This window comes from Rhinoderma darwinii, unplaced genomic scaffold (assembly GCF_050947455.1).
Source record: "Rhinoderma darwinii isolate aRhiDar2 unplaced genomic scaffold, aRhiDar2.hap1 Scaffold_68, whole genome shotgun sequence".
Classification (NCBI taxonomy): domain Eukaryota; kingdom Metazoa; phylum Chordata; class Amphibia; order Anura; family Rhinodermatidae; genus Rhinoderma; species Rhinoderma darwinii.
The window spans coordinates 1229103-1283814 of NW_027464238.1; the positions used below are offsets into that span (position 1 = coordinate 1229103).

Sequence of the window (54712 nt, forward strand, 5' to 3'; positions counted from 1 at the left end):
AATATTTTGTACTGCGGACTAATGGGACCATAGGCCTCTTGTATAGAGGACCAGTCATATCTAGTTGAACAGTTTCGAATTCTCATTTATTTCTAGTCAAATTCCATATAACATAGTGGTAAGTAGAAAGTAAAGCATTAAGCCTCTGGACTTTTGTATCAAGAGTAACAACCCAAAAATTCAGAGTCTGACACACCAGATTATTAAATAGGTATAAATGTATGTGGCAATGAGACAACAAACAAGTTAAAATATAGAGATGATTACCACAGTATAGATGGACACCAAACAGTGACACACAAGATGGGACTATTGACTGGAGAGAGCAAGTGAATGTGGAGTAGGTCACAGCATACAAGCTGCATGTACATATAAGAGGCCAGAAAGAGCCTAAGAAAGTATGTTCAACACTCATATATCAAAATCGTACATGACAGATGTAGTTACAACCAGGGGTGGGATCCGGCCGGTTCGCCCCGAACCAGTTGTTAAAATTACAGCCGGTTCCCAGAACCGGGTGAAGCGGGAAGCCGGAACAGGTCCCCTGCACACAATTGTATTCGCGTCCTTAGGACGCAGATACAATTGACTTCACTAGCGCTGCCCTGGCGAGGCACATGACGTGGAGCTGGAATGGGACAAGTAAGAAATGTTTTTTTTTTTCTTTCCTTCTACTGTGGGCAGCGTTGTATATAGTCCCCATTAGCTACAGGGGACTATATAGGGAACAGTAGCTACAGGGATCTATATAGGGAACAGTTGCTACAGGGGACTATATAGAGAACAGTAGCTACAGGGGACTATATAGGGAACAGTAACTACAGGGGACTATATAGGGAACAGTAGCTACAGGGAACTATATAGGGAACAGTTGCTACATGGGACTATATAGAGAACAGTAGCTACAGGGGACTATATAGGGAACAGTAGCTACAGGGAACTATATAGGGAACAGTTGCTACATGGGACTATATAGAGAACAGTAGCTACAGGGGACTATATAGGGAACTAACTACAGGGGACTATATAGGGAACAGTAGCTATAGGGGACTATATAGGGAACAGTAACTACAGGGGACTGACTATACATAGGTAACAGAACTACAGGGCACTATATAGGGAGCACTAACTACAGGAGACTATATAGGGAGCACTAACTACAGGAGACTATATAGGGAGCACTAACTACAGGGGACTATATAGGGAACACTAACTACAGGGGACTATATAGGGAGCACTAACTACAGGGGACTATATAGGGAACACTAACTACATGGGACTATATAGGGGCCCTTATCTATATGGAACGCCTCAGGGGGCCCTGTCTACAGGGAACACCACAGGGGGCCCTATCTACAGGGGGAACTATACAGGGAACGCTACAGTGAATGCCACAGGGGGCACTATCTACAGGGAATGCTACAGTGAGCCCTGTCTGCAGGGAACGGTACATGGGGCACTATATGCAGGGAACGCTACTACCTACAGAAGGCTCTACGGTGAGCACTATCTACAGAGGGCTCTACTGGGAGCACTATCTACAGAGGGCTCTATGAGGGGCACTATCTACAGGGGGCACTGTGTGTGGTGCATTACTTTACAGTGTTTGAAACAAATTTATTCATGGGCACACTGAATGGTACTATTATATTCAGGGGCACAGTGTGTAGTACTATTATATTCGGGGACACAGTGTATGATACTATTATATTTAGTGGCATAGAGTGTGGCACCATAAGAATTTGCTCTTCGTTTATAGGTGCAGAAATGTTGAAAAGTGAGCTTCCGAAGACATCTGATTGAGCAAATTGACCCATTTCCGCAGAAATGGGTCATGGCCAGGAGGGATCATAGAGTTCTGGACTAGATGGAAAAGTAAAGAGAACGACTAGAATCTGAGAAGTCGTCACTGGTAAGTCACTAAATGTAAATGTTTATTCTCCCTGTGACTGCTCAGTACTGTAGTCACTGTATGATCTGCAGTGAGATGATGTGTGTATCGTTCTTTTTTGTGAAACTGCAACTCCCAGCATATCCTTACCATCTTTCTGGCTATACTGGAAACTGTAGGTTTATTCTGTACAAACTTATATGGCAGGGGTTAAACTAAATTTGCATATTATCTCTGTACTGAGCTGTATTTGTACTGGTGCTGTATATACATACTGAGCTTGGTTCTGGTGCTGTGTATATATGTACTGAGCTTGGTTCTGGAGCTATATTCATCATAACAACCAAGCTCAATACATATATACAGTACCAAAGAGAAGCTCTGAACATATATTCAACTCCAGAACCAAGCTCAATATATATATACAGCACCAAAGAGAAGCTCAGAACATATGTACAGCACCAGAACCAAGCTTAGTGCATATATACAACATCAGAGCAAAGTTCAGTACATATATACAGCATCAGAACAGAGCTCATACACATATACAAGACCAGAACCAAACTCAGTACATATATACTGTAATGTCTGTGGCTGCGGGCTGTAAGCTCCAACCTCCCCCTGACAGCCGCAGCCACGAATCGGCAAGCGCTGGCCCCAGCCTCCTCCTCAGGAGACGCCAGCGCTCGCGTCCACTCACCTCTGCCGGAACCCGTAGGGGCAGCTCGCGCACCGGACCTCATGGATGAACTTAGAACCCTGGACTATAAGAGGGGTCCAGCCCCCTAGTTCTATGCCTGAGCGTTGTTGTGTTCCCTATTTTTGTCTTTGTGATGGCCTCCTAGTGTGTTTCCTGTTCCAGTCCCTGTACCTATACCTGTTTCCAGTTCCTGTTCCTAGCAATCCATACATTCCTGGTCTAGCACTGTGCTGTGCCAAAGTCGTGCCGTGCTGCATCCACGTCTGACCTGCTTCACCTCGCCTGATGTCCGCCTGCTACCTAGTCCCAGCCGAACCTGCCCTGCTGCTGTCTACGCTGCCACAGATACCTATAGACTTTCACCTGCTCCCTGTTGGCCAGCTGCCTTACCGCCAAAGCGGTACGGCTCAGTGGGTCCACAGACCCTTCGTGACATATACAGCAACAGAACCAAACTCATACACATGTACAACACCAGAACCAAACTTAGTACATATATACAACTCCAGAACCAAGCTCAGTACATAAATACAACACCAGAATAAAGCTCAGTACTTAAATACAGCATCAGAACCATGCTCAGTACATATATACCCACCAGAACCAAGCTCAGTACATATATATCAGAACAACCGAGCTCAAAACATATATAGTTCAATTCAAAAAGTGTCTCTCATATATTATATAGATTCATTACACAGGGATCTATTTCCAGCATTTTTTTCTTTTAATGTTGATGTTTATGGGAACAGTTAATGAAAACCCAAAATGTAGTCTTAGAAAATTGGAATATTATATAAGCTCAATTTAAAAAATGATTTTTAATACCGAAATGTCGTCCTATTGAAAAGTATGTGCAGTATATGCCCTCAATACTTGGTCGGGGCTCCGACTCTGCATGAATTACTGCATCAATGGCGTGGCATGGAGGCGATCAGCCTGTGGCACTGCTGAGGTGTTATCAATGCGGCGTGGTATGTAGGCGATCAGCCTGTGGCACTGCTGAGCTGTTGTGGAAGCCCAGGTTGCTTATCACTGACTGGAAACTTCACAAAGTGAAATTTGCATTTCATTTGGAAATCTCTTCCCAGAGTCTGGAGGAACAGTGGAGAGGCGTCAATCCAAGTGTCTTGCAGTACACTGTGAAGTTTCCACAGTCAGTGATGGTTTGGGGGCCCTGTCATCTGCTGGTGTTGGTCCACTGTGTTATATCAAGTCCAGAGTAAGCGCAGCGTCTAGCATGACATTTTCCAGCAGGACTCGACACCTGCCACCCTGCCAAAAGTACCAATACCTGGTGTAATAACCACAGTATCACTGCACTTGATTGGCCAGAAAACTCACCTCACCTAAACCCCACAGAGAATCTATAGGGTATTTTCAAGAGGAAGATGAGACACCAGACCCAACAATGCAGACGAGCTGAAGGCCGCTATCACAGCAACCTGGGCTTCCATAACACCTCAGCAGTGCCACAGGCTGATCGCCTCCATGCCACACCATTGATGCAGTAATTAATGCAAAAGGAGCAGCGACCAAGTATTGAGGGCATATATTGTACATACTTTTTAGTAGGACAACATTTCGGTATTAAAAATCATTTTTGTGAAATTGGGCTTATATAATATTCAAATTTTCTGGGTGACTTAAATTTTGGGTTTTCATGATCTGTTACCATAATCATCAGCATTACAAGAAAAAAATGCTGGAAAAAGATCCCTCTGTGTGTAATGAATCTATATAATATATGAGAGACACTTTTTGAATTGAATTACTGAAATCAATTAACTTTTGATGATATTCTAATTCATTGAGAAGGACTAGTGTATATATACTGAGCTTTGTTCTGGTGTTGTATATATGTACTGAGCTTCATTCTGGTGCTGTATATATGTACTGAGCTTGCTCCTGACACCGTATCTGTGCATTAGCTGGGAGAGTTGTCGCGGCTTACTGCGCACTCCGCACTGTCCTCCACCCTTCTGATGTGCACAGCCTCACTAAATGGGCTGAGCACGCTTAGGATATTGAATGTGCCCATATAGGCCTATATGTAATGGGTGAGTTTAACCCCTTAGTGACCACCACTTTTCACGTTGGTCACTAAGGTGCCTTAGGCTAGGCCGGCGCCTTTTCACGTTGGCCCAGTCTAAGTCCTGCACGGGTGTCCCGTGCATGCTGGAGCCGGGGCTCTGCTGTCTGATGACAGCTGGGCTCCTGCTCCAACACCCGCGATCGAAGTTTACTTAGATCGCGGCCGTTTAACCTGTTAAATGCCGCCGTCAATTTCGACCGCGGCATTTTTCTTGTTTACAGAGGGAGTGCAGGTCTCCGATGGGGTGTCATGGCAGCTGGGGGCTTGATAAAAGCCTCCAGGTCTGCCCTGGACATATGCCTATTAGGACGCGCCGGAGGCACGTCCTAATAGATTGCCTGTCAGATTTACACTGACAGGCAATAATGCTCTGGTAAAAAATAAATAAAAGTACACATATATGGTATTGCCGCGACCGTAATGACTCAATTAATAAAGTTAATATGTAATTTAAACCGCAAGGTGAACACCGTAAAAAAAAACGCAAAAAACAATGGCGAAATTGCAATTTTTTTCCATCGCCCCCAAAAAAGTCATAATAAAAATGAATCAATAAGTCCCATGCATCCCAAAACAGTACCAATCAAAATTACGTCTCGTCCCGCAAAAAACAACCCCAAAAAAATCACTACATTGATGGAAAAATAAAAAAGTTACGGCTCTTGGAAAGCAACGATGCAAAAACAAATAATTTTAGTTCAAAAGTGTTTATTGTGCAAAAGTTGTAAAACATAAAAAACCTCTACATATGTGGTATCGCCGTAATCGTACCGACCCATAGAATAAAGATAACATGTTATTTACACTGCACAGTGAATGGCGTCAATTTAAAAACGCATAGAACAATGGTGGAATTTCAGGTTTTTTTATAATCCCCCCAAAAAAAGTTAATAAAAGTTAATAAAAAAATTATATGTACCCAAAAATGGTGCTATTAAAAAAGTACAACTAATCCCGCAAAAAACAAGTCCTCATACAGCTATGTAGACGAAAAAATAAAAAAGTTATAGCTCTTTGAATGCGACTATAGAAAAACGAATAAAATAGCTTGGTCATTAGGGCCTAAAATGGGCTGGTCACTAAGGGGTTAATATAATGTGTGGGCTGGTCTGTACGCTTATGTAATTATATACATAGCGTGGCAATCCATACTAAAGCATTCTGGACAAGGAATTACTTTATTTAGAGTCCACTTCAATGTAGGGGGTATTTGGAATATCGTAATTGTTTTATTTTATTATTAGAATCATTTTCAATGGCGCGATACTCCGCAAAACACTGTGACTCCCCAACCCCCCCCCCCCCCCAACGGCACGTATGTCTTCGTCCGAAAAATAGGGAACCTGTTGTTAAAATTTGAATCCCAACCCTGGTTACAACAATCTAGCTGTCAGCGGAAGTGTGTATATATAAATGTAACGTCCAATGAAATAGGTCGAAAATACCTATAATCTTAGCTGCAAAGTGCAATGGAACAACTTACCCATCATGTGAAGAGCACTGTCTGGCATCACACCCCGACGCGCGTTTCGGCAGGAAGCCTTCGTCTTTGGCTCTTTGTGGCCTCTTATATGTACATGCAGCTTGTATGTTGTGACCTACTCCACATTCATTAGCTCTCTCCAGTCAATAGTCCCATCCTGTGTGTCACTCTATACTATGGTAATCATTTTAACTTGTTTGTTGTCTCATTGTCATTAACCCCTTAAGGACGTAGCCTAGTTTTGGCCTTAAGGCTCAGAGCCCATTTTTCAAATCTGACATATTTCACTTTTTGTGGTAATAACGTCGGAATGCTTAAACCTATCCAAGCGATTCTGAGAATGTTTTCTCGTGACACATTGGGCTTCATGTTCGTGGTAAAATTTGGTCGATATATTCAGTGTTTATTGGTGAAAAATTTCAAAATTTAGAGAAAATTTGGAAAAAATAGCATTTTTCAGAATTTAAATGCATCTGCTTGTAAAACAGACGGTTATACCACCCAAAATAGTTACTAGTTCACATTTCCCATATGTCTACTTCAGATTGGCATAGTTTTTTTAACATTCTTTTATTTTTTTTTGACGTTGCGAGGCTTAGAACATAAACAGCAATTTCTCATATTTTTAAGAAAATTTCAAAAGCCTTTTTTTTTAAGTACTTCTTCAGTTCTGAAGTGGCTTTGAGGGGCCTATGTATTAGAAACCCTGATAAAACACCCCATTTTAAAAACTAGACCCCTCAAAGTATTCAAAACAGCATTTAGAAAGTTTTTTAACCCTTCAGGCATTTCACAAGAATTAAAGCAAAGTGGAGGTGAAATTTGCAAATTTAATTTTTCTTGCTGAATTTCAATTTTATTAAAAAAAAATTCTGTAACACAGAAGGTTTTACCAGAGAAACACTACTAAATATGTATTGTCCAGATTCTGCAGTTTTTAGAAATGTCCCACATGTGGCTCTAGTGCGCTCATGGGCTAAAACACAAGCCCTAGAAGCAAAGAAGCACCTAGTGCATTTTGAGGCCTCTTTTTTATTAGAATATATTTTAGGCAGCATGCCAGGTTTGAAGAGGTGTTGAGGTGCCAAAACAGTAGGAATCCCCGAATTGTCACCCCATTTTGGAAACTACACCCCTCAAGGAATTCATTTATGGTTGTTGTTACCATTTTGACCGCACAGTTTTTTCACAGCACCTATTTGAATTGGGCTGTGAAATTAAAAAAATGTCATTTTTTCCAACAAGATGTCATTTGTGATCAAAATTTCTTATTTTCACAGGGAACAAAATACCCCATTTTGTTGCCCAATTTCTCCTGAGTGCGGCATACCACATTTGTGGCGATAAACTGCAGTTTGGGCCCATGGGAGGCCTCAGAAGTGAAGTAGCGCTGTGTGTTCTTTGGAGTGCAGATTTTGCTGGTTTGGCTTTCGGGTGCCATGTCGCATTTGCAGAGCCCCAGAGGTATCAAAGCAATGGAAACCTACCAGAAGTGACCCCATTTTGGAAACTACACCCCTCAAGGAATTCATTTATGGGTAATGTGACCATTTACACACCATAGTTCCTTCACAGAACTTATTTGAATTGGGCTGGGAATTAAAAAAAATAAAAAAATTTCCAATAATATGTCGTTTTAGCTCAAAAATTCTTATTTTCAAAAGAAATAAAATACTGCATTCTGTTGCCCAATTTGTCCTGAGTGCGGCAATACCCCATTTGTGATGATAAACTGCCATTTGGGCTCATGGGAGGGCTCAGAAGGAAAAGAGCACTATTTGTTCTTTGGAGTCCAGATTTTGCTGGATTGGTTTTCGGGTGCCATGTCGCATTTGCAGAGCCCCAGAGGTATCAAAGCAATGGAAACCCACCAGAAGTGACCCCATTTTGGAAACTACACCCCTCAAGGAATTCATTTATGGGTGTTGTGACCATTTTGACCCCATAGTTTTTTTACAGAACTTATTTGAATTGGGCTGGGAATTAAAACAAAATTAATTTTTTCCAATAATATGTAGTTTTGGCTGAAAATTTCTTATTTTCACAAGAAATAAAATACCCCATTCTGTTGCGCAATTTGTCCTGAGTGCCGCAATACCCCATTTGTGGTGATAAACTGCCGTTTGGGCCCATGGGAGGGCTCAGAAGGAAAGGACCACCATTTGGCCTACTGGTGATTTTCTGGTGCGAAGTCATGTTTGCAGAAGCCCCTGAGGTACCAGTACAGTTGAAACCCCCAAGAAGTGACCCTGTTTTAAAAACTACACCCTTAAGGCATTCATCTAGAGGTGTAGTGAGCATTTTTACCGGAGACATACACCCCATAAACTGTAATATGGGTTCTCCCGGGTATGGCAATACCCTCAATGTGGCTGTTATCAGCTGCCTGGGCACACAGCAGGGCTCAGAAGGGAAAGATAATGGGGGATAAGCTGTGCGGAGTACATCAGGGTAAGTAGAATTGGGGTAAATTATAAATCAAGGGCTGTATGATAAATTTTAAAACACTCTTTCATACAGAGCTCTGGTTTTTCGTGACACGCGTTACATTGATATATTGTGTCCTCCCTTATACCCCTCTTATAGCAGACTTTGCACCTCTTTTGACTTTTTCCCTTCTTGCCAGTTTGGGGAACTTCTCCTGGAAAGTGCTGCCCTGGTGCGATGCGTGTGGACTTGCTTCCAGAAGTACTGGGTGCCCCCCCCTTCCTGGTCCCTAAAGATTAGGTTCTTGATTACCACCTCTTGAAATTCCAGGAAAGTTCCCCTCTGGCCTGTACATCGACGTAGCACATACACATTGTACAATGCCATCTGTATGATGTGCACGGCCAGCTTCTTATACCACACCGCATGGCGCTATAGGGCTTCAGGACTTGATCTGACAAGTCCACCCCTCCGATGTACCTATTGTAGTCCAGGATGCAGTCTGGTTTAGGGGTCTCTGTACTGGTACCTCGTACAGGTACATGGGTACTGGTGTGACATCTCTCTTGTACTTGACACACAATATGTTGCTGCTAGAATGTGCCCTGCGCTCACCCCTTCTTGTTTGGCCTGAAGAGTCTTAGGGAGGCCTCTCAGATTTCTTCTAGCAGTGCCACATGCCGCAGGACTGGAAGCGAGGCAGTTGAAGAGTGGGACGCCGGTATAAAAATTATCCAGGTAGAGGTGGTAACCCTGGTCCAGCAGCACCAAATCCCACACAATTTTTGCATTAACTCCCAGTAAGGGGGGGCATTCTGGGGGCTGAATACTGGTGTCCTTCCCTTTATATATCCTAAATTTGTAAGTACACCCTGATGCACTCTCACACAGCTTATACATCTTCACACTATACCTTGCCATCTTACTCGGCAGGTACTGGCGGAATTGAACCCTCCCTTTAAAATCCACCAAGGACTCATCAATAGAAATACACTTCTCGGGGGTGTATGCTGGGGAAAACCAGACACTGAAACGGTCTAATAGGGGTCTCCGTTTATACAAACGGTCAAAACTGGGGTAATCTCTGGGTGGGCACGGCTCATTATCAGTATAATGTAAGAAGCAAAGTATTGCCTAATTAATTTATTTTTTTAGGTTCCAGTTCAGTTCTGAAGTTGCTTTGAGGGGCCCATATATTAGAAACCCCTATCAAACACCCCATTTTAGAAACTAGACCCCTCAAAGTATTCACAACAGCATTTAGAAAGTTTATGAACCCTTTAGGTGTTTCACGGGAATTTAGAGCAAAGTAGAGGTGAAATTGACTTTTTTTTTTTGTCAGAAAATCCACTTTATACCATTTTTTTTATAACGCAAAAGGTTTTATCAGAGAAATGCAACTTAATACTTATTACCCAGATTCTGCAGTTTTGAGAAATATCCCACATGTGGCCCTAGTGTGATAATGGACTGAAGCCCCGGCCTCCGAAGCAAAAGCGCACCTAGTGGATTTTGAGGCCTCTTTTTTATTAGGCACCATGTCCGGTTTGAAGAGGTCTTGTGGTGACAAAACAGTGGAAACCCCCCAAAAGTGACCCCATTTTGGAAACTAGACACCTTGAGGAATTCATTGTAGCTTTCTTGGGGTGCATGCAGCTTTTTGATCAGTTTTTATTCTATTTTTAGGAGGCGTGGTGACTAAAAAACTGTAATTTTTTATTCTATTTTTTTTTACAGCGTTCACCGTGCGCTATAAATGACATATTCACTTTATTCTGCGGGGCGATACGATTACGGCGATGCCATATGTTTATAGTTTTTTTATGTCTTATGGCGTTTGCACAATAAAATACGTTTTGTAAAAAATCATTCACTTTTTGTGTTACCATATTCTAAGAGCCAGAACTTTTTTATTTTTCCATCAATAAATCCGTGCGAGGCCTTATTTTTTGCGTGACGGTCGGCAACGGGACGGTCAGCTTCATCCGGGAAAGGATGTTGCTGGCAGTTCAATGAGGAGCATTGTAAATTTTGCTCTGATTGCAGGTACACGCACGAGTGCTCCGGTTGCTGAGGCGCCCATGGTTTGTGCTGATGCTTCAGGAAGCATAAGGGCAAGCAGGGGGATGTTGAACAGAAGGGGGGCGACGCCGGTGAGGGTGGAAAGGATGCTTCTTATTTGGGTACACCCTTAAAAACGGAAGGTGGCGGATTTATTGTTTCTGGGTTTTGCGGAGGGTTTTCGGATTCCTTGTACTTCTGCAGTACGGGATGGGGTGTCCCGCAATTTGTTGTCTGCTTTGGTGCGGCCTGATTTAGTTACGGATAAATTGATGAAAGAGGTGTCTTTGGGCCACATGGTTCCTGGTTTGCGGGTTTCCCCTTTGGGTTTGGTTCCAAAAAAGGTTAACAAATTCCGCCTTATACATCACTTATCATATCTGGAAGGGGAGTCGGTGAACGATGGCATAGATCCTAACCTTTGCACAGTTATACTTCGTTTGATGCTGCGGTCGTTTGGGTTCGCAAATACGGGAAGGGCTCCCTTTTGGCAAAAACCGACATTGAAGCCGCGTTTCGTTTGTTGCTGGTGTAGCCGGAGAGTGTTTGTTTGTTAGGTTGCTGTTGGCAGGGTGGATATTTTGTTGATTGTTGCCTCCCGATGGGCTACTCTATTTCTTGTACTTATTTTGAGATGTTTAGCACGTTTTTGGAATGGGTGGTTCGGAGTGAGACGCAGGTGCTGTCGGCGCTGCGCTATGTCGACGATTTTTTTGTTTATCGGTCCTCCAGCTACATATGTGTGTGCAGTGTTGCTGCATAAAAATGGAAAAGGTGGCGATTGACTTTGGTGTACCGCTGGCGCCCGAGAAAACTGAGGGACCTACGACGGTCATCAAGTTTCTGGGGATAATTATTGACTCGGACAGACTGGAATGTCGTTTGCCTGAAGGTAAATTGCTAGAATTGAGAGAGTTGGTGGCTAGTGCGTTACGCAGGAAGAAGATTCAGTTACGGGACTTGCAATCCTTATTGGGACGTTTTTTGCATGTAGTATTAAAATGCCAATGGGGCAGGTTTTTTGTACGTGGTTGGCTAGTGCAACCGCGGGGGTTCATTCTCCCCATCATTTCGTGAGTTTGCCCTGTGAGTTGAAAGCGGATTTGTTGGTGTTGGGGGAGTTTTTGCAAAGCTACAATGGTCGGTCCGTTCTCATGTATAGGCCAGTGTCTAGTGTGGATTTGGAGCTCTTTACGGATGCGTCAGGTGCTTCTCGTTTTGGGGCATATTTCTAGGGGCAATGGCGCGCGGATGTCTGGCCTAGTGCATGGCGTGAATGTGGTTTTGTCCGTAATTTGGCTTTGCTAGAATTGTTCCGATTGTTGTGGCTGCGGAAATCTGGGGTGATTGTCTGAGAGACAGGAGAGTGCCTTTTGTGTGTGATAATTTGGGAGTGAATCAGGCCATCAATGCGCAGACGGCAAATTGCCCTCCAGTTGTGCGATTATTGCGGCATTTGGTTTTGAGGGGGCTGGTGTTGAATTTGTATTTTGTAGCAGTTCATGTTCCACGGGTGCTTAATTCAGTGGCTGATTCCCTCTCTCGTCAACAGTGGGACAGGTTTCGTATTCTAGCGCCGGGGGGGAAAATCATGGCATTGCATGCCCGGAGCATCTTTGGAAGGTGGTATGACGGTGGCGATGTCGTTAATTAGACGGTCAGTTAGTGGGGTTACATGGAAGAGGTACAGTGCGGTTTGGCGGGTTTGGGAAGCCTTGTTGGGGAGTACTCAGGTGAGTATTGAAGCCGTGCTTGCTGTATTTTATAGGTAATTCTTACAGTGAGGGGGTGTCTGCTTCGGGGGTCTCTCTGCATTTGTCTGCATTAGCTTTTTGGTTAAGACTCAGAGGGGAGGAGGACGTGACTAAGTCTTTTTTGGTTAGGCAGGCGATGAAAGGTTTTAGGAGGGGTTCCGTGTCTAGGGATTATAGGAATGCGATATCTTTTGATCTCTCTGAATCTCTTTGTGAGCATTTGCAGTCTGTTTGTGTGTCGGTGTTTGAAGTACAATTGTTTATGCTGGCTTTTTCTTTCTTTCTTCGGGGCGTTCCGGATATCGGAATTGGTGGCGGCAAGTAAGCGGGTATCTGGGGGTTTATTGTTCACGGATGTTGAATTGATGTTGGTTCATGCAGATGGCCTATAGTTGTCAAAATATCAGTTTGTGCAGGTTTTTCGGAAATGTATCCTGTTGTCTGGGTGGATGGGAATGGGATATAGCTCTCACTCGTTTTGAATAGGTAGGTGGGAGTCGGACAGATATAGGATTTATCTCCGGCCTAATTTGCTTTAGGGCGGTTGGGGTGAGTTATGTTGTAGGTGTGGATTGATTTGCTTACCTTACTATTGTTATGTGTTTTGTTCTAGGTGTGGGCCCCTGCTTGGTGTGGATAATGGGGCACTCATACGTGCACTGGGGAGGTGTCCAGGCTGATGTTCGTCCGGCTGGACGCCAGCTGGGCTTGGACCAGTACGAGGTTCAGGTCAGATGGTTGGGTTTGAGGGGCATGCTTTGGTGCAGGCTGTTGCCGGAGCTTCCGTTTTATGCAGGTTTGGATAGGGCACCTGATATTCACCTTGGCGGAAATTATTTAGGAATGAGGTCGTCCAGGGATGTTAAGTTGGACCTTTTGCGTTTGTGGTCCTCATTTCCGGGTCTTATCATCATATGGTCTGACATTGTGGCTCGCAGGGTGTGGAGAGAAACGTGTTCAGTGCAGAGTTTGAAACCGGTTAGGGCAAAGGTTAATAAAGTTGTGGGATAATTTGTGGCTCGCAATGGTGGTGTGGTGGTGCGCCATAGGGAGTTGGAGGGGGCCGAGGTCGGCTTTCTTCGATCTAATGGGGTCCGTTTAAATGATGTGGGGTTGGACATGTGGACTCTGGGCATTCGAGACGGTTTGGAAAACTCCCTGTGTTTGTGGAGGGACGTTCATGTGTAAGGTGTCACACATGAATGTCATGGCGGTAGGAGAAGGGGTCTTTGAAGGCACGTAATGGAGAACAACATATGACATTGTGGGAAAAGAACTCGGCCATTTAACCCTGGGTAGTATCGTAGGGGCTGAGGAGTGGTTACCTAGCTTGTTTCATACATTCCTGATGGGCAGGGTCCCCAGGAAGAGTAGGTCTTGGAGATGGTTGGTGCCCTCAGGTCAGGTGCAGTACGGCTGTAGGACAATAAGTTCCAGACCTGACAAGGAAAGGATGGAGTTAAAATATAATGCCTGAAGTGCCTCCAAGGATACTTTAACAGGGGAATGTTTGCAGAATAGAGCAGGATGTTAATTTATAGAGTGTTTGTTATATTATTGTTATGCTATTTGATTGCATTTGAGTATTTTTGTGTATAAATGGCTGCTGTGGCCTTTACACCAATTTCAAGTTGTGAGCCCTTATTGGGTTACTGTTGGTGGGAAGTCATAGATAGCAAAGGCATCAAACATACCTTAAGACAAGCGGTCAGGTCACTCATAGGGGATTTAACCTCCCCCCCCCCCCGCAGATGGCACTCCCCAGTAGATGGCACTTCCCTGTAGATAGCACCACTGTAGCACCCTGTGGGAGCGGAATCCCTCTGGCCGGGGATTCCGATTCAAGAGGAGCCGTTGACGTTACTGTGACATCTCCTCTTAGCTGCCATTACAAAGTAGGTAGTAATAAAGTTAAATAAAAAAAGACCAACACAGAAAAAATATTGCATTGAAATAAAAATCCCCCACAAGACCCTTGTGGGCGTTTTTATTTTCAATAAATTGGTTGTCATCTAAGTAGTCTTCGAATCCGACATAGTCCAATAACCAAGCCTGTAAAAAAAATGCACACAAAAAAACAATAGTAACACTAAGGGTATGTGCACACGTAGTGACCAAAAACGTCTGAAAATCCAGAGCTGTTTTCAAGGGAAAACAGACCCTGCTTTTCAGACGTTTTTTGACCAACTCGCATTTTTCGCTGCGTTTTTCGCGCCGTTTTCGCAGCGTTTTTTACGTCCGTTTTTGGAGCTGTTTCCATTGGAGTCTATGAGAAAACAGCTCCAAAAACGTCCAAAGAAGTGTCCTGCACTTCTTTTGACGAGGCTGTATTTTTACGCGTCGTCGTTTGACAGCTGTCAAACGACGACGCGTAAATAACAGGTCGTCTGCACAGTACGTCGGCAAACCCATTCAAATGAATGGGCAGATGTTTGCCGACGTATTGTAGCCCTATTTTCAGACGTAAAACGAGGCATAATACGCCTCGTTTACGTCTGAAAATAGGTCGTGTGAACCCAGCCTAAGTAAAAAAGCAAAACCATTATCATACTTACCTTCCTGGGTCTTTGACAGTAGACTCTAAGCTGTCATTGGTTAGTTTACATCACATTGGCCCGGGTTACCTATGTTCATTGGCCTACTTTTAAACCCCATTCACATGCAGAAGAAATAAGTCTGCTTCATTTTTATTCGGCTCCGCGAAAAAAATCCTCTAGAATAATGAGCATGTTCATTATACTCGTAGAATAGCAGTGGGTTCGTTGGAGTTGGAGATATCAGGAACTATTCTTATAAATGCTAGGGCTGATTTTAGGTCCCAGTCCGTCCATGTCCACATATATGGTATCACCAAACCAGGGAGAACACTTTTAACAATTTTTTGGGTGTGTGTCTCCAGTGGCACAAGCTGGGCGCGACATATTTGCCACTGAAATGTCATATCTGGGGAAAAACTGCAATTTTTACTTTGCACCATCCGCAGCACAATCATTTATGGAAAAGACCTGTGGGGGGGGGGGAATGCTCACTACACCCCTTAATTAATGCCTTGAGGGGTGTAGTTTACAAAATGGCAACACTTCTCAGGAGTTTCTTTTATTATTTCACATCAGAGCCTCTGCAATTGTGAACCAATACTTTGTAAATCGCCAAATTAGGCCTCAATTTCGTATGTTACTCTTTTACTTCTGAGCCCTGTTGATCGTCCAGGCAAAATATTAGGGTCACATGTAGGGTGTTTCTAAAACCGAGAAACACAGCATAATAATTAGAGAGCTGTATTTTCATAGTGGCACAAGCTGGGCACCACATATTGGCATATCTATGGAAAAATTGCTATTTTCACTCTGCAACATCGAGTGTACACTAATTTCTGTAAAACACATGCGAGGTTAACATTCTCAGTACACGCCTAGGTAAATACCTTGTGGGCTGTTGTTTCCAAAATGGGCTCACTTCTGGGGGGTTTCTACTGTTTTGGTGACATAGTGCCAAAAAACCAATCCAGCAAAATCTGCACTCCAATAGCTAAACGGCGCTCCTTCCCTTCTGAGCCCTACTGTGTTCCCAAACAGCAGTTTATGACCACATATGGGGTGTTGCCGTACCATAGAAATTGCTTTACTTATGTTGGGGTGCATTTTCTCCTTTTATTTGTTGAGAAAATGAAACATTTTGAGCTAAAGCTATGTCTTATTGGAAAAAATATATATTTTTATTTTCACTGCCCAATTCTAATAAAATCTATGAAACACCTGTGGAGTCAAAATGCTCACTACACCCCTAAATTAATTACTTCAAGGGGTGTTGTATACGATATGGAATCACTTTTTTGGGAATTTTCACTGTTTTGGTCCCACATTGGGCTTTGCAAAAGCGACATGGTGCCAAGAAACCAATCCAGGAAAATCTGTGCTTCAAAAGCCAAATAGCGCTCCTTCTCTTCTGAGCTCTGCCTTGTGCCCAAACAGAAGTTTATGACCACATATGAGGTATTGCCGTACTCGGGAGAAATTGCTTTACAAATACTGGGGTTCTTTTTTTCCTTTATTTGTTGAGAAAATGAAAAGTTTTGTGCTAAAACTACATCTTTTTGAAAAAATGTAAAATGTTTTATTTTGACTGCCCAATTCTAATTAAAAACTATGAAACACCTGTGGAGTCAATGCTCAGTTCACCCCTAGATTAATTCCTCAATGGGTGTAGTTTCTTAAAATGTGGCATTTTTCTTGAGCTTCCACTGTACTGGTCCTTCAGGGGCTTTGCAAATGCGACATGGTGCCGAGAAACTAATCCAGCAAAATCTGTGCTCCAAAAGCCAAATAGAGCGCCTTCCATTCTAAGCATTGCCGTGTGCCCAAACAGCCGTTTATGACCACATATGGGGTATTTACATACTCTGGCTGGAGAAGTTGTTTTACAAATGTTGGGGGGCTTTTTCCTCTTTATGCCTTGTGGAACTTGATTTTTTTTTCTAGCTAAAACATCTTATTGGAAAAATTTAATTTTTTTTATTTTCACTGCCCAATTCTAATAAAATCTATTAAACCCCTGTGGAGTCAAAATGCTCACTACACCCCTAAATTAATTCCTTTAAGGGGTGTAGTATACTAAATGGAATCACTTTTTTGGGAATTTTCGCTGTTTTGGTCCCACATGGGGCTTTGCAAAAGTGACATGGTGCCAAGATACCAATCCAGGAAAATCTGCGCTCCAAAAGCCAAATAGAGCGCCTTCCATTCTAAGCCCTGCCGTGTGCCCAAACAGCCGTTTATGACCACTTATCGGGTATTTACATACTCTGGCTGGAGAAATTGCTTTACAAATGTTGGGGGGCTTTTGCCTCTTTATTCTTTGTGGAAATAGTTTTTCTTTTTAGCTAAAACGACATCTTACTGGAAAAATTTAAATGTTTTTATTTTCACGTCCAAATTGTAATAAAATCTATGAAACACCTGTGGGGTCAAAATCCTCACAACACCCCTAGATAAATTCCTTGTGGGGTGTAGTTTCCAAAATGGGGTCTTTTTTGGGGGTGTTTCCTTTGTTTTGGCATCACAAGACCTCTTCAAACCTGACATGGTGCCTAAAATATAATCTTATAAAAAGAAGGCCCCAAAATCCACTAGGTGCTCCTTTGCTTCTGAGGCCTGTGTTTCAGTCCATTAGCACACTAGGGCAATGTGTGGGATATTTCTAAAAACTGCAGAATCTGGGCAATGAATGTTGAGTTGCGTTTCTCTCGTAAAACCTTCTGTGTTACAGAAAACAATGAATTAAAAATGAAGTTCTGCAACAAAAAAAATTTAAATTTGTACATTTCACCTCTACTTTAATTCTTGTGAAATGCCTAAAGGGTAAATAAACTTTCTAAATGCTGTTTTGAATACTTTGAGGGGTGCAGTTTTTAAAATGGGGTGATTTATGGGGGATTTCTAATATATAAGGCCCTAAAAGCCACTTCAGAACTGAACTGTGTTGCAGTACAGACCCATCACTCACTTTCCTTTTCCCAGGACACCAGCTCTTCGTGACGATGCCCAGGAACTCTGGAGTATTGGCACGTCCTGTCATCCAGCAGCTGAGGTACACAGCTCTCCTGCACATAAGCGTCCCGTGTCTGGCGGCAGTGCACTCTGAGCTCCCTGGTATCAAGTTGTTAGTCACATCCGTTTAGGGGAAAGCTGGGTGACATGTCCACCATTACAGCTACAGCTGTTCCCCCCAGCAGTCTTCTTATTCTGAACAGCAAGTCTGCCGAGTTATACTGTAAGATGTGAGATATTGTGTAACATGGCACTTTTGCCATTCAGGTTTCTGGGAAAGATGGATGACAATACATGCAACAGTTGTAATGGTGGACATATTTGCTATCATCCAGCTTTTCTACAAACACATGACTTAGGCTAAGTTCACATCTCGTTTTTACTGTACATCTGGCGTGCACGTTTTGGCGTGATATAGCAGTGTCAAAATGTGTGCCACGGCGTGCACATTGATTTTTATGCTCAGGACGGATGCCCTAAAGCCTCATGCCCACGACCGTTGTGCCACTCGGCCCGTTTTTGACTGCATCCGAGTGGTACACAATAGTCTTCACGGACCCGTTCACTTTAGCGGGTGAAAAATGGTCCGAGTCTCCGAACGGAGGAAAGATATAACATGTCCTATCTTTCCTCGGATCACTGACGGGACTCGGATGGCACACACGGTCGTGTGCATGATGCGTAATGGTGTAGTTGTGCATGCGTTTTGTGTGCTTACGTTCTTTCCTTATTTTTTTCCATGTACTGAGAAGCGTAGTCTACTACGCTTTTCAGTACCTTTCCAAAACTTATACCACACGTATAAGTTTTTATTTGTATTGAAGTCAATGGCGACATATAGACGACGTATGCAATATTAAACCCTACGTTTGCATAAGTAAAACGCAGGGGCGTAACTAGGAAAGACTGAGCCCCATAGCAAACTTTTGACTGGGTCACCCCCTCCCCTGGGTGACACACAACCCCCCACATGTAGATCGTGCCTTTTTTACAGCCCCCCCCTGTAGATAACGCCATACAGCCCCTTCTGTAGAGATCGCCATGCAGGGTCCCCCCCTGTAGGTAACTCCATGCAGAGACCCCCCTGTAGGTAACACCATACAGAGTCCCCCCCTGTAGGTAACACCATGCAGAGTCCCCCCCCTGTAGGTAACGCCATACAGAGCCCCCCCCCTGTAGGTAACGCCATACAGAGTCCCCCCCTGTAGGTAACGCCATACAGAGTCCCTCCCTGTTGGTAACGCCATGCAGAGTCCCCCCCCCTGTAGGTAACGCCATGCAGAGCACCCCCCCTGTAGGTAACGCCATACAGAGTCCGTCCGTCCCTTTAGGTAACACCATACAGAGTCCGTCCCTCCCTGTAGGTAACGCCATGCAGAGTCCGTCCCCCCCTGTAGGTAACGCCATGCAGAGTCCGTCCCCCCCCTGTAGGTAACTCCATACAGAGTCCCCCCCCTGTAGGTAACGGCATACAGAGTCCCCCCCCCTTTAGGTAACGCCATACAGAGTCCCCCCCTGTAGGTAACACCATACAGTGTCCCCCCCTGTAGGTAACGCCATAGAGTCCCCCCCCTGTAGGTAACACCATACAGAGTCCCCCCCCTGTAGGTAACGCCATACAGAGCCCCCCCCTGTAGGTAACGCCATGCAGATTCCCCTCCTGTAGGTAACGCCATACAGAGTCCCCCCCCTGTAGGTAACGCCATGCAGATTCCCCCCCTGTAGGTAACGCCATCCAGAATCGTCCCCCCCTGTAGGTAACGCCATGCAGAGTCCCCCCCCTGTAGGTAGCGCCATGCAGAGTCCCCCCTGTAGGTAACGGCATGCAGAGTCCCCCCCCTGTAGGTAACGGCATGCAGAGTTCCCCCCCTGTAGGTAACGCCATGCAGAGTCCCCCCCCCTGTAGGTAACACCATGCAGAGTCCCCCCCACTGTAGGTAACGCCATGCATCCCCTCTCCACAGGATAGGGGATACATGTGTGATCGCTGGCAGCGATAAGGAGAATGGGGAACTGAAAGTCCCCTGAAGTTCTCCATGACTAACCTCTGACTTCCGGCGTCTGCGCAGCTCAATAAAAATGAAAGGAGCGCTGGTCACGCATGCGCACAAGCGCGACCGGCGCTCCATTCATTTCTACGGAGCTGCCGACACAGACCCCGGAAGTCCGAGGTTTGTGATGGAGAACTTCAGTGGACTTTCAGTCCCCCATTCTCCTTATCGCTGCCAGCGATCACACATATATCCCCTGTCCTGTGGATAGGGGATACATGTTTTTTGTTTAATGGCAGAGCGGGAGATACCTCCCTGCTCTGCCGTAGTGTTCAGTGGCGTCGCGCTGTAGCAGCCATAGTGGCTGCTAGCGGAGCCTCCGGCCATGCCGCGGGCCCCGTAGCGGCTGCTACGGCGGTAGTTACGCCACTGGTAAAACGTATAAGTTTTTGTCACCACATATGGAAAATCTTGACTTTACAAAGTTTGATTTGGCTCAAGAACAAAAAAAGTAAACGTTTTTAGAAGTAAGAACAGACACAAACATATAAACGCATATACGACGAATACTACAAAAAAACGTAACCCTATGTTACAAATGCATACGTTGTAACTTTAATAACGTATACGTCGTCGAATATCACAAACGTGTGCACAAAACGAGATGTGAACTTAGCCTAAGTAATATCTGAATTGAATTTTTAACAACCTGACAGGAGAGGACAAATCAAGGACTTAGTCATTACAAGAATTATTATATGTCGCATCATCCACACAGACCCTGGTGTAGAAAAAGTGCCTTCATTTTATCTAGTGTGAAATTAATGGCAGTGATGTATGTCGTGACAGATTTACCATGTGATGTATGTCGTGACAGATTTTCCATGTACATGTGTGATCATAAATTTGTTACAACATATGTCAATAAATTAGCCGAGCGTTCACTTAGATTTTGACTAAAATGAAGCCACCTGTGGGTCAATAACTTAACCTGAGGATGTGTACCCATCTATTGTAATTGTGTACTTACGTACATGGGGGGCAACCATTGGGGCAAACACAGGGAGGTTATTGGGTCATGTGGAAAGGAGATATCTGTCTATTTGTAATATGTGGGCGTGTATTATGTGTGTTACATCTGGGCGTGTTTACTACTTTTACTAGCTGGGCGTTCTGACGAGAAGTATCATCCACTTCTCTTCACAACGCCCAGCTTCTGGCAGTTCACAGACACACAGCGTGTCCTCGAGAGATCACGCTGTGTCGTCACTCACTTCCTGCCCCCGGTCCTGCATCGTATCGGACGAGCGAGGACACATCGGCACCAGAGGCTACAGTTGATTCTGCAGCAGCATCGGCGTTTGCAGGTAAGTCGATGTAGCTACTTACCTGCAAACGCTGATGCTGCTGCAGAATCAACTGTAGCCTCTGGTGCCGATGTGGCCGACACGATGCAGGACCTGAGGCAGGAAGTGAGTGACGTCACAGCGTGATCTCTCGAGAACACGCTGTGTGTCTGCACTGCCAGAAGCTGGGTGGTAACGAACAGAAGTGGATGATGCTGATTCGTCAGCATCATACACTCCCATTCCTAACGCCCAGCTAATAAAAGAAGTAAACACACCCCGATGTACACACATAATACACGCCCAGTTGTACTTTTACTGTAAACACGCCCAGTTGTACTTTTGCAAGCCTCATTTGCATAAATACAAAAATGGTCATAACTTGGCCAAAAATGCTCGTTTTTTAAAAATAAAAACGTTACTGTAATCTACATTGCAGCGCCTATCTGCTGCAATAGCAGATAGGGGTTGCAAAATCTGGTGACAGAGCCTCTTTAAATAGCCAATTATTTTGGCAATATATGGGTAACCCCTGACTCACGAAGAGTCACCCTCCAGCACTCAGGAGAGGAAAACCCCCCTGTGGAGGAAACCTCTAGGGAAACCATGGCTGGAGGATTGCCCTTCCTCTGGGCTTAGGAGGTTAACGCCAACTAATAATTCATCATAAACAGTGGTAGAACTGTGATCTTGGGTGAATTGGCTTCACATCCAGGTCCGCGTCTTGTGGGGTTGTAAAACTCAAGGTCCTCAGGCGCATTAAATATGGCGCTGCACGTGGTGATATGGTCTTTTATAGAATCTTCATTCATGGGTTTTTTATTACATAAACACCGTTTTCATGGTTCCTACAGGTGTTTAATACTGATACATGCATGTCTCATTCATTATGAAGTCACGCAGAGAATTCTGAAGTATTAACCCTTTAAAGACTGCCTATGTGCCTTACTACAGAGACTGTTATAATGCACTTGTCACCATTCAGACCCCACTCATAAGACGTCTTAATAAAATATATATACGGCGCTATCGGGCAGCGGTTCCCGCAAGCGGCAGTACAATTGCACCTCGGTGATAGTGCGGGCTCAGGAGCTGAAACCGCACCATCACCACCGGGTGGCAGCTGTATGTTACAGCTGACACCCTGATGTAACGTCTAAGACCGGAGCTAGCCTCCGATTCGGCCGACTAACCCCTTAGATGCTGTGTTTAATAGAGATCGCAGCATCTGAAGCGTTTTTAGACACCGGCACCCCAGCAACGTGATCACTTGGTTGCAGGTTTCTGCTATGGCAACTGGAGGCCTCTCAGTCTGCCAGCTGCGGAAGCCTTCTATGCCTCGCTCGGAGACAGAGACTAAAAGGATTCCGGTATGGACGGCTAGATGGAGACGGCTGTGCAGTGGTGTCCACTGTACGTTACAGTTGACACACTGCTGTAACGGCAGGAACTGGCGCTAGCTATGATTCCTGCCATTAACCCCTATATGCAGCAAATGAAAGCGATTGCTGCATCTTAGTGGTTTGTAGCAAATCGGCAGCCCTGCCATATCCCTAGTGGGACTAAAAAAAAAGTGTAAAAAAAGTAAAAATAAAAATTTAAAAAAATAAAAGTTTCAAGTATTAAAATTTATTATTGAAAAAAATAAGCAAACCATACATATTTGGTATTGCCTCGTCTGTAACGGCCTAAACTATAAAAAACTTTTTTTTTTTTATCCCGCTTTGTGAACGCCCTAAAAAAAAACTAAACAACATTGCCAGAATTGCTGTTTTTTGGTCACTTTGCCTTCCAAAAATGTAAATAAAAAGTGATCAAAATTTTGCATGTAGTCAAAAATGGTACCTATCAAAACTATAGATCGTCTCGCAAAAAAAACTAGCCCTCATGCAGTTCCATCGACTAAAAATGTAAACGTTATGGCTCTTACAACATGGCGACAGAAAAAAATACATTCTTTTTACAAAATTTTATCGTGCAAAAAGTTGTAAAACGTAAAAAAGTGCATAACTTTAGTATCACCGGAATTGTACTGACCCGCAGAATAAAGTTAACATGTAATTTATAAAGCGTGGTGAACGCTATATAAAAAAACAACTAGAAAAACTATGCCAGAATTGCTGTTTTTTGGTCACCTTGACTCCCAAAAAAAAGGGTAAAAAGTGATCAAAAAGTCACATGTACCCCATAATGGTAACAATAAAAACTACAGCTCGTCCTGCAAAAAAACAGCCCTCATACCACTACGTCTGTGAACAAATTAAAATAAGTTAAGGCTCCAATAAGTCAGGAAATAAAAAATATGCAGTTGTGCAGGCACGAGGGGAACATTTTTTCTGTTTTCAAGCAGTGATTTATCAAGGCCCTAAAATTAGGGAACCAGGAAGGGGAGGACTCAAACATATCTGCTGGAAGCGAGGGTGCCCGTATTATACCAGGACAACACTTTCCAGCAAAATTAGCCAAACTGCAAACGTTCAGAGTGTGGACCAAAAGGGGGATAAGAAAGGACACCATTTATCAGTGCGACACCGGCCTGTGCAGAAAGGATTGCTTCACAGCGTAACACACATCTATGGATTATGTTATTGTTTTTTTCGCCCCATTATTATACCACCTGACTATGCCCCTGATGTACTCTGCCAAACTTACATATGCTCCCACGTTGTAAACTAAAATACCAGTAAAACTCCAAACAAAACTACTACCAAGCAAAATCCACAGTCCAAAAGCCGAATGTTGCTCCCTCCCCTCTGAAACCTACAGCGTGCCCCAACAGCAGTTTACTTCCACATATATGGCATCGCCAAACCAGGTAGAACCCTTTTAACAATTTTTGGGGTGTGTGTCTCCAGTGGCACAGGTTGGGCACGACATATTTGCCGCTGAAATGTCATATCTGGGGAAAAACTGAAATTTTTACATTGCACCATCCGCAGCACAATCATTTATGGAAAAGACCTGTCTAAATAAAAAATGCCTTGAGGGGTGTAGTTTCCAAAATGACATCACTTCTCAGGAGTTTATTTTATTATTTTACATCAGAGCCTCTGCAATTGTGAACCAATACTTTGTAAGTCGCAAAATTAGGCCTCAATTTCGTATGGTACTCTTTTACTCCTGAGCCCTGTCGATCTTCCAGGCAAAAGATTAGGGCCACATGTAGGGTGTTTCTAAAACCGGGAAACACAGCATAATAATTAGAGAGCTATCTTTTCATGGTGGCACAAGCTGGGCACCACATATTGGCATATCTATGGAAAAATTGCCATTTTGACTCACTCACTACACCCCTAGGTGAATACCTTGAGGGGTGTCGTTTCCAAAATGGGGTCACTTCTGGGGGTGTTTCTACTGTTTTGGTCCCACAGGGGCTTTTCAAAGGTGACATAGCGCCCAGAAACCAAACCAGCAAAATATGCACTACAATAGCCAAACGGCGCTCCTTCCCTTCTGAACCCTACTTTGTGCCCAAACAGAAGTTTATGATCACATATGGGGTATTGCCGTACCATAGAAATTGCTTCACAAATGTTTGCGTGCTTTTCTCCTTTTATTTGTTGAGAAAGTGAAACATTTTGAGCTAAAGCCATGTCATATTGGAAAAAATATATATTTTTATTTTCACTGCCCAATTTTAATAAAATCTATGAAACACCTGTGTGGTCAAAATGATCACTACACCCCTAGATAAATTCGTTGTGGGGTGTAGTTTCCAAAATGGGGTATTTTTTGGGGTGTTTCCTTAGTTTAGGTATCACAATACCTCTTCAAAGGTCCTCCTAGGCTTCCTGTCAGTGTGACTGTCACGTGACAATGACAGTTAGAATACATTACACTACATAGGTAGTGTAATTTACTCTAGCAGCTGTCAAAGCTGCAAGTCTAAATGTCCCCTAGTGGAACAAAAAGGGGGCGTGGCTTTGACATGGCGGTGTGAGGACGCATTTTCTTGAAGCTCCGGACTTGACACACAGAAAATCGCCCAAAAGGGCTCATTTACCCGGTGCTTGTGAACGATGATGAAGGGGAGGCATCGCAAGAGCCTCTCGGTCACTCCTGGCACCTCGTCTATCTGCAGGTTCCTTCACTCCAGGCAGGACGGATCATCTCCGCGGTTCTCCTCCATTCCACCCTCAGACTGCAGTCGGACCCTGCCAGCACGTGGGCACTCGCCGACTTCCTGCTCCTCCGGGCCGGCGAGTGTCGACTGCCGTTTCCAGGTCCACACCCCCATCATTGCGACTCCGGAGGTAGGTCAGGGCTCAGATGCCATGCCTGGGTCGGCTCCTCCAGCTCTGGTTGATTACTTTCCCCCCCTCCAGCCCCAGTCAGTGCCAAGACAGGACGCTGACCGCATGGCCTTCCAAGGCAGGGCGGTTCCGGCGCTATTTTCTTTTGCCACCCCGTGGCAATCTCCCTCAGTGGACTGGATGCTGCTCAGTCAGGGGACGCCAGCCATTTTCAGGGGGCCGCTCACTCCATCAGCGGTTTCTTCTCCGGGTCCTTCCCCCACTATGGAATGGACCCCGGCGGAATTGTGTGAAATGGTGCGGGTGTTGCCCACCAAATCTTATCTTTTATTTACACCTCTCCCGGCTGGAAGGGAAGCATGATAAGGCCATTGGTGCTGTCTCACAGGAGGTACGTTCATTGGCCGCACGCGTGGAGACATTGGAGCGCCATAACTCTGTTTACTCCATGCACATCTTGGTACTTTCTCAGACCTTGGACACTCAATCTACCCAAATGCGAGACTTTTCCTTACACTTGGATGGTGTAGAAAACAGGGGGAGACAGAACAATTTGAAACTGAGAGGCATATCGGAATCATTGCCTCCGGAAGGCCTATATGATGCGGTGACACATATCTTTAACAAGCTCCTGGATAGACCACGTGATATGGCCATTGAGATGGACAGGGTGCATAGACTGGCGGGCCCCCGGGCCAGAGATGTTGCACGGAGAGCCTGGGAGAAGGGGGCCAATCTAATAATAGTCTAATAATACCGGCCCGCGGCTGCCCTGTACCCGACCATCACTTCAGATGGTCAGGTACTGAATCGTACTCATAATTTCCCGATACACCTGGTGGCGGTGGGTACAGGGTAATGGACGCTGTCAATCATAGTCAACTACCCTATTGATTTTCCGATCCAAAAAAGCAACAGGAATCTGCATAACCAGAATATAGAGCAGATCACACATGAAGTATATGTGTAGCTCTATAGGTTGATTCCAGGGTGTTAGACCCAAACAGCATCATAATTCAATATGAGACCAAAAGAGAAAATAGATGCTGAGAGACAAGGAAGTAATGAAAATACAAAAATACTTTATTGACATATAATAACACATATAAAAAGAATCCATAAACCCACAGTAAAAACACGGATCCTTGACTGAAGCATTAACCAAACCATATATCTGTATATGAACGGTGAATGAGATACATGTACGTCCCTTGATAAATATGACAAATGTGTGTGAACATCTATGAAAGTAAAGTCTATTTAAGTAAATAGATCAACTATATGCATATGTGAATGCAAAGTACTGCAGACTAGATAGAATCACATCCAATAGTCAACAAGATAATTTTAACAATGCTAAAGTTTGTAGTCATGATACAATGATCGTAACAACACACAAGGCGTTATGAATACAATGGGATCAAACATGCAAGAAAATCCAGTAATAAGGTAAGTAAAATTGCACAAAATAGATAAAGTCTCACATACCCATGGTAAATAAGCAGAGTGAATGCAGCCAAGGTCCACCCCAACGCGCGTTTCGGCGCTAATGCCTTCGTCTGGGGGTGGTGACCACTTTACTTTACTTTACTTTACTTTAGTGAATTGCTATTTGTAAACTTGACTATAACGGATTCACATGCGGTAGGTTTTGTTGCAGAAGTTTAGTGTGAATCCACGGTAAAGATTGGCTTCACGATCAAGGTTTGCAAGGTGAAATATGTTAATTTAAGTAAATTCCATAGCAAATTGTGTACAGCCAAATCTGGGCATTGAAGTGAAAGTGCTACTGTCTTTTTTTGAGCCAGCAGCATTCAGATTTGAGAAGTGTAGATTATTTTTTTTAATTTGATAAATATTCAGTTTAAATTGTTTCGAATTTTTTCATATATTTGAGATTACATCAACTGTATAAGGTGCTTCAAGTACCTTTTTGCTGTTGCGTATAAGAAAGCCCTTCTCTCATTGTATAGATCCATCAGGTGAATGTAACCCTGATCTCCGGCTTCGTGGTCACCAAAAGGAAGGATATGGATTGTCCTGGAATCCTAATCTTAGTGGAAACCTACTTAGTGCATCTGATGACCATGTAAGTCGTTTTCGTTTGTTTTGTTTTCCTTGTTTTAAAATCGTAATGCTTTATACTGAGCCCCCACTAAAATATTGTAAGGTGTTCACAAGCAGGGCAGTCTATCTTTACTTTATTATAGCAGATTTTTTTTCTAGAATTGTTTTTAGATTCTTTCGTTTTATAGGTACATTTATGTCACTGCAGAATTAATTGACCTGATTAATACATGTTTTTTTAACCTTGCAGACAATTTGCTTGTGGGATATCAGTGCAGTGCCCAAAGAGGGCAAGGTGGTTGATGCCAAGACCAGTTTTACAGGACATACTGCCGTGGTGGAAGATGTTTCCTGGCACTTACTACATGAATCCCTATTTGGATCTGTAGCCGATGACCAGAAACTCATGATGTACGTGTTGTACTCGTCTGGTAAAATGTGTGACTTGAATGAGTGTATAAATGTCATTAAGAAAAAAAATCCATATTCTCTCCATCTTGCTCCTACCTGTGTTCTGTATTTTATTTGGATATTTATTTTTTTGGAGACGGTGTGCAGAGGAGATTTAAACCTTTAAAAAGTCTACATTGTGCTGTTCAGTGGGGAATTTGCTATTTTTGCCTAACATGTTACAAAGTTTTCTATACACTCCTCAACGTTGAAATTGCAACACCAAGAAGGGCAAGCTATAAGGTTGTGCAAATCAAGGAAGCAGCAGGTGTCGCTAAGATCTGCAAGTGATCACATTTTCAAGCACCGAGCTCCAATCTGTGGCATGTGGGACGAGCATAAAAGCCAGACTGAAAGCAAAGTTTTTTTTAACCACATGATACCTCAAAAATCAGATCAAGTGGTGTGGGATGATTGTGCGATGCCTCCTCTTCGTCGTTGTAAGAGTTATCGTCACTTGTCGCAAACTGACAGGGACAGAATCTTTGAACTGAGAGGCCTTGGTTTATTACTATCGCTACGAGCCTAGGCAGAGAATCCACTGCTCAACATTGTGTGTCCCGTAGGCTGGGGGAACAACGAACTGGAATGACAGCAAGACTTGCGTGGAGACAAACCCCTGCACGGATGGATAGTCTGATTGGAAGAATGGCGCGTAGTGATCCATTCTGTACTGCAAGTGAAATTGAACGTCACATCCGAAGCCTAGGGCGGCAACCAGTGTCGACACAAATATCAGAAGGCGTTTGCATGACATTGGGCTACGAGCCAGACGTCCAGCTACAGGTGTTCCATTGACCACACGCAACCACTCTCAAAGGCTATCAAGACCAGTTAATGTACCCCAAAATTATGTAATTAAAAACTATTTTGTCATGCAAACAAGCCCTCATACAGTTATGTTGACTGTAAAACACAAGCAGCTTTTTGCAACTCCGTGCCATTCAAGTGCATGGGACTGAGCTGCAGTACCAGCCACAGCCACTATCTGTGCCTGGTGAGCAATGAAGAGGACGAAGCACCACGGCCACTTCAGTCAGCTGATCGTGGGGGATTTTAATCCGCCCCCTACCGATCTGATTACCTATCCTAAGGATAAGTCATCAAAATCCTAGGAAAACCCCCTTTTAAGCAAATTTCTGCCCCGTTTTACATGTGAGTCTAGCCACTGATGTGGATTTCAGGCTAATGCATTTGCTTTTAGTCACAAGATCAGTAGCGATCACTGGTTTATGAGGCTTTGTTTATAATGAGTCAGGAATGAAGTGGCGGTAATTGTCAAACAGTGGAGAATGGTTTGGTGAACAAGGTAAGGTAAAATGTGGCCGCAGGGCTGCCCCGACCGATGTTCTAATGACCCAAACTAACTGCGTCATAGGGATATCTAAGGCTGGTTTCAGACTACTATAATGTAGTTGTATGTTAACATTTGTATTCCGACCTAGAGATGGAGAAGCTAGATATCTGTTTTATGGTTACCGACCAGGTCCCAAGGTTTATGGAATTTGAAATCTTCATTGTGTTTATCCTTTTGCCTCACTGTTCCTGTTCTCTCTGTTGTAGATGGGACACTCGATCAAACAACACATCAAAACCAAGTCATTCTGTGGACGCTCACACAGCTGAGGTCAACTGCTTGTCATTTAACCCCTATAGTGAGTTCATCTTAGCTACTGGGTCTGCAGACAAGGTAATACAATCATTCTCTTAGGCCTTTCTCAAACATTTACATTTTGGTGCAGTTTTTGCTGGAGTGGATGCTAAACAGAAGAAACGTATAAAGGAAAAACTTTCCATTTTTTTTTAGTCAAGTTTTGTTTTTAGCTGAATATAAAGCCCATAAAGACTACAATGTGAGCACCACTTTAGGGCTTGTCCACACGTAACGGAATTGCTACGTATTTTCCATCTGGAAATGCGGGTGGAAAATACGCAGCAAAGTGGTTGTGAATGCTCAAATGTCATCCACACGCTGCATAAAATTTCAGTCTTGAAATTCACCTGCGCTGCATATTCTTCTTTCCGCAGCATGTCCATTGCTGCTGTGGAAAGTGGACTGAATTGCTGCGTTTTTCAGAGGAGATATCAACATTACACAGGCTTGAAAAAAAAAACGTACCAATATAAATGCATGAAAGGGTGTGGTTGTCTGCTGGTTTTCACGGAGATGCTTCAGAACTTTTCTGAAGCAATTTCGTTACGTGTACAAGCCCTTAGGCTCCATTCACACAAGCATATCCGATTGGCATGCATTATTCACGCACTCGCAAATTGAATTGATGTGCAAATCACGCATCGCACACGGATGTGCATGCGTAACGCACCAATATAGGACATGCAGTGAGTTTCACTCAACGGACTCTCGCTGCATGAAAACCCCTGCATGTGTGAACGGCCCCATTGAAACCAATGGATCCGTGTGCTGCACGTGATTTCCATGCGCAGCACACGGACGTTATTCACGTTCGTCTGAATGAGCCCTTAGGCTTTATTCAGACAAACTGGAAATACGTGCGTGCAACGCGCATGATTTGCACGCGCGTTGCACGGACCTATATGTGTCTATGGGGCCGTGCAGACATGTCCGTGATTTTTGCTCAGCGTGAGTCTGCTGAAAAAAAGTCACGACATGTCCGTTCTTTGGGCGTTTTGCACGCATCACGCACCCATTGAAGTCAACGGGTGCGTGAAAACCACGCATGCCGCACGGAAGCACTTCCGTGCGAACTGCGTGATTCGCGCAAGAGCTGTCAAAAGGATGAATGTAAACAGAAAAACACCACGTGCTTTTCTGTTTACAAACATCCAAACGGAGTGTCTTTGAGATGAGCGAACCCGGACAACCGAACCGAACTTCACCGGGTTCGGCCGAACTCGTTTTGGCCGAACCCGGCAAAAAAAATTCCGGTACGCGACGTCAGGAGATAGTCACTGTTCAGGGTGCTGAAAGAGTTCAACTGTTTCAGCACCCTGGACAGTGACTTTCGATCCCAATATACATGAACGTGTAAAAAAAAAGAAGTTCCTACTTACCGAGAACTCCCGGCTTCTTCCTCCAGTCTGACCTCCCGGGATGACAATTCAGTCCAAGTGACAGCTGCAGCCAATCACAGGCCAAGCACATGCTGCAGCGGTCACATGGACTGCGGCGTCATCCAGGGAGGTGGGGCCAGATGTCAAGAGAGGCGCGTCACCAAGGGCGCGTCACCAAGGACGCGTCACCAAGGCAACGGCCGGGAAGTTCTCAGTAAGTACGAACCTCTTTTTTTTTTTAACAGGTTTCTCGATATTGTGATCGGAATTCACTGTCGAGGGTGCTGAAAGAGTTACTGCCGATCAGTTAACTCTTTCAGCACCCTGGACAGTGACTGACGTCGGCTAGAATCATCTCTATGATGGCGGCTGCGCGAAAATCACGCAGCCGCGCATCATACACGGATGACACACGGAGCTGGCAAGTGATTTTTGCGCGCGCAAAAACGCCACGTTCGTGTGAATCCAGCCTTAGAGGGAGTTTTAATCACTGAATTTGCAGTGCTCCATAGATTATGCTTTTCTAGAGCAGAGTTAACAGAAAACAATGTATTTGAACAATGTTTCTGGTTAAGCATGTATAGATATTTACATGCAAATGGCGCAGGAAATTGCACACCGCATAGTTTTTGTCAATCTAAAATGTATGTAATGCGTTAATCTGCAATATTTCAGTTGACTAATTTTGATTTGTTTTTATAGTTTTGGTATTGCTTAGTGTGTTTTTTTGTAACAACTTTTGGAGTGAATTGATTTGCTACCTATTAACACATTTTTGCTCTATCAATAGACTGTTGCATTGTGGGATTTGCGTAATCTGAAACTGAAGTTACATTCTTTTGAGTCCCATAAAGATGAAATTTTCCAGGTATAGATCAGTAATTCTTAGTGAATTCTGTTTAAACTGGCATCAGCAAGATGTGATGGATGCCAAATTCTAGTATATACGGGATAACTTTATTGCATCGTCTTAATTTACCTGCAGGTACAGTGGTCCCCACACAATGAAACTATATTGGCATCTAGTGGTACTGATCGGAGGTTGAATGTCTGGGATTTAAGGTACGACGCAGTGCTTCAACACCTGTTTACTGACCGTCATTAGTTTAGAATGTTTTCATGCGACTTGTATACAGGGAATATTGAATTGTAGGTTTTGTAATGAATTTAAACTAATAGATTAGGGATTTGCACAATTGATGTCTATTTTACATGCTGATGCGTTTCGATAGGAGTGTGGATGTGTGGAATTAAAATTTTGCATTGGGACTTCCGGTGGGCGGGGCATCAAGGTGGCCGCATTTTAGCTGAGCTCCCGCAGGCTGTTGAGAACTCGGCCCGGCGGACGAGAAACCGGAGCCGCACAGCGTGGACTTTGGGCAGGAGCAGAGGAGCCCGGTCTGCTGAGTCGCGTGAGCGACATAAGGGCACTGGAAGTCGGCCCGGAGAGTGGGCACAGAGACGCCGCGCGCGGTGGTGAGGCTGGACCCCGCCATCTTGGAGAGCGGACCACGTGGTGTTCCCACTGCAGGCGGGAGATCGCAGAGCACGGGCAGGCCGCGGACCTGAACGCCTGCTTCTCGGCCCATAGCAGGGCTTGGATGTGAGGAAGCTGCCGCAGGAGGACACCGAGGAGAGAAGGGAGTCGGTGGGCAAGCCGATCCGGACCGGCACAGATAAGTTAAACGGGGGGGGGGAGGAGGAGGCACATATCTCCCTATCCCCTTGCTGGTAGACCCTGCTACACAGCAAATACACCCTGCAGGCTGCTGAGGACTTAATTACACCCCACATAACACAGGACTGCTCTATATCCCTGCACTCACTACCCACTGAGAGGGGACAAAGTCTGCGTGGCAAATCATACCCTGAAACGCTGTATGGATGCCTAATTTACAACTTTCTGCTGACATAGCCACTATCTCACCTACTGCCTAGACATCCTGGGGTGAGACCTGTGAAAAGCGGTGGGAATAACCATAGAAAATCCCTCCTGGGACGTGTGTTTGGTCTTCTGGGGGACCCTCTTATGCTTTTGATGATCTTCATGCCGCTGTATATGTGAGTTGAGCGGCCCTCCCCCACAGTGCACTTATCCCGTATATAAAAGCCCTCGGCCCGCCTGGCCTTTACCATCTGCTGGATGGACAAGTACTTGCATAAATCTGGGCAGGCTAGAGCCACCCGATCCTCCTCGACGGCGCTTCCTTCTGCCGCGACAGCCTCCACGATGCAGTCTACACAGCGGAAAAAGGGCTCATCAAAGGGCCTGGCCGTGGCAGCCGCACAATCACACCAGGAGACGCCTTCCGGTGAGTCAGTGTCTGGAGACATAACACCACCAAATCTTTCAGGGCCTCCGAGTCCGTCTTCCCAAGTATCGTTAATGCACATCCAGGCCACTGAAGTGGCACAAGAGGTATCCCGCCTCATCATCCCTATCTTTGACAAAAGATTGGACCTTCTACAATCCTCTATTAACACGGTGCTGGCACAGGTGACCGCAAATTCCCAGAAGCTGGGGGACTTGGAGACCAGAACCATGTCCTGTGAGACGGAGGTGACTCGCCTGGAGGGTCTAACCACCCATCAAGATGCCCTTATTCACACACTGCAAGAAAAACTAGATGATTTGGAAAATCGAGAAAGGCGCAATAACCTGCGATTTGTTGGTATCCCGGAGGAGGTTGCGGCAGAAACACTTGCCAAGTATTTGTCCACTGATCTGCCCAGGGCTCTTGGAGTCCAAACGCCGGAAGATCCCCTGTCCATTGAGCGGGCCCACCGCCTGGGACAGAGGAGATACCAGGGTGGGGGGGGCAGGCCGAGGGCTGTCATAGCCCGCTACCATAACTGGACAGTTAAAGAAAGGATCCTCAGGGCGTACAGACAGGCCCCAGAGCTTCGGGTTCAAGGCCACAAAATCCTAATGTTTCAGGACTTTTCGATTCAAGTGTCCCAGAAGCGCAAAGCTTTCACACCGATCTGTAAACATCTCCATGACCACAATATCCGTTTTCAGCTGTTATATCCGGCAAAATTACGTGTGGTGGAGAATGGTCGGGCCCGGCTGTACGACTCCCCGGAGGAAGCTGCCAGAAGATATCCTCCAGTGGTGGCGGACTGATATATATTCATTATACTGTGGCGGAGTCGGTTCACTTTCTGGCCTATTGGCTTCTTGTTGGTTAAATGGGTCGTGAGATCCTTGGTTTGCTCTATGGAAGCTATCTGTTTTTCTTCGCCTGTAGATGGGGGAGGGTTTATAGTACCCACCTCACTCACTGTAATGTACTTACTGGTATGATGATGTTATTTTGTTTTTTTATGGTTAGGTTTTCATGCTTGCCGCCTCTCTCTTTTAGGTTACCTGTAGCCTCTTGTGACCGGAAACGGTCCCCCCGTTCTTGTATGCTGACTACACTTCGCGCTCGCTGGGACGGGAAGTGGCGTCGTAATAGCGTTTGGATCATATTGACAGAAGTCATACGTCTAGACACAGGATGAGTACCCTAATAAGCACATCACATGAGTCCCATACACCCCCCACCCTACACATAGTGTCATGGAATGTGGCAGGTCTGAATACCCCTGAAAAACGGCGCAAAGTGCTCGCACATATAAAGCGCCAACGCGCAGATATCATCTGTTTGCAGGAAACTCACTGGAGAACGGACCACTATGTTCCTATCCGGGCATCCTGGTTAGATGCGCCAGTGGTCTCCACGTACTCCACCAAGACACGTGGGGTCGCTGTATATTTCAGGAAAGGCCTGCCATACTCCATCCAAGATAGGTATTCTGACCCCGATGGCCGTTTTGTATACATCCGACTTATGGTAGCTGACAAATCGTACTCTCTTCTTAACATTTACGCCCCCAACCTGACGACTGACGGTTTTTATCCTAAACTACTGGAATTCTTGTTGCAAAGGGAATGCTCGGACCTGATTGTGGCTGGAGACTATAATCTAGCTTCTTACCCTCCCCTCGATAGATCGGGTGGAGACCATGCTGACTCCCCTCCCAGTTCGCAGATGGCCTTCTTCATGGAGCATCTCTCCTTATGTGACCCCTGGAGACTCCATAATCCACAAGTGAGAGATTATACGTTTTACTCTGCAGTACACGACTCTTTCTCCAGAATCGATTATATAATGCTCACTACAGGCTTGTTTTCAAGAGTAACACGGACGGATATCCGACCCATCGCCATATCAGATCACGCCCTTGTATCCCTAACCTTAGAGGGGCTGCCCCCTATGCCCCGGACGAATCTGTGGAGGTTCCCATCATACCTTTATGAGTCAGAGGACTTCAGAAGCTATCTAAAAACACACTGGAATAACTATATCCAAGATCACAGCCAGCAGCTAGATGATGTAGCCTTGATATGGTTGGCTTCTAAAGCAGTGATGAGGGGGCATATAATAAGTTATGTAAACTTAAAACGTAAGAAAACACAGACACAACTTCTCGATTTACAATCTAATCTCCTTAGAGCACAATCCATACACGCGGGCAACCCCACACCTAGCCCTAAAAAAGAATTCTTAGATGCGCAGGGCCTACTGAACACTTTCTTACAGGGGCACGCAATGTGGCAGGTGAAGACCTCCCAAAACAAATTTTACAGGTGGGGCAACAGGGTAGGATCCCTATTGGCATATCTCACGCGACCCCCACGCAACACGGGCCGTGTGCTTCTGGCAAGGGATACACGCTCAGGGGCACTACACTCGGAAACTGAGAAAATTGAAGCAATATTTGCGGAGTATTATGAAGACCTCTACAGGGCAGCTCCCACTGATATGCCAAAAGTGAAGGCCTTCTTGGAAACTCTTTCCATGCCTAGGGTCTCTGAGGAACAAAACACGATTTTAGAGGCGGACATCTCGGAAGAGGAAGTCCGCCTAGCTATCTCCTCTTCACACAACCACAAATCCCCAGGGCCAGACGGTTTTCCGAGTGAGTACTACAAGATGCTATCCCCAGACATAGTCCCACATCTAACTCGCTTACTCAACGACATTTACCGCAACAACCTGGTAGTAGACTCGTTTTTTGACTCTCGAACCATAATTATCCCCAAACCAAATAAGGACCCAGTCTTACCCCAGTCCTACAGACCTATCTCCCTGCTTAATCAGGACTATAAACTCCTGTCAAAAATTTTAGCTAATCGTATACAGACATTCCTTCCTGCAATCGCCCACCCTTCCCAGATGGGGTTCGTCTCTGGCAGATACTCCTCTAAAAGCATCCGGGCGGTGATTGCTGCGACAGTGCGGGCACAGGAGGCTGACCAACTTCCGACCATGCTACTCAGCCTAGATGCTGAAAAAGCTTTTGATAAGGTCTCTTGGCCCTTTTTAAACGAAACGCTGCGGGGTAGGAATTTTGGTCAGACCTTTCTGACGTACCTGCACTCCTTACAGACGCAGGCCACTACAAACCTATTTATTAACGGACACCTTTCTCAAACGATAGATTTATTCAGGGGCACAAAACAGGGTTGTCCCCTCTCCCCTATCCTATTCAACATGTCATTAGACCCCCTATTATACCACATTTCCATGTCATCCACGTTCAGGGGTGTACATCTGGGGAGATACGAATTGAAGATGACGGCTTACGCGGATGATCTTCTTCTTGTGCTCAAGGACCCCAGACACACTTTATCCCGGGCCCTGGAGGAACTACAAACGCTGGGGAAACTTTCCGGCTACACCCTGAACGTGGATAAAAGTGAAGCCCTAATTCTAAAAGGCCCTTGCACGCCCCTATGGTCATCGCAGTTCTCCCTGAAATGGTGCACTTCTTCGATAAAATACCTGGGAGTTGAGATCACTAGAGCGCCTTCTACCCTTTATAACTGCAATCTTTCTAAATATATTGTAGCCTTAGAATCCACATTGAAATCTTGGCAACACTTCTCTCTCTCATTCATGGGCAGGGCAAATTTACTGAAAATGGTGGAATTCCCTAAACTTCTTTATCTTTTTCAATCCCTGCCTGTGTACTTGAGACCGAAGGATGAAAAGCTTATAAATAAACTTTACAGGGAATTTATCTGGGCGGGGGGCCGGCCGAGAATCCCGTTTCATGTTTTACAACAACACAGGTCTAACGGCGGTCTGAACTTCCCCAACATTAGGACTTATAATCTGGCGGCGTTGGCCAGGGTGATATCGGACTGGGCACAAGGCACCTCATACTACACTACCCCTCAGGTGGATCAGTCTTTTACCCCGGGGATATCCCTTATAAACCTTCTACATCTCCCATATGACATGTTGCCTACTGACTCTAGGGTCAACCCACTCATAATTACAATTTGGAGAACCTGGCATAAGATCCGCCACATGCTACACCTAAACACCCAATTCTCACCAGCACTGACCCTGGTCAGGAACCTGCGGTTTCAGCATGGTACCTCACACCGTATGTTTACCTCTTGGCATGATAATGGTATTAATTCCTTGGGGGCCCTTTTGCATCCCACGCTCCATACAATGCTCTCCCTACAGGACTTACAAATTAAATACCCACACATCTCTCTCCCCTTTTTTAACTATATACAGGCCCAGAGCTATGCGCAGGTGGTGCTGGGTCACATCCCACCTGAGGAATGGACTTCCCCTTTTAAATCACTGATACTAGAGCCAGGAACACATCTGGCGAGAATATCTAGATTGTACAAATTTCTCCATCCCTCCATAGAATATAGTACCCCTAACTCAGGCCTAGCGAAATGGGAGGCGGACGATGCGACTTTAACCCCCACAGTTATACTACAGGCCACAATCTTTGCGCACAAACTCTTGCCCTCAGCAAGATATGTGGAAATGTGGCTAAAGGTGGCCCATCGAGCATATATTACACCCCAAAGGGGCCACAGGATGGGACTGTATGAGACCTCGGACTGTTTTAAATGCGGTGAGACGGAGGCAAACTTGTACCACTGCCTATGGGCGTGCCCTCGTATCCGGGAGTTCTGGGAGAGGGTTGGAGACTTTGCAAAGACCAACATGACGGGGCAGTTTGCTTTGACCTCCCAATGGGCAATACTGGGGTATGTGGAAACAGGCACACAGGATCATACCCGACACGAACTTCGCATCCTACATTTATTGGCAGCAGCAGGCAGGAAGGCAATACTGCAAGTGTGGAACCACACCCAGGCCCCACAACTTCAGGTTTTCCTGGAAAAATTATCCTTCATGATGAAGATGGATTGGGTGGAGGCTTCACACCAGAAGGAAAAAAGGGTTAAGACTTTCTTTCAGATCTGGGAGGGCTTTATTTCTCTACTACCCCAACGAGTAAAAGATAAAATACATACCTGCTTCCAACCCACTACATGGTATCAGAGGAGGAGGCTGGCTGGGGATATTATGCAATAGGACTTCCATACATGCCTGAGATAGGGTGTAGAAGGGGGGAGTGTAGACAACGAGGGACAGGAAATGGATGCAATAGACTTCTAAAAGGAGGACTGGGGGGGATAATACGTGGTAAACAGGAGAGGCGGCGGGCAATGAAGGTTTTATTTTCTGATAGTATGTTGGTTTTTATGTTTGGTTATGTGTCCGAGCAGTATGGCCCACGGTTGTGTGGCCGAGAAGGGGGCTAAAGTGCACGATTGTTCCCTCGCTGAGACGAGATAAACACAATGGAGACGTGGTAATGACATGTATAAATTCTCGTTCTGTATAAAGGCACAGAGAATGTATGTACTTATCTGCCTGACTTGCAAGTCAGTATATGCTTTTCAAGTGCACTAAGTAGCCTGAGATCACTTTATGTTGTTATTGTGTTGTTTATATGGAAAATTAATAAAAACAAATTTAAAAAAAAAAAATAAAAAAAAATAAAAAATTTTGCATTGTTGCCCTGCATGTGTCAAGACTTTCTAGATATCTGTAGCCTGTGACTAGGTCGACAACATACACACTGTTGTACTGATATGGAAGGGGATTTTAATTCTTCATGCTTCACTATAGGCGGTATTGCCAACCTTTTCTTTAAAGGGATCAATTTGATTGATAGGTCTCTTTCAAGGTTACTGTATACTGCCAAAGAAGAGTTCTATGTACATATAATAGTGTAGGGTTTTGTTTTTTTGTGTAGTGCCAGAATTTGATCAGTGACATTTGCAGACTGATTTTTGCTCAGAACACCGTTCTCTTAAATGACCGCCGGTTCAAGGTTAAATAGCTCTGAAAACTTTGGTGCCGCAGCCAATTTTATTATTTTCTTGCCTTCTCCAAGCCCCCCCCCCGCCTCGCTTTCCAAAGTCCATACGTTTTTCTATAGATGTCGCTATGAGGACTTTTTATTTATTTTTTTTCTCTTCTGTTTGCATGAGTAGTTGTCGTTTTTGATGTCACTATTTAATGTACTACGGGGGAAAAAAAGTACTTTGGGTTGAAATGGGGGGAAAAAAACCTCCCACCAGTTTTCTGGGTTTAGTTTTTACAACATTCAATGTGCTGTAAAAAATACATTTCTATTTTTTTGTATATTAAAAACCACTTGAATTTTGTGTCACTAGGGGATTTGAACAAACGATTCTTTGGTCGCTGGTATATTACACTCCAGTACTTGTATATTGCAGTGTATTTTACGGTTACCCGGCCCTCCTTTTAAGCTCCGGCAGGGCTTAATAGGAACAGACAGCACATCTGGGGGCCTTTATTAGGCCCCCAGGCTGCCATGACAACCATCGGAACCCCACATCACAGCCAATAGGCTATCAGAGGGGTCTGTTCCACTCTTTCTAACGGCACAGATGCTGCGATCACTTGACTGTTGCGGTTGGGTGTTGGCTGCTACATACAGTTCACACAGAGTATGGAGTGGGCTTTGCCATTGAGCCTCCTCAATACTACCCCAAACACACCCCCTATCACATGTCGTCAAGGGGTTAATATTTTTTTCATCCAGAGGATGCTGAAGACGGCCCCCCTGAGTTGCTGGTAAGTAGCTATGTCGATATTTGATATCCGTAAGCCTGATATGTGTTAAAGGGGTTTTCCCACGAGAGGCATATCCTGTGGATGTGTCATAAATGTCAGATGCGGGTCCCACCTATCTCCAGAACGGGGCCTCCTAAACCCCGTTCAGCCGCTGTGTTTTGCGGCTGGATGATGTGTTTTCCGACCATGAAAAAGTTATATGGTCGTGAGTTACGCCGTTTACGTAACTCGCTGAGCTACGCTGTTTCCGTAACTCCAATAGTAGTGAATGGCAGTTACAGAAGTAGCATGCAAGCTACGTTGTTTCCGTAACTACCATTAAGCTCTATGAGGCTTGCGTAAACAGCGTAGCTCCGAGTTACGCTGTTTACGTAACTCATGACCATATAACTTTTTTTCATGGTCGGAAAGCACCTCAATCAGCCGCAACACACAGCGGCTGAATGGGGTTTAGGGGGCCCTGTTCTGGAAATAGGTGCGGGTCCCAAAGCTGGGGACCTGCATCTATCTGACATTTATGACATCCTGCGGATGTGTCATAAATGTCTCTCGTGGGAAATCTCCTTTTAAGTCTTTTTTTTATTTTATTTTTTCCATTCATTCATTTTCTTTGTTTTCCTCAGTTTATTCATGGAGGTCACACTGCAAAGATTTCAGACTTTTCATGGAATCCTAATGAGCCTTGGGTTATATGTTCAGTATCTGAAGACAATATTATGCAAGTTTGGCAAATGGTGAGTTTTGATAAAGTAGCCAATTGTTTTTAATATTATACACCACTAAATTTGCATGTAGTAAAGTAGTTTTTCTGTTTGTTCTTTTTAATTTGTATACTTTAGATATTTGCATGTGTTTAGCTTCCGTAAGCCCCAGCATTTAGCTAGTGTCCTTGGGGATGTCACAGCAGGCCATACACTTCCCCCTGCAGCAGGTTCTGCAGTTTAAACGTATCATTTAGATGCTGGTCATACGCTCTGGCTCATAGAGGGTGGCAAGCGGGGGACATGCTGGCGTCATATGCCCTAATAAGGCATGTTAAGAGGGGTTCCCCTTGAGGGAATAAAATAATGGTATTGAGGCATTCTCCTAATCCTTAGATTATATTGTAAAATTGTCGGATGATAGTGGTCATTCCTAATTCCTCTATTACCCTGCAAATTTAGCTTGGTCAAATGTGAATGTTTATGAAATTGGGAAAGGCATACGTTTCTAGCAGACTGCTGGATCTGATCGTGTTTTAACCTGCCCAAATCTTTTGTTAACCGTGACTGCAGATTTTTTGACAGACATTAGATTGTTGGCGGATCAACTCAAAATTGGTGCCATCCACTGGCAAAAATCAAATGTCTTTGACATCTGACATTCGCTTTAGAACCAAAGATTGAGTTGGAAACCCATCTAGCTACGGAGAACAAAAACTTGAAATTGTTGTATTATTCCTCTGTTATTCCTCGTACAAATGTATGAAAAAAAATTGACAACTGGGTGTAAACTATGTAGGGACACCCCTTTGACAAGGGGACTGATAATCCCAGTTGTCAATTTATTCATACATTTCTAGGAGGAATAACAGAAGAAAGGTACAACCCAGAGTTTTAAGAAAAAGATGCTCCAGAATTATAGGGAATACAAGTGATTATGGATGTCACGATACCAGAATTTGGACTTCGATACCGATACTTTGTGTAGTATTGCGATTTCTATAGCAAAACGATACTTTGCCACCAGTAATAAAAAAAATAAAAAAAAAGTTCTTTCATTTTCTGATGTGAGGCACGAGGTGTGATGATGAATTTAACCTCCATGTGCCTTACGTTAATAGTAATTAACCCCATCATGTTTCTCCGTCATAATGGGTTAATGTGTAAGTTACATGATGGGGTTAATTACTATTAATGTGAGGCACATGGAGGTTAAATTCATTATCCCACCACGCGCCTCACAATAAGTGAAAAAGGCGTTTTTATTTTATTTACGGCTTACACATCCTAAAAGACGCAAAAAAATAGTTGTGCAGGTTATTACGGCCGCGCCAATTCCGAATGTATATTTTATGTATTGGGACTTATTTTAATGTTTATTTAAAAAAAAAAAAGTGTATTTTTATTTTATTTAATATTACTTTAAGTTTTTACTTTAATTTTTAAACTAATGTACTGGCATATATCTATATTACAGTACATTAGCCTGTGTACGGATAGTACACAGGCAGTTGTTAGGATATACCTAAGTATGCCCTAACAGGAAATATGGTAACACAGCCCTGGGGTTCTTTATTGGACCCTTGGCTGTCTGCCCATATATGGTATGTCCCTCGATCGCGTCACAGGAATTACCTGTGATGCGATCCAAAGGGGCATCCCCCTTTCTCATTTACCTCTCAATGCTGCAGTCAGCTATGATCGCAGCATTCAGGAGAATAGCGGCAGAGATGAGGTTTCCCTGATCTCCGCCGTTATAGAGCAGGGCTGCGGTTGTGTAATACAGTCATTGTCCTGACTGTGCGCGGTCGGTCAGCATGAGGTGATGCGGCCGGCGCTGCACCAATGAGCGGCGACGCAGGCATTGAGGACAGAACATGGGGGTGTTTTGCAGCACGCCTGCCATGTTCTGTCGTCCGTGCCGCCGCTCATTAGTGCAGCGCCGCCCGCATCGCATGATCCTGACTGTGCGCACTTGTCATTACTCGGGAGCGGGGCAATGGCTGTATTACACAGCCGCAGCCCCGCTCTCATACATTCATGTATTACTATACTAAGCTGTGCGCCCGCACAGCTAAGTATCGACATACATGAAATAATGGTATCGGACCGTTTGGGGATGCACCGTATCGAAACCGTACCGAAGTTTCGATGCATCGTGCATCCCTACAAGTGATTACTAAAACAGACATGTCAGGAGAGGTAACGTGCGTGCGTGCGTGCGTGTGTGTATGTGTAAAATATCTGCAATAAAACTGAATTACCTTAAACAGTTGGTAAGCTCTTTGGTTTGTTTCCACAGGCAGAGAATATCTACAATGATGAAGACACAGAGGGTGGTGTAGATCCAGAGGGACAGGGCTCCTAGTTGTAATTCTAATATATATATACTTTGGTTTTTTTATTTCCCTGCTGCGATCTAGTGGCATCTCACTCCCAGATGTCTCTTTATCCAGCACTTGGATATTGACCTTCCAGAAGAGGCTGGACGCAGCCCGCAGGGATTAAGGGAGGCCGACATGACCGTCCTGGTAGGGAAAGGGTTACTTAGGTGAGGGAGAGTTGGTAGGAGCTGGAGGAGGGACGGGGAGGAGTTAAGGGGGACGGGGGGGGGCTGTTCTGCGCTTCCCGCTGTTTCTCGGCATTGAGCCGGAAGCAGCGGGAGGAGTAACACAAGAACAGTAAGCTCCCCCGTTGCCCGTGCTTTTAGTGATGGCAGAGGCCTTAATGTTGGAGCGGCTGCGTGCCGCTGCTGTGCACCACGGTCCCGGATGGCTAGAGGAGACCGTGGCTGCCATAACGAGGATCCCGGACGCCGTTTCGCCACGTCGGGCACGGCGTTCGGGGTCTGTTGCAAAGGACAGGCTCCCCTCCCCCGGCCCCCTCACGAGCATGGCTATGGCGGCGGGGGGGAGTCGGCAACAACCGCTCCTGCGCTGGGCGGGCAGAGAGCGTTGCCAGGGGTGACGGCGACGCAGGCCGGGTCGACCCGTCCCTCTCGGCGGTCCCGACCTCCAGAGCGCCTCAGCCCGGAGGCAGTCCCGCGGACACGGCGTCGCAGAGGGAGCCCGATCCCGGACGCTGCAGGCCAGGCAGCTGGGAGGACCGCCCCTTCCCAGGCCCTGCGTCCTGGCAGGAATCCCAGGCCGCGACGGGGTCCGGCGGTAAGCAGGGAGTCGCAGGCTGGGCTCCCTGTCACCCCTCCCCCATCAGATGGAAGATGTGGAGTACAAGGTACGGCCGCCCCGCATGGTGATGTTCCGGCCAGGGGGCAGGCTTCGTCAGGATCGTCTAGACGGACGCCTAGATCTGCAGCGACGTCGAGGCAACAGGTCCGGTCGGAAGTCTGGGTCCCGGCGGTCGGGCGGCAGGTTGCCGGCCCATCGGTCAGCGCGTCCTCATCCCCGTTCCGAAGATGTCGTTGGGATGGACAGTCGTCGGCGAGAGAAGAATTGGAGGAAGGTGAACTGGACGTGTATCGTCGAGGTCAGGATGGTCCGGCTGACGGGAACACAGCGCCTGTGCAGCCCGGTGAGTGTATAACTCCATCATTGTCTTATCCAGCGATTTTTATGTCGGGTGTCGGCGGGGGGGCTGCTAGCATTGCATCGGGGGCCGGTAGTGGCGTGGGCGGACGCGACGGAGCGGGTTTGGCAGACTTAGTGGGTTGCTTACGGGAGCTGGTGGGGCGCCTGGATAGGGCCGCGGCGCCGGTAGTAGCGGAAGTGTCCCCTGCGGTAGTTTGGGAAGGCCCCAGGGACGTGGGATCGTTACAGGCGCGTCCGGTGGCGGCGGTTAGAGAGGCGGTCGCGGTGTCGGTACAGACCGAGGCGCAGAAGGACGGCGATCGAGTGCGTATTGATGATCGTGCTCGGGGGGAGGTGTACGTTTGTTTTGAAGGTCCGTTGGGGGCGCATTTAAAGCAGGAGGTGCGCGAGCGGATCTGGAAGGACGAGTATGTTGAAATTTTTTCTCTCTTGCCGCTCGCTAAATTTAATTTGGATAAGAGCAAGCGGGATGAGAGTAAAAAGGACGAGGAGGAACGGCGGCGGTATAGGCTTATCCCGCAGACGTTCGTTAATTGGTCGCAGGCGTTCGCCATATTGGCTAGTGTGATAGGGGAAAAGGCGCCGGAAAATTGTTCGGCGTTGTTTTGTTATTTTGATGCTATTGGGGAGGCTCATAGGGCGTATGGGGGGCAAGCGTGGCTGCGATACGATGAGCAATTCCGTCAGCGGAAGGCGGTTCGGCCGGCGATTCGGTGGGACCAGAAGGATATTGCTCTCTGGTTACGGGTTACGGCCCCGGTTAGGCAGTCCTTTCCCGGGAGCGCCGGCCAGGGAGGCCAGTCTAGTCAGGTTGGACAAAGCGGCGGGGGAAAGGCGGGGTTTTGCTGGCAATTTAATGAAGGTAAGTGCAAGTTCGGGGCCACGTGCAAGTTCAAGCACGTGTGTTCCGAGTGTAATGGTGCATCACACGGGGCGGCAAAATGTCTGCGAAAAAAGAGGTCAGGTAACCAGCACGCGGCTGGTCAAGGGGGTGTCGCCGGTGAGGGTGGAAAAGATGGCCCCTTATCTAAATGAGTATCCGGATAGGGCGGCGGCTAAGTTGCTTTATGAAGGGTTTCGTGTTGGTTTTGTTATTCCTCCGCCTCCTTATGAGGTTCCGGTTACGCGGATGAATTTAAAATCGGCTTACTTGCATGCAAAAGTCGTGTCGGAAAAGTTGTTAAAAGAAGTTTCGTTGGGCCGCATGTCGGGGCCGTTTGTTGAGTCGCCGGTAAAAGATTTAGTTGTGTCCCCTTTGGGTATTGTCCCTAAACGCGAGCCCGGAAAATTTCGTTTGATTCAACATTTATCGTATCCCAAGGGTTCGTCGGTGAATGACGGGATTGATCACGAGTTGTGCTCCGTAGTTTATACCTCATTCGATAAGGCGGTGGGGTTAGTGCGGGCTGCGGGTCCTGGGGCGCTGCTGGCAAAAACTGACATCGAGGCGGCGTTCAGGTTGTTGCCGGTCCATCCAGAAAGCCAACGGCTGTTGGGTTGTTTTTGGAATGGGGCTTTTTACGTGGATCGGTGCCTTCCGATGGGGTGTTCCCTTTCTTGTGCATACTTCGAGGCGTTTAGTAGCTTCGTGGAGTGGGTAACGAGGGGAGTATCCGGGGTCGATTCGTTGATCCATTACTTGGATGATTTTTTGTGCGTTGGCCCGGGGGGTTCGCCGGTTTGCGGTAATTTGCTTCATGCTCTACAGAAGGTGGCGAGGGAGTTTGGGATTCCTTTGGCGCCGGGAAAAACGGAGGGCCCGGTAGCGACGATTTGTTTTTTGGGCATCGAAATAGACTCAGTGGCAATGGAGTGTCGTCTCCCGGCGGATAAGTTGGGTGCGTTGAGGCTGGAGGTTCGACGGGCTTGTAGAATGAAGAAAATGGCGCTGAGGGAGCTTCAGTCGCTGCTGGGGAAGTTGAATTTCGCCTGCCGGATTATGCCGATGGGGAGGGTGTTTGGTAGGAGGTTGGCGGCGGCAACGGCGGGAGTGCGTGCGCCGCATCATTTTGTGCGGCTCAAGGAGGAGCACCGAGCTGATCTTCAGGTTTGGGATGACTTCTTGGGCCAGTACAATGGTCGCTCGCTATGGATGGCCCCAGCGCAGGATACGAGTGATTTGAATATTTTCACGGATGCGGCTGGGGCTGGTGGTTTTGGAGCTTACGGGGGAGGTCCGTGGTGCGCAGGTCAATGGCCGGCTAGCTGGGTGTCCAGTGGACTCACGCGGAATCTGGCCCTGCTCGAGCTGTTTCCCATCGTGGTGGCGGCTACCATTTGGGGGGACAGGCTCAGGGATAAGAAGGTCCGTTTTTACTGCGACAACATGGGGGTGGTGCTTGCCATTAATAACATCACGGCGTCCTCTCCTCCGGTAGTTCAATTGTTGCGACATTTAGTGTTGGTGTGTTTGTCATTGAACGCGTGGGTGGTGGCGGTGCATGTCCCGGGTGTACGGAATGGTATCGCTGATGCTCTTTCTCGCTCGCAGTGGGACCGGTTTCGGCAATTGGCACCGGGAGCGGAACGTCTCGGTTTGGCGTGTCCGGAGCATCTTTGGGATCTGGTATCGGTCCCATAGAACAGCTGTTACAAAGGTCTTTGGCGCGCACGACGTGGAGTGCTTATGCTGCTTGTTGGAGGCAGTGGGAGGAGTGGGTAAGAGAGTTGGGTGACGTCAATACGGATAGAGACAGGTTGGTGGCACTTTTGTACTGGTTAGGGGACGCCTGGGAGGCGGGGTTTTCAGTAGCGAAGGTGAACCGGTTCATATCTGCGGTGGCGTTTGGGTTTAAGTTGCGGGGCTTTTAGGATGTATCGAAGGAATTTCTGGTATCGCAGGCTTTGAAGGCTGAGATCTGGGGAGGTGAGCCTTTTTGCAGATCGGCTGGAGGTATGGTTGCGTCGATCTAAAACTGACCAAGTAGGAAAGGGTAAACTGATAGTTTTGTTCGCTCTCCCGGGGTCGGTCATGTGCCCAGTAGAGTGCATGCGGGGTTTTACGAAAAACAGGGGGTCTCCAGATTTGCCTTTGTTACGTCCTGTGGACGGGTCGTTTTTGTCCAGGTTTCAGTTTGGAGCTGTATTTAAAAAATGTTTGACGGCGGTTGGTGTTGCGGCAGGCTCATATTCATCTCATTCCTTCAGGATTGGCGCAGCAACGGAAGCGGGGCGCTGGGGGTTGGATGATGAGGGGGTGAGGCGTATTGGCCGTTGGGAGTCTAAAAGGTTTAAGTCCTATGTCCGCCCCCATATGTTATAATGTTGTTGTTTACGCTTTACAAATGTTATATGGTGGTGCCTAACTGTGTTTTCCGTTTCAGATTCGCCTCCGTGTTTGGTGTGGTTGATGGGTCATTCGTACGTGCACTGGGGGGCTTTGAGGGCGGACGTCCGCCCGGATGGTCGCCAGTTGCGCATTCCGCGACAGGACGCGGTTGTGCATTGGCTGGGTTTTAGAGGTATGTCATGGAGCAGGGTGTTGGCGGAATTCCAGACATATGCGCGGCTTGATAGGGTTCCGGAGGTCTTAGTATTGCACGTGGGTGGGAATGACTTAGGAGTCCGCCCCTTTCGTGAGTTGGTGCGGGATATCAAACATGATATGTTGTGTTTGTGGGTATCTTATCCCAAGTTGGTGATAGTGTGGTCGGACATAGTCCCAAGAAAGCATTGGCGGTTAGCTAGATCTGTGGAGAGAGTCAATAAGGCTCGCATTAAAGTTAACCGGGCGGTGTCCCGTTTTGTGGCAAGAAACGGGGGCATTTGCGTGAGGCATAGGGATTTGGAGTCAGGAGTGGGGAATTTCTGGAGGAGTGACGGGGTTCATCTGACCGAGGTTGGCATTGATCTTTGGAGCTTGGCGATAGCAGAAGGCATAGAAAGGGCGGTGGTGGTGTGGAGGAACTCACAGGCTTAAGGTGGTCAAGGCCTGTTTCGCTGTGCGGGGGGAGTCCTTGAGGCCAGTCAGTACAAAATGGTGGGGGGGTCGCATCGGGGGTATGCGTCCCCCAAAAAAGGTACATGGTTGAAGACTTCATCGGGTGTTATCCCTTTAAAGTGGTCTTCTGGTAGAAGGTATATCACTTGAAGGCTTCATCGGGTGTTATCCCTTTGAAGTGGACTTCTAGTGGTCGGTATATCACTTGAGGGCTTCATCGGGTGTTATCCCCTTGAAGTGGACTTCTAGTGGTTGGAGCCATCTGCAGAGGTGAACGGTGCTTCCGAGCTGGTTTACGGCTGGAGGTAATTGGTGGTTTGCAGATGGCTAATTCGGTGTGTTCTTAAAAAGGAACATCTGAAGGGGCTTCAAGGACTTCCTCTGCTCGGGTTAATGTTAACGTTAAATTGTTATTTACGATTCTGACCCATGTTGGGTCATGTGAATTATTAGGAGGAATTCTATGGCGGATTCCTAACTAGTTATCCGAATGTTTCGGATTTAAATTGTTTTTATAAAACTGTGAAATTAATAAACGGCTGCTGTGGCCATTTCACATCCAACCTCGGTGTCACGTGTCTTTACTAAAGTGGGGGTGGGGGGAGAGGATGATCTAAGGTTAACGCACGACTCTACCTAGGCAGGTCAAGAAGAGGCTGGACGCAGCCCGCAGGGATTAAGGGAGGCCGACATGACCGTCCTGGTAGGGAAAGGGTTACTTAGGTGAGGGAGAGTTGGTAGGAGCTGGAGGAGGGACGGGGAGGAGTTAAGGGGGACGGGGGGGGGCTGTTCTGCGCTTCCCGCTGTTTCTCGGCATTGAGCCGGAAGCAGCGGGAGGAGTAACACAAGAACAGTAAGCTCCCACCCTCCCGCCCTTGGTTTTGTTACTCCTTAGGTCTTATGTACGTCCGTCTATGATCGTTGTGTTTTATTTGTGTGCTTATTTAACATGTTTTTCTTTTTTCCGGAGTAGGTTCTGTTGTCATGGCAGCTGGCGGGGGGAGTCCTTGAGGCCAGTCAGTACAAAATGGTGGGGGGGTCGCATCGGGGGTATGCGTCCCCCAAAAAAGGTACATGGTTGAAGACTTCATCGGGTGTTATCCCTTTGAAGTGGTCTTCTGGTAGAAGGTATATCACTTGAAGGCTTCATCGGGTGTTATCCCTTTGAAGTGGACTTCTAGTGGTCGGTATATCACTTGAGGGCTTCATCGGGTGTTATCCCCTTGAAGTGGACTTCTAGTCGTTGGAGCCATCTGCAGAGGTGAACGGTGCTTCCGAGCTGGTTTACGGCTGGAGGTAATTGGTGGTTTGCAGATGGCTAATTCGGTGTGTTCTTAAAAAGGAACATCTGAAGGGGCTTCAAGGACTTCCTCTGCTCGGGTTAATGTTAACGTTAAATTGTTATTTACGATTCTGACCCATGTTGGGTCATGTGAATTATTAGGAGGAATTCTATGGCGGATTCCTAACTAGTTATCCGAATGTTTCGGATTTAAATTGTTTTTATAAAACTGTGAAATTAATAAACGGCTGCTGTGGCCATTTCACATCCAACCTCGGTGTCATGTGTCTTTACTAAAGTGGGGGTGGGGGGAGAGGATGATCTAAGGTTAACGCACGACTCTACCTAGGCAGGTCATGTTCTGCAAGCAATCGCTCCTCTCATTCATTCCAACTTGCTTTTATTAATCTTAGTCAGAAAAATCCTTTCAGTTTTATATATAAATATTTTATACAAAAATGCCATTTTTAACTGGTCAGTGCAAAGACGGTTTTGTTTATTTTTGTTTTTAACAAAGCAAGGAGAGGAGTAAGACTTGTCAGATACTGTGCCTTCAGGTGCCTCTTCCTATGACTGGACAGACAAGACAGGCAAACATTGCTCATATTTTTCCACTGGAAAAGTGAACTTCTCTCCTGTTACTATCTAGGACCAGCTCCTTAAGTCATCCCCCTGTATATGAATTTTTTGATTGAAGTATATATTGTACTTTAGACTTGTCATCCACTATTTAGTTGTGTTTAATTTTATGGGGGCACAATAATATCCTTTATATTTGTGTGGATTTTCCTGTCTGTACCGTATGTCTCCTTTGTACAATCAGCTCATGTGAAATAGATTTAAATTGTTTTTCTACACGATTTTCTTTTGTGTAGGTGTGTGAATGGGTGTCACGGACACTGGGTTTGTGGACCCACTAGGCCGCTCCGCCGTAGCGGGGAGGCAGCTGACCAGGCCACAGTCTATGTGAAAGTAAGATGGCAGACAGTAATGCTTAGGTGAAAAGTGAAAAAATGTTTTACCAAAAGTTTTGCTCACCTCATAACCAACATGCTTGATTGCGTTTTTCCAATGTGTTTTTATGAAGCTTGATTGATACCAATGTATGAATGAAAAATCCAAAAGCTGTAGGTGCTCGTAGATCCTCCTGAGCTTGATCCTGTGTCGACTGCAGGCTAATGAAACAAAAATGGTGTGTAGAAAAGGGAGATCCAGCACTCCAATGTATAAAATTTCCAATTTATTTTTTCTTTTTTTTTTAGGTCATTTTAAAAACAAGGATAAAACAAAAATCCCGGGACCACGCTTACGCGTTTCAGACCACTGGGGTCCTTAATCATAGCTTAAGCTATGTTTTTAAAATGACCTAATAAAAATTGGAAATTTTATACATTGGAGTGCTGGATCTGCCTTTTCTACACACCATTTTTGTTTCATTAGCCAGTAATTCTTAGGTACCTGAAATAGTCCGGGCGGTGGCTGTGGCTTCAGCACGGATGGAGGCAGGTACGGAAAGTGGCGCCAGACGTGGCGGGCAGTATCCGATGAGCAGATGGCACTTGACGTGGCAGAAGACACTTGACGTGGCAGTTGGCACTTGACGTGGCAGATAGCACTTGGCGTGGCAGATGGCACTTGGCGTGGCAGATAACACTTGACGTGGCAGATGGCACTTGACGTGGCAGATGGCACTTGGCGTGGCAGATGACACTTGACGTGGCAGATGACACTTGAACACGGGTAGGCACGGGAACAATGCAGAATACAGGAACGGTAACAGGGCATGGGTAACAGCTGGAACGGGAGACACTAAGGGACCATTTGCGAGACAGACTGGGAAAGACTAACAACGCTCAGGCAAGGATCAGAAGGGCTGGGGCATTCTTATAGGGCAGGAAATCATCTGGGTTAATGAACATTGTTTTCATGTGCGCGCGCTGGCCCTTTAAGAGCGGGCGCGAGCGTGCGCGCGCACCCTACGGGACCCGGCCGGACGGAGCGGAAGTGAGCGCTGGCATCTCCTAGGAGGGAGACGGAGGCCAGCGCTCACAGATCCATGGCTGCGGGCGTCAGGAGGTGAGTGAACCCGACGGCCCGCGGCCATGGGCGCTACAATGGGTAATGAGTGTCATTTCACCCAAATGTTCACTTGAAGCCATTACAATAAATAGCATTTGTTTTGTAAAAATCACTATTTCACTCAAAAAGAACTGTGATATTGAATTTTTCTTGCCTTCATTTCTTGTCTGAAATTGCAGCTGCAAAGTCAATTTACTAAAACTCTTGAGCGAGACCACACTCTACAAGCGCTGTATAGAAGTGGAAATCTTGGACTTCTGGCACAGCTGCTGCTTCACTCCACATCAAGTTTCATTATATTACACATTTGGACTGGTCATAGTCTTCAAGTGGTCATTTTTTTGTAACAGGCTTGAAAAGCTTTCCATATAGTTCAAGGCATCCTCTGTAAAAGAAATATTGATTACTAAATCAATTTCAAATGTATACATGAAGCTATATAGTAATCAAAATGCAGTGTAATTTGTTAGGCTGTTGTCCATTGGCCACTAGATGTCACTGCAACGCACCTTCACATTAACAAGAACATATATTTCTATAGCTATATACACACTATATGGGCAAAAGCATGTGGACATTTGCCCGTCACATCTATGAGCTTTTTGGTCATCCCAATGGAAAACCACACTCTTCTGGGAAGGCTTTCCTCAAGTTTTTGGAGAGTTTGGGAATAGATGCACAATTAGCCAAAAGAGCATTTGTGAGGTCAGACACTAATGTTGGGTGAGGTCTGACTCGCAATCTGCATTCTAGTTTATCCCTGTGTTGTTGGATGGGGCTGACTTCAGGGCTCTGCAGGCCAGTCAACTTCTTCCACACCAAATTTGTCATCCCAATGTCTTTTATGGACCTTGCTTTGTGCACGGGCACAGCCATGCTGGAACAGGAACTGGCCTTCCACAAACTGTTGCCTCAAAGTTAGACGCATAAATGTCCTTGTGTGCTTTAGCATCAATGTTTCCCTTTTACTGGTGCCTAGCTCAAGCCCTAAAAAAAACATGGCACTTTGCGTTCTGGTAGGTAGCAATATGGCACCCGCCAAACAGAATTGGCCATTTAGACTGCTGGATGTTGAATCATAGTTAATCACTCCACAAAACACCATCACTTCAGATACCAGTGGCGACATGCTTTACGCCACTCCAGCCAACACTTGGCACTGCGCATGGTGAGGTTGAGACTTGTGTGCAGCTGCTGTGACTACTAGTGAAGGTGGGTGTTTTAATATTTCTGTGACTGCTATAGCAAGAGTTGCTGCTGTGACTACAGTCCTGGCCAAAACTTTTGAGACTGACACAATAATTTTGGTTTTCACAAAGTTTGCTGCTTCAACTTTTAGGGCGGGTTCACACATGGCGGAATTTCACTTAAATTCCGCTGCGGACACTCCGCAGCGTTAATCCGCAGCGGAGCCGTTTCTCCATTGACTTTCACTTTAATTTAGCAGTGTTCGTTTACACGATGCGTACAATTCCGCTGCGGAGCATAGGCTGCGGAGCGGAATTTGGTGTCCGCAGCATGCTCTGTCTGTTGCGGAGCAGTGGCGGACTGGTTGCGGACTCATGGCGGAATTTCTCCATTGACTTCAATGGAGAGTCAAAATTCCGCAATGAAGTCCGCAGAACTTATGTGTGCTGCGGAGCGTATTGTTTTTACTACCATGACATTTCTTCATTCTGGCTGGACCTATGTATTTCTAGGTCTACAGCCAGACTGAGGAAGTCAATGGGGCTCCCGTAATGACGGGAGCGTTGCTAGGAGACGTCTGTAAATAGTCACTGTCCAGGGTGCTGAAAGAGTTACGCGATCGGCAGTAACTGTTTCTGCACCCGGGACAGTGACTACCGATCTCAATATACATGTATCTGTAAAAAAAAATATAAGTTCATACTTACCGAGAACTCCCTGCGTCTGTCTCCAGTCCGGCCTCCCAGGATGACGTTTCAGTGTAAGTGACGGCTGCAGCCAATCACAGGCCAAGCACAGGCTGCAGCGGTCACATGGACTGGAGCGTCATCCAGGGAGGTCGGGCTGGATGCCGAAAGAGGGACGCGTCACCAAGACAACGGCCGGTAAGTATGAAATTCTTTGACTTTCACTAGGGAAAGTGCTGTCCCTTCTCTCTATCCTGCACTGAATAGGGAGAAGGGAAGCACTTTTCCTGCAGTCCGCAGCGGCCAGTCCGCATCAATTTTCTGCACATTTTGTGCAGATCCGCAGCCGTAATCCGCAACCCGGATTAGGTGCGGCATTGATGCGGACAGTTGCGGAGGAATTCCGCCATGTGTGGTCATGCCCTAATAGTGGCAATTTGCATAAAATCTAGATTTAGTTTTTTTTTCCTTTCATTTTCACATCATATACAAAATGATGTCACTACTTTTCATCTACAAAGTTACTTCACATTAAATACATAAAAAAATGCAAGTAATAAATCACCTTTCCCTCCCTGCCCACCCCAACCCCCAAGGGATAAAAAAAAACACAAATTGTAATTTTTTTCAACCAGCGTTCTTCAATATCTGCGGTTACCTCATTATACCAGTTTCCCCATTGCTGAGAATTTTTTAGCTGTCTTCATATTTTTACATTGAATACCCTCCAGATGGATATACCTCAGAACCGCTGCTTTCCATCCCGGGGGCTTATTTGAGATCCATTTTTTTTTTTTTTTTTTTTCCATATCCTTTTCCTATCGATATATAAACTGCACCCTAATGATCTTTTTTTGAGCGTTATTTAGATTTATCCCAAGGCTAAATCCAAGTATATCCATAATTGGGCTGCGGTCTATCTAAACATTATAAATTCTATAACCGTATTCCAGTATCTTCTTGGCTTTGGGCAATTCCATATTAAGTGGATCAGATCTCCCTGCAGGCCCATACATCTTGGACAACTATCAGTTTCCCTATATCCCATCTCTTAATCTGGTCGGTGTATAATGAGCACTATGAATTATGAAGAGTTGAGAGGTCCTTTGGGAGAGGAATACAGATAAAGAAATACGTTTAACCACTGCTTCCTCTCTTTTCCCTACGTCCTCCCATTTATCCACTAGGGTTTCCCAATTCACTGCTTTTT

The 54712-nt window shown here is 45.8% G+C and overlaps 1 protein-coding gene across 1 annotated transcript; it reads left to right on the forward strand.

Annotated features, from left to right (window-relative positions):
* The first annotated feature begins 11422 nt into the window (after positions 1-11422).
* On the forward strand, positions 11423-43237 carry LOC142728493 (uncharacterized). The gene is made up of 10 exons (XM_075849105.1): positions 11423-11549; positions 13025-13140; positions 25376-25547; positions 27464-27636; positions 27865-28025; positions 29628-29754; positions 31888-31965; positions 32083-32159; positions 40702-40812; positions 43082-43237. Exons 1-10 carry the CDS (start codon positions 11423-11425, stop codon positions 43122-43124), a joined length of 1185 nt encoding a protein of 394 aa, XP_075705220.1. The 3' UTR covers positions 43125-43237.
* The last annotated feature ends 11475 nt before the right edge of the window (positions 43238-54712 follow it).

Coding starts and splice junctions, on each gene's coding strand:
- LOC142728493 (XM_075849105.1), top strand. CDS start 11,423: ATGGAAAAGGTGGCGATTGACTTTGGTGTACCGCTGGCGCCCGAGAAA. Junction 27,637..27,864: donor TTAGTGCATCTGATGACCAT/GTAAGTCGTTTT, acceptor TTAACCTTGCAG/ACAATTTGCTTGTGGGATAT. Junction 29,755..31,887: donor CTACTGGGTCTGCAGACAAG/GTAATACAATCA, acceptor CTCTATCAATAG/ACTGTTGCATTGTGGGATTT.